We start from the raw sequence: 72,089 nt of genomic DNA on the forward strand, positions 1-72,089 counted from the left end.
GCATTAAGAGCAACCACATGTAGCCACTTCACTATGGTGTGAGGGGATAGCTTGGCGTAGACCAGGTCACAAAATGGCAGCTCATGGCCATATCACTGAGCGGTGGTGCATTAAGTGGCGTTCGTGCTTGTAAGACATGTTAGCACATTAAAAGATGTTAATATTTGACCCCAATTGTAAATGGAGTTAGTATAGACTCTCCTTCCCACAGTGGTTCTTGTAAGGAGCATAGTTTATGAATACCAACTGCTTCTCAAATAAACCTTTCCACCCAGTGCCACACACATACCCTCAGATAAAAACCGCTAGACTCCAGTATAGGCTACGCTAGAATACAATATCAAACGGTGGAAGTAGGTAAATAAACACATTTAAGAGGCCAGTGCTGCATTTCCTTATCAGTCAATCTGCCTCCATATTGCTGTTTTTGCTTATAATATACCCTTAAGAGCTGTAATATATACAGTGTAGTGTGTTATTACTGTAACATATACAGTATAGTGTGTTGTGTTATTACTGTAATATATACAGTATAGTGTGTTGTGTTATTACTGTAATATATACAGTATAGTGTGTTGTGTTATTACTGTAACATATACAGTATAGTGTGTTGTGTTATTACTGTAACATATACAGTATAGTGTGTTGTGTTATTACTGTAACATATACAGTATAGTGTGTTGTATTATTACTGTAACATATACAGTATAGTGTGTTGTGTTATTACTGTAATATATACAGTATAGCGTGTTGTATTATTACTGTAACATATACAGTATAGTGTGTTGTGTTATTACTGTAATATATACAGAAGAGTGTGTTGTGTTATTACTGTAATATATACAGTATAGTGTGTTGTGTTATTACTGTAATATATACAGTATAGCGTGTTGTATTATTACTGTAACATATACAGTATAGTGTGTTATGTTATTACTGTAATATATACAGTATAGTGTGTTGTGTTATTACTGTAATATATACAGTATAGTGTGTTGTGTTATTACTGTAATACAGTATACAGTATAGTGTGTTGTGTTATTACTGTAACATATACAGTATAGTGTGTTGTGTTATTACTGTAACACATACAGTATAGTGTGTTGTATTATTACTGTAATATATACAGGTTATAACTGTCACTCAACTCAGCAGCATGTCCTCCATGTAGACATAATGTGCTTTACTACTGTCTTGAGGAACAACTTTCCCCAAACAGCAGATCTAGGACAAGATGACCTGTTCCTCAACCCTATCCATAACTATAAGGTGGAAAAGAAACATCTAATCCTGGACCAGCATTTAGGGTACAACTTCTAACAACTTCTAACTCCTACAGTGGTTTCATGACAGAAACCCATGTCAATACTCACCTCTAGTGGATTATAAAGTCAAATCTGTCCCTCTTTCAAATTCCAAATGGTCCTACAATAAGATATCACAGCCAAGGAGGATATAGGAAATGATTATTATTGTTTTGACATCCACATTAATTTCCGTTATTGAATATTTACCATGTCATTATTCTGTTTGTGTTTCAGGCAAATTCACCCAATCACACTCAGCACTTATCTAGTGGGCTATGGTTTACAGTAGCCAGTTTGGTTGCTGTCCAACTGGTCTCGGTCAGGACAGTCAAATAAGCAGCAGTGAGAGTTCACAAGGAAACTATTTCTCCCACGTTCCATTGGCTCATTGCGGAGAGAGGAGCAAGGCACTGATTTCCCATGAGGTGAACAGACCCCCCTATGTCTAGGGAACTGTCCCTCTACACACCCAAGTCCAGTGGGTTCTTTCTCTCTCTCCTCTTCTATCTCTCTCTCTGTGTATCTCTATCCTTCTCCTCTCTTCACCCTCCTATTTCTGTCTGTATAACTCTTTCTCTCAACCTTTCTCCCTCTCTCTCCTTCCTTCCATCCAGTGGGGTAAAGTCCTTAAATAAAACTACTTTAAAGTACTACTTAAGTCGTTTTTTGGGGTATCTGTACTTTACTTTACTATTGATATTTTTGCCAGCTTTTACCTTTAATTCACTACATTCCTAAAGAACATAATATAATTTTTACTCCATACATTTTCCCTGACACCCAATTCACACACTTATCAAGAGAACATCTCTGGTCATCCCTACTGTCTCTTATCTGGCGGACTCACTCAACACAAATGCATTATTTGTAAATTATATCTGAGTGTTGGAGTGTGCCCCAGGCTATCCATCAATAAAAACATTACTAAATAAATTGTGCCGTCTGGTTTGCTTAATATAAGGAATTTGAAATGGTTTATACTTTTTAGCAATTCCATTCACCTGAGTATATTTAAAACCAAATACTTCTAGACTTTTACTCAAGTTGTATTTTACTGGGTGACTTTCACTTATACTTGAATCATTTTCTATTAAGGTACAGTATGTTTACTTTTACTCAAGTATGACAATTGAGTACTTTTTCCACCACTGCTTCCATCCCCCCTTTAACTAGGAGCGTAGCCAGATTCACCACAATAAACTTGTTGGTGGGATGATATGACCATGAAGACAGCCTCAGGAGAACAAGACGAAAAAGTGGAAAGATGTTTACTGAACTTCTACTGGGACAATCTATTAATACACGTCTGGCACGGCATTGAGCGGCCGGGGACTGTGACATTGTCAAGAATGTCCAAAACAGTACTGAAGATGAGCATGGAAATATACGATATCAACAACTATGATGGGATTATTCTAGAAGTATCAGGGGAGATTGAGATGTTTTCCTATTCACAGATATGGATATTGGACAGTAGGCCTTATGTAGATTTGATACATCCACAAGGGCCCAATGATGACCTATGAACTATAGACATACATATACTGGAAAGTGACAAACCCCAAATAAAATGGTCATAGATCGATGTGAGATGGCATGGTTGAAAGTTTTTTTTATGAATACCGAGAATCCTAATAATGACCTCTATATCCAGGCTGTAGCCATGGTTTCACAATATGGGCTACGCACAGAGAGCAGACAGAGACAAAGAGAGCATTGTATTCCTCTACCAACTCTTCATGCTTCATTTCACACTGGAACGCTACTGCAGATAACCAGGCTATTACGCAATGTGTTCCAATACAATACAGTGTGTGCTCCCCAAATGGGACCCTATTCCCTATAAAGTGCACTACTTTTGACAAGGGCTCTGGTCAAAAGTAGTGCACTAGTTAGGGATAGGGGCCATTTGGGACACAGACAGTGTGTTCCTTGTTTGACAGGATGTGATGAAAAGAAGCTGATACGTGATGTATTGAACACGATGGACCTTTTTCTTATAGAGGCCATATTACAACATATTGTTATTATTGGGTTCGTTAGCTGAAGCTCAACTAGCTGTGAAACCAATTATAGTGTCACAACATGAACACAACATATCTTGTCTGTACTAAAGTGGGTGGCGGTGTTGAGGGAAAAGTTGGTGCTGTTCAACCCAAGAGGCCTAAAGTACTTTAGCTCCTTGTTAATGTAGTGGGGCACCACTCAGAACCTGCCATGAGTATTCAGACTGTTACCCATCCACCCTCCACCACTATCCCCCTCTCCCTCTCTCTCACTGTCCCTCAGAGATAGAGAGAAGACTCCCTCTCCCTCTCTCTCACTGTCCCTCAGAGATGGAGAGAATACTCCCTCTCTCTCACTGTCCCTCAGAGATGGAGAGAATACTCCCTATCTCTCACTGTCTCTCAGAGATGGAGAGAATACTCCCTCTCCCTCTCTCTCACTGTCCCTCAGAGATGGAGAGAAGACTCCCTCTCCCTCTCTCTCACTGTCCCTCAGAGATGGAGAGAATACTCCCTCTCCCTCTCTCTCACTGTCCCTCAGAGATGGAGAGAATACTCCCTCTCTCTCACTGTCCCTCAGAGATGGAGAGAATACTCCCTCTCTCTCACTGTCCCTCAGAGATGGAGAGAATACTCCCTCTCTCTCACTGTCTCTCAGAGATGGAGAGAATACTCCCTCTTTCTCACTGTCCCTCAGAAATGGAGAGAATACTCCCTCTCCCTCTCTCTCACTGTCCCTCAGAGATGGAGAGAATACTCCCTCTCTCTCACTGTCCTTCAGAGATGGAGAGAATACTCCCTCTCCCTCTCACTGTCCTTCAGAGATGGAGAGAATACTCCCTCTCTCTCACTGTCCCTCGGAGATGGAGAGAATACTCCCTCTCTCTCACTGTCCCTCAGAGATGGAGAGAATACTCCCTCTCTCTCACTGTCCCTCAGAGATGGAGAGAATACTAATAACATGCAAACTAGGGGTGTATGGAGAGATGGGAGGGGGGAAGAGGGGTACAACAACTAAAAAGGGTGCAGAACAAAGGCTGGGGGGCGCCAAAAGAGGGGCGCCAAGTTTCCACGACAACAGAACAGAGCCAAGAATAGTTGGGGGGAGTCACATGGTGGCGATGGCTTTTAAATCAGCGAGTGGAGCTTGAAGCCTGGGATCAGTCCATGTGGTGGATGCCAATGGCAACAATATGAGTGGGATTGGGACCCACAACCACAGTAGTGTGACGGTGATGGCGTTTGATATGAACAGGACCGCGGCTCTCACCACGGTCGACCAGGATGTGAACGCAGCAGTACATGGTAGGTAAGGTCAACTATAGGGCTGCTTTTTGGTACCTATAAACATATTGTAAGAAGGCTTACTGTTGAATCTAGCCTCCTCATTTGTAAGTTGAATTGGGAGTGTTGTTAGTTGAGTGGGACTTTGTGTCTTGAATACGTTTCAGTGTTTGTCTTGAAATGAAGGTGAACCTTAGTCTTCACTTGTTTTCCCTTCTTCTTAGAATATGGTCACCGTAGTCACTTGTTCCTATCCTTCTTCTTCCAGAGTTCAACGTCTTCAACATCATCCTAATGTCTCTAGCCTTGTGTGTTCTCACCATCACTGGCCTGTTCTGCAGCATATCCTGTCACAACCGCAGACGGTAAGACTTGATGTACTACAATACCCATAATGCTGTGTACTACATGAATCTTTGCAAAGATTGTATATTATATTGACAAGATATTGGATATGTCCTCAAATAAGGAAGGCAGGCCGGAGGAGGTGAAATCAGGTGGAACCATTCTAGCCAATGAGAGATAATCGTGTAAACAGGCCATAGAGTTAGATAGAGCACTCATCTTTGTATCTGGGGCATTATAGCATCTGTTAGAGAGCATTGGCAGCGCCATTGAGGCTAACTCTAAGTCTTCATCATGGGAATCCCTCATAGCTCATAGGAATCCCCACTCAGTTGACTACTTTAAAATGGTGGAGGCCCTCAATGGCAAGGTCCATTCTAAAACATGTTATATCCATGATGAGTGTTCTATCTATCTCTATGACAAAAGGCAGCTCTCCGATATAAAGTCGGTTTTTGGGCAAGTTGTAGAAATTCCACGTGTCCACTTATATCAGTGCATTCGTAACAACCATTATGAAATGTAAATTCGATCAAATAAGCCTCAAATAGCAAATGAGCAATTACATTTTTTTATTGACAAATTCAACACTCTCGTTGACCTCCATAAAAAAAAATATTTTTGTAAATAAATTATTTTTGTGGACAGATTTTGGGTGGAGTAAAACCTCTCGCTTTGCATCTCCTGTCACAGTCACAGGAGGTAAGGCTTGTTGTACTACAGTACCCATAATTCCCTATACTTCATATATATCTTAGTAAAGAGGCTCTACAGCATCTCCTGTCACAGTCGCAGGAGGTCATCTGTCTCTGGGTCATGTTTATATCTCTGGCTTACAATTACCTCTCTGAGTCATGTTGGCATCCTCAGCTAGTCATCTTAGTAATGACTCTCACTCATTAGCCTACATTGGAGCAAACTAAATATTTGGTAATTGAATATGATGCTTAAATTACATTTGAACCTTTGAAGGTTGTTTTGGTGACAAACCTAGACGTGTCCAGAGGAGGCTGGTGGAAGGAGCTGTAGGAGGCCAGCTCAATGTAGAGGCTGGAATGGAATTAATGGAACGGAGTCAAACATGTCATTTCCCTGTTTGATGCGTTTAATACCTTTCCATTTATTCCATTCCAGCCATTACATTACAATGAGCCCGGCTTCCTCTGGCGTAGCCTTTTCCTCACTCTACGACTCCACATTTAACACAGTAGAACAGTGACACTCCATGGACATATGATGAAACTGAATGGTCTTTTACCATGTTGGTTTACCATGTTGGTGTGCACACAAAATAATGGACATTTTAATGCATTTGGTTTAAAATGACCAGAAAGAACACATAGAAAGTCCCACAGTTCCCTGAAAGCGCATTATATCTTTTCCCGCCTCCAGGCTGTCGAAGAGGGCCCATATGTATGAGAGTGCTGTGCTCCGTGACGTACCAGTCAACCCGGTGGACATCAGAGCTGTCAAGAGATCTGCCAGTTTCAGAAACCCTCTCTCATTCTTCAGAAAACAGGAAGCATCTAAGGACAACTCCAGAATCTACTACATCTACAGTAACCCTCTACCCATAGGGCTGGAGGAAGAGGATAATATCCAGAATATCACCCCTGGTGGATCGAAGGAGCAAGAAGAGCTAACCTTTCAGGACTACGCCAATGATCCCAATAGTGGTATCATCCTGGACCCGCCCAACTTCTACATGCAGCTCTAGAGCAAGGTGGCATGTTCCACTTCATGGGAGGGGTGTTTGATTTTTTTTGTCCTATTCAAGTTTGTATTTTGGGATAAACATTGTCTAAAGTGGATGAACTTTGATGAAGTTATTTGGAAGTTGTGAACGATCCTTTTTTCCACACTTGGATATTTATTGAATCGCCATAAAACAGTTCAGACATGGATGGTGATGATGCTTTAGAAAAGAAGCATAGCGTGAAATACACAGAGACCAGAACCATAGATAGTAGCTTCTCAGAGAAAATATCAAAAGAAAAGGTTATCATCACTGCTGAGATGAGCAATCAATTGATCAATCAATTGTACTCCTGGGCAATACAATTGAATTAAATAAGAGTCAGTCACAGAATAGCCTTCAGGCGATTGGCTGGGTTTCCCTGATCAGCCAATCCATGGCCTCCTTGCGGCCCTGCCTCTCCAGCTCTGCTCCAATCGTCTCCCGGCACTGCCTGTGGTACTCGTTCACCCAATCACGCTGCAGGAAGAGAAGAGAGAGTGTCACACACAGAGTGATAACATACAAAATGGCAGAACCATTACTAATCGATTTCCCCGGTTTCAAAGGGCACCTGTGGATATTTCCTGAAGACCTCCTTATACATGATCTTTGTCTCCTATGGCAAAGCTGATTTGAAACTGAAAGATTCCACCAAACAATACAGTATTTCTACACAAGTTTCAAGGGCTTTTTAAATTTTAGAGCTGTATAATGATGACTTTTTAAAATTAGAAATAAATGAGTGCTTTATTTTAGTATAAACAAATGAGTGCTTTAATTTAGTATAAATAAATGAGTTCTTTATTTTAGTATAAATAAATGAGTTCTTTATTTTAGTATAAATAAATGAATGACACCTCCTAAAGAAACAGTGTGTTTGGTAAAATATGAATTCCAAAGAATGGGGACCAAGACTGACCTCTTTCTGGGTGAGAAGATCTGTGTTTACCATCTTGGCTTGGATGGGGACCAGAGTGAGAGGCTCAAACGTCAAACTGCCCTTGTTCCTGTAGTTGTACTGAGGACACAGACACAAAGATCACATGGTCTTCACTAGCCTTCACACTACACGTAGTCAGTCAATCTGTCTCCATAAACATCAATACTCATTCTTCACTCTACACACTTCACTTCATTTTACACGTAGTCAGTCAATCTCTTACCTTGGGTTTTGCTGGCACCACCAGAACAACGTTTTCAATTCGAATGCCAAACAAGCCGTCCTCATAGTACCCAGGTTCTGAGGAAAGGAAGGAGACAAGTTCAGGTGTGTGTGAGAGAGAAACAAACAGAGATGGAAAGAAATAGAGAGAGAAATAGTTAAATTGTCTGTGTGTTTGTGTATGCATGCATGATAGTTAGTGTGTGTGTGTGTAAGGGTGCCTGCATGTCTGTGTGTCTGCATGCATGTACGTGAGTCTGTGTACGTCCATATATGTGTGAGCGTCCCCACCATCGCTGACAATCATGCCTGCCTCCAGGGGCTCGTCGGCGAAGGTCTTGTAGGAGATCCCACAGGGTCCCTCGTGGACATTGAGGAAACATCCCACCCCGTGGCCCGTACCATGAAGGTAGTCCAGCCCAGACTCCCACAGCGCCTGGCGGGCAAACGAGTCCAGCAGGTGGCCTAAGGGTGGAGTGGAGGTTTACATTTCACATATTAGTCATTTAAAAACAAACACTGGCAACATTAAGTACTCCACAAACAACAAGGTCTCACCTTTGGTTCCGTTGGGGAAAATGGCAGCGCTGACAGCGATATGTCCTTTCAGAACATAGGTGAAGGTTTCCTGAGATACAGAGAGAAAACCTATAGGTCACTGAACATACCACTGGGACTTTCCTTCTGTCATATGCTGTAGCAAGTCATGAGAGGAGAGGCATATGGATAATTGTTACCTTCTCATAAGCAGAGGGGGATCCAAAGTGCATGGTGCGGGTGACGTCTGTTGTTCCATCACTAGAAAACACCAGAATTTATTAGAACAATATGTTTTATTTGTAACATGCTTTTCTTATGTGTCACATTATTATGTATTACATGTATTACATGTGTAGCATTATTACACGTAGCATTATGTGCAGCATTATTACATGTAGGATTATGTGCAGCATTATTACATGTAGGATTATGTGCAGCATTATTACATGTAGGATTATGTGCAGCATTATTATATGTAGCATTATTACATATAGGATTATGTTGAGCATTATTACATGTAGCATTATGTGCCGCATTATTACATGTAGGATTATGTGTAGCATTATTACATATAGGATTATGTTGAGCATTATTACATATAGGATTATGTTGAGCATTATTACATGTAGCATTATGTGCAGCATTATTACATGTAGGATTATGTGTAGCATTATTACATATAGGATTATGTGCAGCATTATTACATATAGGATTATGTTGAGCATTATTACATGTAGCATTATGTGCAGCATTATTACACGTAGGATTATGTGCAGCATGATTACATGTAGGATTATGTGCAGCATTATTACATGTAGGATTATGTGCAGCATTATTACATGTAGGATTATGTGCAGCATTATTACACGTAGCATTATGTGCAGCATTATTACATGTAGGATTATGTGCAGCATTATTACATGTAGGATTATGTGCAGCATTAGTACATGTAGCATAATGTGCAGCATTACTACATGTAGGATTACGTGTAGCATTATTACATGTAGCATTATGTGCCTATTATTACATGTAGGATTATGTGCAGCATTATTACATGTAGGATTATGTGCAGCATTATGTGCAGCATTATTACATGTAGGATTATGTGTAGCATTATTACATGTAGGATTATGTGTAGCATTATGTGCAGCATTATTACATGTAGGATTATGTGTAGCATTATTACATGTAGGATTATGTGCAGCATTATCACATGTAGGATTATTGCTTACATATACTGGGCTCCAGAGTCGAGGAGGTAGATTTCGTTTAGAGAGAGAGTTCTGTTGGTTTCAGGTAGGGGTCTATAGGACAACAAAAATAAGTTATCAAAAACATGATTATAGACAACTCTACATTAATTACAGTGTAATACAGTTCTACAATAAACAAAGGAACCTGTAATGAATGATTGCTCCGTTTGGTCCAACACTGGAAATGGATGGGAAGCTGAGTCCGACAAAGTCTTTCTGTTGGCTGAAACCACATAAAATACATGAATATTTATGTGTGTATGTAAGCAATAAGGACTGAGGGTGTGTGGTATATGGCTAATATACCACGGCTGTGGGCTGTTCTTAGGCACGCATCGCAGAGTTGAAGTAGGTACATACAGTTCCTAATTGTTTCAATAGAGGGAGTTCAAATGCTAAATATCCCTCTCATGCAAAAGCCTCTGACTCACTGGGAATATCTCAATTACATACTCCTCGTGTCCACTCTACTCTCTCCTTCTCAAAACCCATTGGATGAGAAAGCCAGAGATCCCTCCCCTCTGACCTTCTCCTCCAATGTGTTTTGAGAAAGAGAGCTGTATGCAATTGTCCTATTCTTTGTGCTTCAGAAATGATTTTTCCCAGTGTAGTGACTGCACGGAACCTAGAAAATCTCAATCTAAAGATCCAGAATCATCAGTGAAGTTGGAGAGCAAACATCAGAGACGTTGTTATTACATAGCTTTGTTATTTTATGGTTGAAGTGAAAAGTAGAACCCCACCTGCGTAACTCCTCGGCCTTATCTGCTGCGGATATCTCAGTCACTGTGCCTTTTGGAATCTAGAAAACCACAACCACACAGTACATGACACGCAGTCATTGTAACACTCACAGCCAAAAAGTCTGCAATCATAAAAGTGTAATACTACTTTCAGCTACAAAACTACTGGAAATTACATTTTAAAAAGTACATATAAAGCACCTCTTTTTCCAACCAAGCGAAGAGCTCACAAAGGGCGACAGCATCCTTGATCTGTGGTTGACGAGAAAAAGTCAAACAGGATCAATGGCTGGTTGATGATACAATTATGGTGATTTGATGATGTCTAAAATCCAAGTAAATAATTGTAAGGGTCAAAAGGTTAAAGGTAACTCACATGGGCCATTTTCATCCCTTGAATCTCAGTGGCGTTCTTGACAGCTTTGGCGAGGCAGAGAGGAGTGTAGGGGATAGGAGACCGGTGGGCCTGTGGGACAAAACAGAACAACAAAGCAATGAATTAGTAGGTACCTGATGCTACACAACAGCTGCACAGGATCGGTACATCCGAACATCACACCTGCGGGACAGGTACAGGATGGCAACAACAGCAGGAAAACACAATCCCTTCATCAGTGCTCAGACTGTCTGCAATAGGCTAAGAGAGGCTGGACTGAGGGCTTGTAGGCCTGTTGTAAGGCAGGTCCTCACCAGACACCACCGGCAACAACGTTGCCTATGGGCACAAACCTACCATCGCTGGACCAGACAGGACTGGCAAAAAGTGCTCTTCACTGACGAGTCGCGGTTTTGTCTCACCAGGGGTGATGGTCGGATTCGCGTTTATCGTCGAAGGAATGAGTGTTACACCGAGGCCTGTACTCTGAAGTGGGATCAATTTGGAGTTGGAGGGTCCGTCATGGTCTGGGGCGGTGTGTCACAGCATCATCGGACTGAGCTTGTTGTCATTGCAGGCAATCTCAACGCTGTGCGTTACAGGGAAGACATCCTCCTCCCTCATGTGGTACCCTTCCTGCAGGCTCATCCTGACATGACCCCAACCATAATGCTCGTTCTGTGCGTGATTTTCTGCAAGACAGGAATGTCAGTGTTCTGCCATGGCCAGCGAAGAGCCCGGATCTCAATCCCATTGAGCACGTCTGGAACCTGTTGGATCGGAGGGTGAGGGCTAGGGCAGTTCCACCCAGAAATGTCCGGGAACTTGCAGGTGCCTTGGTGGAAGAGTAGGGTAACATCTCACAGCAAGAACTGGCAAATCTGGTGCAGTCCATGAGGAGGAGCTGCACTGCAGTACTTAATGCAGCTGGTGGCCACACCAGATACTGACTGTTACTTTTGATTTGACCCCCCCTTTGTTCAGGGACACATTATTCAATTTCTGTTAGTCACATGTCTGTGGAACTTGTTCAGTTTATGTCTCAGTTGTTGAATCTTATGTTCATACAAATATTTACACGTTAAGTTTGCTGAAAATAAATGCAGTTGACAGTGAGAGGACGTTTCTATTTTTGCTGAGTTTATTAACAAAAGTACTTTACATTGTTTGGGGGTAACTCATCCCCATCCCACTCATTCTACCAATGTGATACAGCCATGCACAGTGGTCATTTTGTGCCTGACTACAGTTGTTCTCTCTCACCTTGGGAATAACCTGCATGAGCACCCACTACAGCCATTCTGTGTCAGGAATTACACAGTCGCACTCTCTCACCTTGGGGATGACCTGCGTGAGGGCGCAGCTGGCTTTGTCGCTGATCCACACCTTCTCCTTGGGACCCAGGGAGGCACACACAGCCTGCAGCTCTGTGAACACAGACTCATAGGGGGCAGTCTGGATGCTAAGCTCCACCTTGGAGGGCGTGTCCAGCTGAAGGTGCTCCCTCACCGTCGGCACGGCCAGACGCTTGATGTCCACGAAGAGCCTAGGTGGGGTCAGAGGTCAGATTCATGACCTACTTCTCATGGGAGATCAAAGTATGCTGTGCATTCTATACTGTCAGAGAAAGGACAGTTGGGAAAGAAAGTAAAGTGTTTTTATTTTAGATTCATTAAGGTGCTTTTAGGATTTAGGTGCTTTTACCTGATTGTGTTCATTCCAACGATGGCGTACGCAAAGAAAACAGGGTTGTACTCGATGTCAGAGCCACGGAGGTTGAACAGCCCTGGGAAGAGTAACACAGTTAAAACACACTACCACTTTACACCTGTTTGGTGGGAACGATTTTTCCTATTCTCCTTCAACAAATTCAGTAATGTATTTAAGCATTTCATTGTAAGGTCTACTACAATGAAATCCCCTACTGTTGTATTCGGCACATGTGACAAATCAAATGTGATTTGGATTTTTATGTACAGTGGTTTGAATCTTGTAAACAGCTATTTAAAAATGTGTCTTCTGCTAAAAATAAATTAGCTAGCACTGTTATTATTATTATTAATATGATCCTAATCATTATTATTAATATGATCCTAATCATTATTATTAATATGATCCTAATCATTATTGTTAATATGATCCTAATCATTATTATTAATATGATCCTAATCATTATTGTTAATATGATCCTAATCATTCTTATTAATATGATCCTAATCATTATTATTAATATGATCCTAATCATTATTATTAATATGATCCTAATCATTATTATTAATATGATCCTAATCATTATTGTTAATATGATCCTAATCATTATTGTTAATATGATCCTAATCATTATTGTTAATATGATCCTAATCATTATTATTAATATGATCCTAATCATTATTATTAATATGATCCTAATCATTATTATTAATATTAATAATTGTATTATTATTATGATGAGGTTACCCTCCTCACCCTCTAGGGAAGAAGCCCAGACAAACCCCCTCATTTAGACACATTAGTCTAAAAGTGACTGGACGACTGCAATCAACATCAACATTGTCCTCCCTAATTAACACAAACACTCTAGCCAGCCAATCAGCTCTGAGAGCTCTATAGGCTCGTTAGGGCCAGCTAACGAGGTGCTCAGACAGGCATCTACAGGGACACCCGTACAGCCTCAGGGTTCTTGGATCGTGATCAGAGGGTGTCGTGTCTACCTCACAGGGTTATGCAACCTAACTGTTTGGTGAGGTCATTCAATAAAGTCCTGTAGGTCTACTGGTTGGGCAGACATTTGTTCCAGCCCAGCACTAACACACGTGATTCAACCCATCAACTACTCTTCAATCAAGACATTTGATTAGGCTGTCATTGTAAATAATAATAATTTGCTCTTAACTGACTTGCCTGGTTAAATAAAAATGTGTTGAATCAGGTGTGCTAGTGCTGGGTTGGAACGAAAGCCTGTGCACCCAGAACTCGACATGACCAGGTTTAGTGAGTTGGTGATATTTTTTTGGGTAATTCCAATGACTGTTTAGGGTGAATTGTATAGGAAAAATGTCTCTGTGCTGTGTTATAGTAACTATATCAGTATAAAGGGAATCATACATGCAATCTCATCCAGCGCCGTGGCAACGAACCAAGAGATCTTCCTCTCGGCCATCTTGGATCTCAGAGCGGTCATCTTGTCCTGCCAGGTCAGACCTGGAACAGAGGAGGACCTGGATTAACTGTGAACCATTGATGAGGAAGATGTATAAAAAACATTGTACACACATGTACAGCTACTACCTTTCAACCAATCACAGGATACATAACACCTCTAGAATATTGAATAGGTCAATAACGGCTCCAAGCGGTACTACCGACCCGTGAACCCCAGGCCCAGGGTGAGGAGCTGAGTGGAGGGTCTGGTTGGACGGTCCATCCAGATGGCATCTATCAGGTTGTCCTGAACAGCCACCAGGGAGTGGCCTGCACTGGCCAGGGCCTTAGACATGTTCTTCCACTGGTCTGGATGGAACAACAGACAGGTCATGTAACCATAGTCAGCACCAAAATGGTAGATACTTAGCACTGGAGGTACAGTACACAACATGTGCTACACCATTATCACTGTGTTACTGTGTACAACGTAAGAGATGTGGAACTCCACGGACCAGCAGCAATGATCCAGGGGTCCACTCCTACTGTCGAGTTCTCAGGCAGCACACTGATCAGCCAGTCCTCCTGGCTAAGTGTCTCCTTCAGACCTGGTGACAGGAAACACCCGCAATGAGCCAGAAAATACTGACACATCTCACAACAGAGTCGACGGTCCCGTGTGTAGGATGTCTTATCAAGAGAAGCATCAGCCAATCTATACTAAAGTGGTTAAGTGCATTTATTTTCAAGTTTTAACTTTAGATGCAGAAGAAACCAACTTCCACTTATTCGAGCTTCAACTAGGTGTCTTCAGATGCCATATCCATTCAAGAACTGAGAGTGTTGTTGTTGTTGTTGTTTACCCATCTTCATGAGGGTCCAGTTGTTGTCCATCTGCTGGCTGGCCTGGAGGAAGTACCGTCCGTCTGTCCACATGGCCGCATGCTTCTCTGTCACTATGGCCGTGCCTGGAGACATGTCATCAATCAATCAAGGCTACATATCTGTTCTCTGTTACTATGGCCGTGCCTGGAGACATGTCATCAATCAATCAAGGCTACATATCTGTTCTCTGTTACTATGGCCGTGCCTGGAGACACGTCATCAATCAATCAAGGCTACATATCTGTTCTCTGTTACTATGGCCGTGCCTGGAGACATGTCATCAATCAATCAAGGCTACATATCTGTTCTCTGTTACTATGGCCGTGCCTGGAGACATGTCATCAATCAATCAAGGCTACATATCTGTTCTCTGTTACTATGGCCGTGCCTGGAGACACGTCATCAATCAATCAAGGCTACATATCTGTTCTCTGTTACTATGGCCGTGCCTGGAGACACGTTGTCTTAATACCTGACTCTTAGTCATGTCTTTAGTTGTCACTATGCTACTGTTCAAAGGTTGTCAAGCAAGGCTACAGAACTGTCCTGTTTCTATGGCCTGATTTCATTTTATTATCAACGTGTCCAATCTCTGACCCTAATTCAATACAAGCAAATGTCTGTCTATATTGTTTACAGATGCCCTGTTCTTTCTTAGGGTGTATAAGTTCACTGTTATAATCAAGGTGTGCATTTATGGGAAATGACAATACAACTTTCCTGGTATTGTATGAAGTGTTGATTTCATCTGGTCTGACATGACCAAAGGCTGAGATAAGTTTGTCTTTGTGTATTCACTGGTGTTCTCGCCATATCAGCCTCCTTTATAACAAGGGAACTAGATCCTGACACAAACACACACACACAATACCTGCGGAGCCATTGAAGCCACAGATGAATTCACGTCTGCAGTCACATGGTGCGATGTATTCACTCTGTAACGAGAGAGAGAAAGAGAGAGAGAGAGATAGAAAGAAAGAGAGGGAGAAAGAGAGGGAGAATGGGGGAGAGAGAGAGAGAGATCAGATCCAGCAGTAATCAGGTATAAGTGGTCCCCTAGCAGTTATTATAACATCTTAATTATTCCCTTCTTCACATCACGACTCAAGACCAGAGAGAGAGAGAGAGAGCGAGAGAGAGAGAGAGAGGGTGTAAGGGAGGTATGAGGTTTAGAGAGAGAGAGAGAAAGAAAGAGTAGAGTGAAAGATGTGGAGATGGAGAGGACCCTGCTAGAAAGTCACATTGTCCATTACTAGAGGTCAGGCAGACTTATACTCACTATTGTTCATTATTTCTAATTAGTAATTCTGTGTGTGTGTGTGTGTGTGTGTGTGTGTGTGTGTGTGTGTGTGTGTGTGTGTGTGTGTGTGTGTGTTCTTGCGTGCGTGCGACTGTGTGTGTGTGTTCAGTACCTGGTGTGCGTCTCCAGAGGGGACAATGTAGGCCTGGATGGGCTCAGCGATGTACTTGGTGTTCCTCATGGCTTGCCGTAGCTGCCGCAGCAGCTCCACCGTGATCTTGGGAGACATGGCAGTGTCTAGGGAGAGATATACAGGCGGTAAAGCCATAACAGACGAACTGAACAGGCAGCCCAAGAATGGGACTCCGGAGGGATCCACAGTTACAGTATGCTCCTGCCTCCCCTCTCGAGTAGGTTAGTTTATCTGTCTCAGTCACAGTTTTACCTCTACAGATACAGGGGTTTAAACCACGATAGAGTAGCTGAACAGGCACACCATGGTTAAAGATGCTCCCTCAGAACTAGACTACACACAGCAGTGTAATACAACTGGAACGACCCTGGTTTATATTGACTCTACCATTGGAGCATGCTTTTGTGACACAGTTGAATTCCGTGGGGCACCGGGCCAGAAGGTGCCTGTTTCGTTACCTTGGTGCCAGAAGTAGACCATGTATAGCCTAAACTAGAATCGACCTCCTACAAAATGATAAGGAATAATAACATAAACGCTTTGTTTAACATACCGGACAAACTAAACATATATGTTATTCATTATTGTGAACTCAGACTATTAATAATGCAATTACCTGAGCCCATGTCGTCTTCAGCCGTCTATGAGATATCTGACCAATAGCCTGTTAACGTGGGGCTCAAAGTCTTAGTCTGCACCTGGATCTTTAACCTTGCTGACTCAGACAAACTCAGGGTTAAATATTAACAGATTATGATTATTATCTTTGCTGCAATTGCAAACTATTCAATTACCCTTAGGCCTGAATGCTGCCTTTATACAGTATACTTTGATCATGCATCAAGGTCTAAGAAACCCATCTACAAAAAGGCATTTCGTGAGATCGTGATTTTGAAAGATTTGACATACTGTAAGGTGTATAATGGATAATATCAGTGGTTTCATTTCAGGCCGTTAAAGGAATAAAATCATCCCATATTATTGATGGGGTAGTTTTATTCATCGATGCCAGAATGGGCGTCATCCAATCGCCTTAACAAAGCCACCGCCGAACTCACGGATTGGCTGAAACCTACATGCGATGTTGTTTACCATTTGAGAACAATTATGTGGGAAGTTCGCTGGCAACAAGTGGTGGGAAACTGGTGAGCTAATTAAATTGCTAATTGAATGATTCCAACTGGCATAATTGTGTTAATTCAATGCAGTTATTTTGTCGCAGTTGGGATAGGTGTGGCATTTCATCAGTTTACTGTGGGGGATATTCAATGGAAAAGTTACTTTGAGCAAAATAATACGAATTTCTTAGCCAATATTGTATATATTTCATTAGAGTATGAGTCACACATTGTTCATAGCTATAGTAGGCAACACATTATACATATATTTTCTACAAAAAAATATTCGTGGGCTTTGCCTATCTTGCTTGCTAGACAACATTAATGGGGCTACGCGAGTAGCATGTAGCACGCGAGCGTCTTCCACATTACAACCACACGATATTCTCTATTCATTGCTTTCTTGCATCGGGCAACTGAACCCCCGATAGAAAGTTTGTTAACACCATGTCAGTTTAATAAGATAACGTTAAATTGTACATTTACCTTAGAAATGCAATTCAGTCGTTTAAAACACTATTTTATGCAGCTGTCCCTTGTGTTAATTTACAAAACAGTAGGCTGCCATTGAATCGTTGACGTTTCTGGTCACGTGACACGAGCTTCTTCCAATAACCACACGGAGATGAGACTCGCCTCCCTTTAATTCAAAATACAGCGGCTCAAGTAAACAGCAACATGTATGAAACAGTATGTAGCCTACGTCCCTGCATAGGAGCAAAAGGCCTATAGAAATTTCACGTTTTCAATAATTCGTATTTATCCAAATATATGTTTTCATCATCACATATTATTTTTATGGTTACTCAATAAAAACATATATGCAAGACTTCGAAATTCACCTTAAATGAGAATGTGGCAGTTTAATACATTAATGAGAAAACAATGCATACATACAATGGGACACATTTGCAAACATTTACAGCATCTCTTTCCTTCAAATTGCATTTTTGATACAGTAATTGGACAGGGAAGGACAATGAACAATTGTTGCTCTATTACGTTTGCTTTGATGTTCTGGATATTGGGCTGAAACAGTATACTCAGTCATATTTACCCAAATGTGGAATATTTACAATATAGTACAGGAAGTTGGCATTTAGTTGGTATCTAAAGTATATATATTTTTTATATCTAGGATAAAAAATGAATAAACAAAAAAATTCTTGCTTCAAGAGCAAATTCAAACCCACACCATTCAGACCAATGACAAAAAGATCATCAAAATATAGACTTCATTGCAGTTTAGAAAATAGGAATATTTGACAGTTCCAGTGTTGATTCAAAGTGAGGGTTAGGGCTATGCCCAAATGGCACCCTATTCCCTATATAGTGCACTACTTTTGACCAAAGCCCAAGTCTTTGCTAGGTAAAGCCCCGCTTAGCTCACAGGTCACCATAGCAGCACCCACCTGTAGCATGCGCTCCAGCAGGTATATTTCACTGGTCACCAACAAAGTCAATTCCACCTTTGGCCGCCTTTCCTTCCAGTTCTCTGCTGCCAATGACTAGAATGAATTTTAAAAATCACTGAAGCTGGAGACTCATATCTCCCTCACTAACTTTAAGCATCAGCTGTCAGAGCAGCTCACAGATCATTGCACCTGTACATAGCTCATCTGTAAATAGCCCATCCAACTACCTCATCCCCATATTGTTATTTTTTTTGCTCCTTTGCACCCCAGTATCTCTACTTGCACATTCATTTTCTGCACATCTATCACTCCAGTTTACCCGCTAAATTGTAATTACTTCGCCACTACAGCCTATTTATTGCCTTACCTCCCTAATCTTACCTCATTTGCACACAATGTATATAGATTTGTTCTATTGTGTTATTGACTGTACGTTTGTTTATTCCATGCGTAACTCTGTTTAGTTGTTTGTGTCGCACTGCCTTGCTTTAACTTGGCCAGGTCGCAGTTGTAAATGAGAGCTTGTTCTCAACTGGCTTACCTGGTTAAATAAAGGTGAAATACATATATATATATAGTTTTAAGTCTCTGGTCAGAAGTAGTGCACTATATGGGGAATAGGGTGCCATTTGGGATGCAAACCTAGATCTACAGTATAAACTACTGCTGGATCAGAGAGTGTAGGAAGTAGGCTGCAGCTATCGTCAACATCACCAGATATCTCCCAGGCTCCAGCAGTTGTCCAGAACTTCCTGTTTAAATTAACATTGAGATAAAAGATTGTATTGCATTAATACGTCTACACAGTAAGGTTGATTTGTATGTTTCTGTTCAGTTATACACTATCACACCTACTGTATTGGGTGTGTGTGGGTGAGTGGGTGGGTGGGTGGGTGGGTGTGTGTGTGTGGGTGGGTGAGTGGGTGTGTGTGGGTGTGTGTGGGTGTGTGGGTGAGTGGGTGAGTGGGTGGGTGGGTGTGTGTGGGTGGGTGAGTGTGTGTGGGTGAGTGGTGGGTGAGTGGGTGTGTGTGGGTGGGGGGTGTGTGTGGGTGGGTGGGTGGGTGTGTGTGGGTGGGTGAGTGGGTGTGTGGGTGAGTGGGTGGGTGGGTGGGTGGGTGGGTGTGTGTGGGTGGGTGTGTGGGTGGGTGTGTGGGTGTGTGGGTGAGTGGGTGGGTGTGTGGGTGAGTGGGTGGGTGGGTGGGTGGGTGGGTGTGTGTGGGTGGGTGGGTGGGTGGGTCGGTGGGTGGGTGGGTGTGTGTGGGTGGGTGGGTGTGTGTGGGTGAGTGGGTGGGTGGGTGTGTGGGTGAGTGGGTGGGTGTGTGGGTGAGTGGGTGGGTGGGTGGGTCGGTGGGTGTGTGTGGGTGGGTGGGTGTGTGTGGGTGGGTGAGTCAGTGGTGTACTTACTTGAGCAACCTTGTGTCTGCTTGAAGATGCCCATCTTCTCACTGTCTTTGATAGAGTTCATCTTGTCCGTACTCACCTCCCCTGGAAGTCAACAGGGTTATTGGTTACTAAAAGTCACAGTAGTATGTAGCATTGAGTTACCACAGTATTATTACAATGTTATTGCCACTTTATTCTGCCCTGTAATGTCTTCATCAGGCTTCCCTAAACTAAGAATATTGTGTAAAGATTGTTTTGGAGTCTGTGAAAGCTTGGATGGTATATCACGCATTCTCTGCCAGAAAGTTGGTTGGCCCTCTTTGATGTCACATAGGTTGATACATTGCTATGTTTTCATTTATGAAGCCCTTTTACAAAAAGTTCCACTGTTCCTAACATCATTACTAAACTTTAGTCATACTAGCTACCACACCCGGGCTCAGGGATGACTAACTCTGGAAATTCCTGTGGTCTCTCAGAGTTCGCTAAATCAGCTTTAGTTTTCTTGCACATTATTTGTGGAACAATCTTCAAAATGTTAAATGTGAAGTTCTGGGGCCTCTAGGTCCATTCAGAAAGATGATTGAGGACCTTATTACTGATGAATGTGATGTTCTGGTGCCTCTAGGTCCATTCAGAAAGATGATTGAGGACCTTATTACTGATGAATGTGATGTTCTGGTGCCTCTAGGTCCATTCAGAAAGAAGATTGAGGACCTTATTACTGATGAATGTGATGTTCTGGTGCCTCTAGGTCCATTCAGAAAGATGATTGAGGACCTTATTACTGATGAATGTGATGTTCTGGTGCCTCTAGGTCCATTCAGAAAGATGATTGAGGACCTTATTACTGATGAATGTGATGTTCTGGTGCCTCTAGGTCCATTCAGAAAGATGATTGAGTTCCTTATTACTGATGAATGTGATGTTCTGGTGCCTCTAGGTCCATTCAGAAAGATGATTGAGTTCCTTATTACTGATGAATGTGATGTTCTGGGGCCTCTAGGTCCATTCAGAAAGATGATTGAGTTCCTTATTACTGATGAATGTGATGTTCTGGGGCCTCTAGGTCCATTCAGAAAGATGATTGAGTTCCTTATTACTGATGAATGTGATGTTCTGGGGCCTCTAGGTCCATTCAGAAAGATGATTGAGGACCTTATTACTGATGAATGTGATGTTCTGGGGCCTCTAGGTCCATTCAGAAAGATGATTGAGTTCCTTATTACTGATGAATGTGATGTTCTGGGGCCTCTAGGTCCATTCAGAAAGATGATTGAGGACCTTATTACTGATGAATGTGATGTTCTGGTGCCTCTAGGTCCATTCAGAAAGATGATTGAGGACCTTATTACTGATGAATGTGATGTTCTGGTGCCTCTAGGTCCATTCAGAAAGATGATTGAGTTCCTTATTACTGATGAATGTGATGTTCTGGTGCCTCTAGGTCCATTCAGAAAGATGATTGAGTTCCTTATTACTGATGAATGTGATGTTCTGGTGCCTCTAGGTCCATTCAGAAAGATGATTGAGTTCCGTATTACTGATGAATGTGATGTTCTGGGGCCTCTAGGTCCATTCAGAAAGATGATTGAGTTCCTTATTACTGATGAATCTGATGTTCTGGGGCCTCTAGGTCCATTCAGAAAGATGATTGAGTTCCTTATTACTGATGAATGTGATGTTCTGGTGCCTCTAGGTCCATTCAGAAAGATGATTGAGTTCCTTATTACTGATGAATGTGATGTTCTGGGGCCTCTAGGTCCATTCAGAAAGATGATTGAGTTCCTTATTACTGATGAATGTGATGTTCTGGGGCCTCTAGGTCCATTCAGAAAGATGATTGAGTTCCTTATTACTGATGAATGTGATGTTCTGGGGCCTCTAGGTCCATTCAGAAAGATGATTGAGTTCCTTATTACTGATGAATGTGATGTTCTGGGGCCTCTAGGTCCATTCAGAAAGATGATTGAGTTCCTTATTACTGATGAATGTGATGTTTTTCTTTATGCTTGCATTTTGTATTTATATTTTCATGTGTGTATTTTCTGTCATTTATTGTCTCAGTATGACTCAATAAATACATTTACAGCCTAGTCTGAGTACCCAGATCAAGGAAAAACTATGTTTTTTTCACTAAGATAGTTATCATTCACAACTCTGTGTGTCTTCATCGGGCAGCCCTAGACTGAGAACGTTCCACTGTGTTCTCCTGATGTCATAAAGGCCATCCTGTCTGTGCTATACTGTGGTACCACTTCTCCATACACTGCTCTCCTCTGTCCTACTGGGACAGACAACTTGGAGGGGGACACAGGCTGCATCCCAAAGGGCACCCTATTCCCTACTTAGTGCACTACTTTTGACCAGGGTGCATAGGACTTTGGTCAAAAGTAGTACACTATAGAGAATAGCCAGACACTTAACTCCTGCATCAGGTTACCCAGCAGTTTTTCTAGGTTTTGTAAGGCTTTTGAATGGGCAGAATTATTCATTGTCTGGACAGACACAGAGGCCTGAGCAGCTAGCTACTTAGTGCACTACTTTTGATCAGGGACATTAGGGTTCTGTTAAAAGTAGTGCACTATGTAGGGAATAGGGTGCCTTTGGAATGCAACTATATCTGAGTAGCTCTCACACAAGGGCTGAGAAAACAACAAAGCTTAATGGAGGGAAGAATCAACACCTAGCATAGCATCTACACAGACTCCCACGATTTGACAGTTCATTGAAAACGACACACAAAAACCCTGGTAATTGCTCTGTAGCATGAGGAGGAGTTGTTTTTCTCCATTATACAAGGCTTAATCTGTGTCCTTCAAACCATCTGTGAGCAGCCTACTACCGATTCCGAGCCGTCGACCGATTAATCGGAATGGACGATTAATTAGGGCCGATTTCAAGTTTTCATAACAATCGGAAATCTGTATTTTTGGACACCGATTTGGCCACTTTTTTTTTTTTTTTTTTTTTTTACAACTTTATTTAACTAGGCAAGTCAGTTAAGAACACATTCTTATTTTCAATGACGGCCTAGGAATGGTGGGTTAATTGCCTCGTTCAGGGGCAGAACGACAGATTTTCACCTTGTCAGCTCAGGGAATTCAATCTTGCAACCTTACAGTTAACTAGTCCAACTGTAACGATTCTCCTCTTCGTCTGAGGAAGAGTAGTCAAGATCGGACCAAAATACAGCGTGGCACGTGTCCATGTTAATATTTATTTTAACTCAGAACACTAAGACAAAATAACAAAAATAGACCAACACGAAAGAGTTCTGTCTGGTGCAGACACAGAGACAGAAAACAACTACCCACAAACACAGGCAACCTAAGTATGGTTCTCAATCAGAGATAACAATAGACAGCTGCCTCTGATTGGGAACCATACCAGGCCAAACCCAGAAATACAAAACATAGAATGCCCACCCGAACCTACACCCTGACCAAACCAAAATAGAGACATAAAAAAGGAACTAAGGTCAGGACGTGACACCAATGCTCTAGCCACCTGCCTCTCATTGCACTCCACAAGGAGACTGCCTGTTACGTGAATGCAGTAAGCCAAGGTAAGTTGCTAGCTAGCATTAAACTTATCTTATAAAAAACAATCAAACAATCATAATCGCTAGTTAACTACACATGGTTGATGATATTACTAGTTTATCTAGTGTGTCCTGCGTTGCATATAATCGATGTGGTGTGTATCGTTGCTCCAATGTGTACCTAACCATGAACATCAATGCCTTTCTTAAAATCAATACACAGAAGTATATATTTTTAAACCTGCATATTTAGCTAAAATAAATCCAGGTTAGCAGGCAATATTAACCAGGTGAAATTGTGTCACTTCTCTTGCGTTCATTGCACGCAGAGTCAGTGTATATTCAACAGTTTGGGACGCCTAATTTGCCAGAATTTTACGTAATTATGACATAACATTGAAGGTTGTGCAATGTAACAGGAATATTTAGACTAATGGATGCCACCCCTTAGATAAAATACGGAACGGTTCCGTATTTCACTGAAAGAATAAAAGTCTTGTTTTCGAGATGATAGTTTCCGGATTCGACCATATTAATGACCTAAGGCTCGTATTTGTGTATTATTATGTTGTAACTAAGTTTATGATTTGATAGGGCAGTCTGACTGAGCGGTGGTAGGCAGCAGCAGGCTCGTAAGCATTCATTCAAACAGCACTTTCGTGCGTTTTGTCAGCAGCTCTTCGTTGTGCGTCAAGCATTGCGCTGTTTATGACTTCAAGCCTATCAACTCCCGAGATTAGGCTGGTGTAACCGATATGAAATGGCTAGCTAGTTAGCGGGGTGTGCGCTAATAGCGTTTCAAACGTCACTCGCTCTGAGACTTGGAGTGGTTGAGGGTGGCTGCTGTCGTTGTGTTGCTGGTTCGAGCCCAGGGAGGAGCGAGGAGAGGGACGGAAGCTATACTGTTACACTGACAATACTAAAGTGCCTATAAGAACAACCAATAGTCAAAGGTATATGAAATACAAATGGTATAGAGAGAAATAGTCCTATAATTCCTATAATAACTACAACCTAAAACTTCTTACCTGGAAATATTGAAGACTCACGTTAAAAGGAACCACCAGCTTTCATATGTTCTCATGTTCTGAGCTGTCACACCCTGACCATAGTTTGCTTTGTATGTTTCTATGTTTTGATTGGTCAGGTTGTGATCTGAGTGGGCATTCTATGTTACATGTCTAGTTTGTCTATTTCTATGTTTGGCCTGATATGGTTCTCAATCAGAGGCAGGTGTTAGTCATTGTCTCTGATTGGGAACCATATTTAGGTAGCCTGTTTGGTGTTGGGTTTTGTGGGTGATTGTTCCTGTCTCTGTGTTTGCACCAGATAGGGCTGTTTTGGTTTTGCACGTTTCTTGTTTTGTATTATGTTCATGTGTAGTTTCTTTATTAAAGAACCATGAATAGTAACCACGCTGCGTATTGGTCCGCCTCTCCATCAACTCAAGAAAACCGTTACATGAGCAAGGAACTTAAACGTTAGCTTTTTTCATGGCACATATTGCACTTTTACTTTCTTCTCCAACAATGTGTTTTTGCATTATTTAAACCAAATTGAACATGTTTCATTATTTATTTGAGGCTAAATTGATTTTATTGATGTATTATGAAGTTAAAATAAGTGTTCATTCAGTATTGTAATTTTCATAAATAAAAAAAATCGTCCGATTAATCGCTATTGGCTTTTTTGGTCCTCCAATAATCGGTATCGGTGTTGAAAAATCATAATCGGTCGACCTCTACAGCCTACCTCCTCATTCTTCAAAAAGGCATTCCTCCACTCACCAACACCCACAGCTCGTGTTTCAGCACCTCCATTCCCTCTCTACCTGACTGTCAGTTGTGACACTTTAATGACAAAGACAACTATATAAGTGGTGTGATGTTCAATTACTCAGACAACATAATTATAATGTTTCGGATGTAAACAATAGGTTTACATTCCAGGTGAATGCTTTTGACTAATGTAGTGTGTCATGGCCTCCGAGAACAAGATTTCTAAATATGTAAATGCACACACACACACACCTAAACACCTTCTTTGCCCGCTTTGAGGATAATACAGTGCCACAGACACGGCACGCTACCAAGGACTGTGGGCTCTCCTCTGTGGCTGACGTGAGTAAGACATTTAAACGTGTTAACCCTCGCAAGGCTGCCGTCCCAGACGGCATCCTTAGCAGCGTCCTCAGAGCATGCGCAGACCAGCTGGCTGATGTGTTTACGGACATATTTAATCTCTCCCTATCCCAGTATGCTGTCCCCACATGCTTCAAGATGGCCACCATTATACTTGTACCCAAGAAGGCAAAGGTAACTGAACTAAATTACTATCGCCCCGTAGTACTCACTTCTGTCATCATGAAATGCTTTGAGAGACTAATCAAGGATCATATCACCTCCACCTTACCTGTCACCCTAGACCCACTTCAATTTGGGTATCCTCAATAGGTCTACAGACGATGCAATCGCCATCACACTGCACACCGCCCTATCCCATCTGGACAAGAGGAATACCTATGTAAGAATGCTGTTCATTGACTACAGCTCAGCATTCAACATCATAGTACCCTCCAAGCTCATCATTAACCCTGGGTCTCAACCCCCGCCCTGTTCAATTGGGTCCTGGACTTCCTGACAGGCCGCTCCCAGGTGGTGAAGGCAGCTAACACTTCGCTGATCCTCAACATTGGGGCCCCACAAGGGTCCGTGCTCAGCCCCCTCCTGTACTCCCTGTTCACCCATGACTGTGTGGCCATGCACGCCTCCAACTCAATCATCAAGTTTGCAGACGGCACAACAGTAGTAGGCTTGATTACCAACAATGACGAGACAGCCTATATGGAGGAGATGCTGGCACTCGGAGTGTGGTGTCAGGAAAACAACCTCTCACCCAATGTCAACCAAACAAAGGAGATGATCTTGCACTTTAGGAGGCTGAAGAAATTTGGCTTGTCACCAAAAACCCTCACAAACTTTTACAGATACACAATTGAGAGCATCCTGTATCACTGCCTGGTACGGCAACTGCAACGCCCACAACCACCGCAGGGCTCTCAAGAGGGTGGTGCGGTTTGCACAACGCATCACCAGGGGCAAACTACATGCCCTCCAGGACACCTACAGCACCCGATGTAACAGGAAGGCCAAAAAGATCATCAAGGACAACAACTACCCGAGCCACTGCCTGTTCAACCCGCTACCATCCAGAAGGCGAGGTCAGTACAGGTGCATCAAAGTTGGGACCGAGAGACTGAAAAATAGCTTCTATCTCAAGGCCATCAGACTGTTAAACAGCCATCACTAACCTCAGAAAGGCTGCTGCCTACATACAGACTTGAAATCATTTGCCACTTTAATAAATGGATCACTAGTCACTTTAATAATGCCACTTTAATAATGCCACTTTAATAATGTTTACTTATCTTGCATTACTCATCTCATATGTATATACTATATTTTATACCATCAATTGCATCTTGCCTATGCTGCTCGGTCATCCATATATTTATATGTATATATTCTATTCAATTCCTTTCTTTAGATTTGTGTGTATTAGGTAGTTGTTGTGGAATGTTAAGATTACTTGTTAGATATTGCTACACTGTCGGAACTAGAAGCACAAGCATTTCGCTACACTCGCCATAACATCTGCTATCATCTGTATTTGACCAATAACATTTGATTTGATTTGACCTTTCCAATATAACGTTAGACTGGTGATAGACCTACGCTGTATTGTCACTGTTAGTATTTGACTTGAACTGACGTTTACCTTAAAATGAGGGACAACAATGTCCAGTAGCTGTCATTCTTACTCAAATTGCTGTCATCGCTTCAACACCTCTGCAGTGAACCTGTCCTGAAACCACTTCTGAATATGGGTGACTAGCTTCTCACTACTTTCAATGACTCACTGAAGAAGATACTTTGTTTTTCTGAAGACGCTGTAGGCTCTTAGACTATAAGCTCTAGGGGATCTCCCTCACAAGTGCTTAAAGCTCCAATGCAGCCGTTTTATCTCAATATCAAATCATTTCTGGGTAACAATTAAGTACCTTGCTGTGTTTTAAAATGGTCAAAAATAGCAAAGAGCAATTTCTCAAGCTAGAATTTTGCTAGGACTGTCTGGGAGTGGTCTGAGTGAGGAGCTGAAAACTGAAAATGAGCTGTTATTGGCAGAAAGATTTGGAACTCTCTTTCTTATTGGTCTATTAATTAATTTACCACGTGGTGATATCACCAGGCAGGCTAAAGCGCCATCCCACTGAAACAGGCAAGAATTTCAGGCTGTCTTTTCAAACAGCTCTTACATTAAAAGAGCATTATCATAATTATATTTGAACCTCATGGTGAGGAAAAATATATATTGTAAAACACAGGAATATCACTTTTCGACTGCACTGGGACTTTACACTTTATTGTTAAAACAATTCCCCCACATGCACTGTCAGATGTTATAGGCTGATCTGATTCATCAGCACAACCCACCCACTTCCTTTTTACACCTTACATGACACCACTCCCCGTTCAGTTTTAGGGTCAGGAGAGGGGACTTGGTATATTATCATGGGCACAGACAATAATTAATTCTGTAATGTTTTGACTTTGCCATAATTATCAGTGTTTGTGCTGGAACATTTGTCTGTGTCTTATTTGGAAAGAATGTAACTTTTGAACAATATAGAAATTCAAAGGGAACACGCTTTCAGGCAGATTTTGATAAAGGAATATTGGGCATCATTGCGCTGAACCAGAGACGAACAATATACTTCTGTATGTCATCAGCTGAACCAGAGACGAACAATATACTTCTGTATGTCATCAGCTGAACCAGAGACGAACAATATACTTCTGTATGTCATCAGCTGAACCAGAGACGAACAATATACTTCTGTATGTCATCAGCTGAACCAGAGACGAACAATATACTTCTGTATGTCATCAGCTGAACCAGAGACGAACAATATACTTCTGTATGTCATCAGCTGAACCAGAGACGAACAATATACTTCTGTATGTCATCAGCTGAACCAGAGACGAACAATATACTTCTGTATGTCATCAGCTGAACCAGAGACGAACAATATACTTCTGTATGTCATCAGCTGAACCAGAGACGAACAATATACTTCTGTATGTCATCAGCTGTACCAGAGATAAGGAAGCTGATAATTGCATGGGCACAGACAAGAATTACCAATGTAATGTTTTAAATGTGTCTTAAGTGCCACTGCCTCTGTAATTCCGAGACATAAAATGTTTCTTCTTTTTCCTTCTTTGATCAGAGAATATTGTGAATCACTGTGCTGTACCCATTCACATACAGCACTCTATTACTGGCTGTACCTGAGACAAGGAAGCTGACTTTCTGGCACGGTCCGTCCACTGTGGCCAGAGGAGACCCTGGAAGGATGGTGACCCTGGACATGTTCACCTCTAGGACATCTGCCACCCTACTGCGGAAGTCAAATCTGGAGAGAAAAATGAACAATAGACAATTTGTATTATTGTTTTTATAATTTGTTGGGAAAATATACAATTTTGACTACATACATACATACATACATACATACATACATACATACATACATACATACAGAGGCTGCATAATAATGGAACGGAGCAAATGGAATGGCATCAAACACCTGGAAACCATGGAAACCATGTGTTTTATGTATATGGTACCATTCCACTGATTCCGCTCCAGTCATTATCACGATCCCGTTCTCCCCAATTAAGGTGTAATCAACATCCTGTCATATATACAGAGCATTCAGAAAGTATTCAGACCCCTGCACTTTTCACATTTTGAATAAACATGTTTTTTTCCTCATCAATCTACACACAATAACCCATAATGACAAAGTGAAAACATGTTTTTATAAACGTTTGCTAATTTATTAAATATTAAAAACTGAAATACCTTATTTACATAAGTATTCAGACCCTTTGCTATGAGACTCGAAATTGAGCTCAGGTGCATCCTGTTTCCATTGATCATCTTTGAGATATTTCTACAACTTGATTGGAGTCCACCTGTGGTAAATTCAATTGATTGGACATGATTTGGAAAGGCACACACCTGTCTATATAAAGTCCCACTGTTGACAGTGCATGTCAGAGCAAAAACCAAGCCATGAGGTCGAAGGAATTGTCCATAGAGCTCTGAGACAGGGTTGTGTTGATGCACAAATCTGGGGAAGGGTACCAAAATATTTCTGCAGCATTGAAGGTCTCCAAGAACACAGTCGCCTCCATCATTCTTAAATGGAAGAAGTTTGGAACCACCAAGACTCTTCCTACAGCTGGTTGCCTGATCAAACTGAGCCATCGGGGGAGAAGGGCCTTGGTCAGGGAGGTAACCAAGAACCCGATGGTCACTCTGACAGAGCTCCAGAGTTCCTCTGTGGAGATGGGAGAACCTTCCAGAAGGACAACCATCTCTGCAGCACTCTACCAATCAGGCCTTTACTATAGAGTTGACGGAAGTCACTCCATCAGTAAAAGGCACATGACAACCCATCTGTGTGATATTGAGTATACAAAACATTAAGAACAGTATGCTGGCCAATGTTGATTCCATTGTTTTCCACAGCTGTGTCAAGTTGGCTGTATGTCCTTTGGGTGGTGGACCCTTCTTGATACACACGAGAAACTGTTGAGCGTGAAAAACCCAGCAGCGTTGCAGTTCTTGACTCAAACCAATATGCCTGGCACCTACAATCATACCCTGTTCAAAGGCACCTAAATATGTTGTCTTGCTCATCCATCCTCTGAATGAAACACATGATCCATGTCTCAAATGTCTCAAGGCATAAAAATCCTTCTTTAACCTGTATCCTCTCCTCCCCTTCATCTATACTGATTGAAGTGGATTTAACAAGTGACATTATTAAGGGATCATACTGCAGCTTTCACCTGAATTCACCTGGTCAGTCGATCATGGATAGAGAATGTGTTCCTAATGTTTTGTACACTCGGCGTATATGAATTCATGATGATGTACTGTCATCCCATAATTCAGGATTAGTGATGGTGTATCATCATGTAAATGAAATATGATTGGATTGTTTTCTTGGTACGACTATTGGCACTGGGCCAAACCCTTTATGAGGAAATGATCAATGAGTTGTGTCACATTGTTGTCAATGAATCCTCCATCGTCTTATACAGGTGTGGCACCTGAGGAGGTGGTGAGAATACACTCTTTAAAAAAAAGGTGCTATCTAGAACCTAAAAGGGTTCTTCGGCTGTCCCCATAGGAGAACCCTTTGTAGAACCCTTTTGGGTTCCAGAACCATTTCCACAGAGCAAGATAATACTGGTGTTTCCTTGATGGTTGAAATATTCCCCATAAATGTAAGTGCCAGGTACTCAAGTCTAATTACATGTAACATTCACTTCCTCATTCCCTCTCCAGTTCCACGGTTTAATACCCGCTCAGTCTCACATATTGGCTCCCAACACGAACGCCTGTAGGTCTTGAGTTCACAGTCTTGAGTTCACAGGTGGTTTAATACCCAATCACACCCACCTGCTGAAAGACATGACGTTGAGGAAGGTCTGCTCTGCCCAGGGGGATTCTGGAAGAATGACGGCACACGCCAAGACATCGCTGCCTCTCCTCAGGACCAGGGACCTGTGGACCACTACAACAACAACATCAACAACAGCACCAAAGTCAGAAATATACTTTGTATATTATCACCTAAATGACTTTATTGTTTCACACATGACATATCCCCTAATAGTGAAGGTGGTTGACATTTTTCTCACAAAACTTGATTCTTTTGGGAAACAATGTGATGCAACAATTTTGGATTGCAGTTCAGTGAGCGTGCAATGACAACACATCAATATTATGTTTCATGTGCATCCTAAAGGAGTCTAGATTTCTGAATAGACAATGTGTGTCTATTATCTGTGTACTCCCCTGACGTGTGTATGCTGGTGTCTGAGTACAGCCATCTGTATTCTGTCTGGTCCAGCTTACAGTGCTGTGTGTGTGTGTCTCTGTGTGTGTGTGCGTACATGCTTGTGTGTTACCTGTGTAGTCCCCAGCCAGTTGTATGCTGGTGTCGGTGTAAAGCTGTCTGTGTGTCAGGCTGACTGTCCCCTGTCTGGTCGTCAGGTCTCCCACCTCACAACTCAGAGCGTTGTCACGGGAACAACTGGAGTTCTGAGAGAGAACAGAGCAGAGGACGGAACTAGAAGGGAAGTCTCCATTCATGTCAATAGGGCTGGGTTAGAGGTTCCATGACTGTTCTACTCATTCTAATGTTATTGAAACCAATTCCAACAAACACTTCCACTTCTGGTTATGAGAACAATGTGAAGTATATGGTTGTGGTTGTGGTGTAGTTTCAAGTTTTAATATCACACACATAAGTACAGTGAAATGCCTGTCTTGCAAACTCAAAACCCAACAACTGTGACATTGTCAAAGACAAAGATTCGATGGAATATCAAACACAGTTCCGTTGGATTCCATAAGACTTGCTGATCAAGTGGAACTTTAAAGTTGGAATAAAGCAGAGATCAGCGCTACATAGTGGGGGAAATTCTCCTATGATGGCGATGTGCTGGGCCCTAATTCATAAAGTGTCTCAGAGGAGGAATGCTGATCTATCCTAGACACTTCATGAAGAAGGGCCTTGATGTATTGTGAGTGAACATGAGAGAATAAACTCACCCCAGCTTCCATGTTGAAGGGGTTAAACGTGTCCCCAACACCGGGACACTGGTTGTGGTTCAACTCAGAGCCTTTACCAGTGATGGTCCAGGAAACCTCTGTTACCTGGTTACAGTGGGGAAAACAGGATTTCTCTGATGTTTTATCATTCTTTTTATACAGCTTCCCTTTTCTAATAGAACCTGTGATAGGATTCTACGATACATAGACTCTAGTGACAGACATTAAAATGTTACAGAGCAGCTGATTTGTTTCTACGTCTGTATTGTGGTTCTACATCTGCATTGTGTTTCTACGTCTGTATTGTGGTTCTACATCTGCATTGTGGTTCTACATCTGCATTGTGGTTCTACATCTGCATTGTGTTTCTACATCTGCATTGTGTTTCTACATCTGCATTGTGGTTCTACATCTGCATTGTGTTTCTACATCTGCATTGTGTTTCTACATCTGCATTGTGGTTCTACATCTGTATTGTGTTTCTACGTCTGTATTGTGGTTCTACATCTGTATTGTGTTTCTACGTCTGCATTGCTTGCTCTTTGGGGTTGTAGGCAGGGTTTCTGTAAAAGCACTTTGTGTCAACTGCTGATGTAAAAACGACTTTATAAATACATTTGATTGATTGACTTTGATTTCTCGATGCCGAGATTGCACAGTAGGCTAGATAACAGCCACTATGTGACAGAAGTTATTTGTTGCCACAAAAAGAGGATATTTTTCCAGGCTCCTGTTTTTAATTGAACCTACCTGTGTTAAGGTTAGGAATTAGATAACAATGACAATGTGACCGTTTTTGTTGTTGCATCTATTAAAAGAGATTGAACAGATGCAAGAGGTCCATGCATGCTTACATCTAGCACCTGTGACGCCCGCACGTCCACCTCCAGAGTGATGTCACTGTAGCTGCCATCCAGAAAAGTCTGCTGGGACTGAAGACAGTAGAGGATACTGTTAGACTAGCTACTGAGTCAATGGGACTGACGACAGTAGAGGATACTGTTAGACTAGCTGCTGAGTCAATGGGACTGAAGACAGTAGAGGATACTGTTAGACTAGCTACTGAGTCAATGGGACTGAAGACAGTAGAGGATACTGTTAGACTAGCTACTGAGTCAATGGGACTGAAGACAGTAGAGGATACTGTTAGACTAGCTACTGAGTCAATGGGACTGAAGACAGTAGAGGATACTGTTAGACTAGCTACTGAGTCAATGGGACTGAAGACAGTAGAGGATACTGTTCGACTAGCTACTGAGTCAATGGGACTGAAGACAGTAGAGGATACTGTTAGACTAGATACTGAGTCAATGGGACTGAAGACAGTAGAGGATACTGTTAGACTAGCTACTGAGTCAATGGGACTGAAGACAGTAGAGGATACAGTTCGACTAGCTACTGAGTCAATGGGACTGAAGACAGTAGAGGATACAGTTCGACTAGCTACTGAGTCAATGGGACTGAAGACAGTAGAGGATACTGTTAGACTAGCTACTGAGTCAATGGGACTGAAGACAGTAGAGGATACTGTTAGACTAGCTACTGAGTCAATGGGACTGAAGACAGTAGAGGATACTGTTAGACTAGCTGCTGAGTCAATGGGCCTGAAGACAGTAGAGGATACTGTTAGACTAGCTGCTGAGTCAATGGGACTGAAGACAGTAGAGGATACTGTTAGACTAGCTACTGAGTCAATGGGACTGAAGACAGTAGAGGATACTGTTAGACTAGCTACTGAGTCAATGTAATTTAACCAGGTGTTTTAAGGTTATGCAATCTTACGTTACTGGGAACATGAACACCTGCTGTCCTGTCAGCAAAGCTATATTAGCACTTGTTTTATGAGACGCTCATACCAGGTGTTCTGAACTGTCTGTAAAGAGCACGCAAATCCTGCATCTGATAGACCATAATATTTGAAAGGATATTGGATGGGTTCTCTAAGCATCCTAAACAGTGATAGAGATACACTGTGGAGGACACGGGTCTGTATAGGAGCCTGACAAATACAGCTGTTCTCCTGAGTGCTTTAGACTGGGGGCTGCCGGGGGGCTGCCTGGGGCTGCCGGGAGGCTGGGGGGCTGACTCTACAGGCCAATACTACATGGCTGTGTTTACACAGGGAGCCCAATTCTGATATTTTTCCACAAATTGGTCTTTTTACCAATTTGATTGTTCAAAAGACCAATTAATGAGAAAAAAAACCATCAGAAATGGTCTGCCTGTGTAAACACAGCCATAGACACACATAGACAAACACAAACACTCACAGATATACACACACAGATCCAGACACACGCCCTACCGTCACACACAGGACTCTGCCACAGCCCTAATGAATTCACTGTCTGGCGCAGCAGAAAATACAGTGTCATGTTTTTGTGGCAGCTTTGTAATGATTTGCCAGCTTACTCTCCTGGGACGTATCATAACCGGGATAACATCCACCCCTGCAGATGTGTGTTCTTGTATTCCTCATGGTCTGAATTAGTCTAAATCGGTTTCCCCTGTAGGCAATAATGAAGTCTTTTTTGTTGTTGTATATATTTGGCAATTATTGCTTTATTGGATTTTTTTATAAAGAAAATAATTAAAAAAAAACTAACAGTTCAGGTTTCTCACACCACACTGAAATAGCATTAGACCAGATTCAAACCAATGAAGTACTTTTGTGCCATCTGAATATTGTAGAGAGCAAAGGTGAGGTCCAGGTCTTACCAGTGTGACTGTCCCCGTTACCGTGCTTTTGAAGACAGCCTTGGCAAACACCCAGTGTCCATCCGTTGCATTCTCAGCTAAGACGTCAGCACACCGCATCCTGGAGTTCACAAAACAAACAGACCAACTATGAACTCATTAAAGAAAGCAATTGTTGTGAACGACTCAAAAATGAAACATTTAGGGGACACAAACCTTATTCAGATGTGTTATAAACTGTTATGCTGATTCAGAAGACTGACCACATACCCCCTTTACAAGTCAACACCACAACAAGAGATGAGGATGCAGTATTCCAGACATCCTACCCTATAAAGGCCTTTACCGGTTTGGCTTTTTGTTGTGCCAAAGAAGCTTCGTTCAAGGTAATAATGTGAGCTGTCCTGTGTTCTGTATAGTCAAGTGTAGCTCATTTGGTAGAGCATGGTGCTTACAACGCCAGGGTTGTGGGTTCAATTCCCGTGGGTGAACAGTATGAAAATGTATGCACATGCAAATACAGTAAGTTGCTCTGAATAAGAGCATCTGCTAAATGACTCAAATGTCTGTTTGGCCAGTAACCGAAAGGTTTTTCTGGTTTCTGGATCGAATCCCTGAGCTGACAAGGTACAAATCTGTTGTTCTGCCCCTGAACAAGGCTGTTAACCCACTGTTCCCCGGTAGGCTGTCATTGTAAATAAGAATTTCTTCTTAACTGACTTGCCTAGCGAAATAAAGGTTACATTTAAAAAAATAAAAGTGAATATAGCGATCTCCCTTTTACATGAGTACAGTGTTTGATTTGAGTCAGAAATGATACTGCGTGAACTGACTGAGCTAAAGAGGAATGGTACGATCATGTAAAACATTCTAATTTTGTCAGAAGTTCCGTTCATGAATGTCAAGGTATCACAAATGTGACCCAAAGAGGAACCAAGTCTACAGCCGTCTTAAATGAATCACACACCACCTGTTACAATCTTTCCCCTTGTGTATTTTTGGTTTGGCTGTTTATAGCACTCCTGGAGGGAACTGTGGCTATACAGACCCATGACAAAGGACACATTTTCTCTCTCTCTCTCTGTCTCTGTCTCTCCTTCTCCCAATCTCTCTCTCTCTCTCTCTCTCTCTCTCTCTCTCTCTCTCACACACACACACAAAATCCCCACACTCACCTGGATCCATTAGTGTAGTGAACCACCAATGACCTCCCCACTATACTGTTCGGCCCTGTCATCGGCATATTCCCGTCCAAATACTGAGTCTGTGTCTGGTTCTGATCCGTCAGCATCCCGAACTTCCCGCTGATGTCCCCGGTCTCATACTCATCCACAGTCCCTGACCCCGGAGCAGGAGAAGCAGACACATTCCAGGAGAAGGGGTTGAAGTGGTCCATGACGTTGCTGTCCGAACAGGGCTCTCCTGTAATATTAATAATAATATGCTTTGTTTGATAAAAGCCTTTCACAAAATGAGGTGAAAGGATTGATACTTTGCGTTTTAACAAATTAAGATTTTATCAAGTCATCCGCTCATATTACAAAAGAGTTACAACTTTGAAATGAATTAACAGATATACACACAAAGGCTGAACAAACAGTCAGAACACTAGAGGACTTTCACAACACTCAAGGACATCTGGCTCCCATTGTAAAGTACATGAAATAGTACCTGTGGTACTGATAGGCAGCATGTGGACGTGGTAGCCCCCAGCCCTGGAGCTGAGTCCAGCCAGGGAGACGTCCATCATAGTTGGGCCCTGAGGGAAAGCCTGGGAGAACCGGATTTGGCCCCTAGAGACCCCTGGTCCATGCCAGGGGCCCAAGACCGCCGCGGGCATCCGGACCTCCGTGAGGTTAGCACAGGCTATCCTGGGGGCGGCACCCTCCGCACTGTGGATCACCACCGATCGACCAATCATGGAGCCCGACCTGGCGGGAAGTGACAACCAGGAAGTGGTATCCGTGAAGAAGTGTTTGGCCGACGCCCCACCCACTCGGGTCCCCAGGTCGAGGGTGCTGTGCTTTTTGGAGAGGTCCCCCACCTCACAGGAAAAGGGGCTGGAGGGGCCACAGTGGAGGGCGTAGCTCAAATCCTTTGTGTCCACGTTGAAGGGGTTCCAGTGGTCCCCCGTGGTCCCACACCTCCCCTTGTCCGCGTCTGTCTCCGAGCTGATAGGATACACGTGGATGTGCCAGTGGTGGTTACGTGTAGCGGTCTCGGAGGGTCTCCCATAGGACAGATCCATGAAGACTGTGACATCAGACAACGGGTTGCTCTTGAGTTGGACGAACTGGACCATACCCACCACAGGGTGACGGAATGTAGCCCTGGCTACATGCACCTCTCCTGGGTAGCTTATGTAGGTGCACAGGAACCTAGTTCCATCCGGACGGTGGATTACCACAGACCGACCCACTATGCTGTTCTGTCCGAACAGAGGGAGGTTGAAGTCTGTGAAAACTGCTTCCATCACAGCTTTACCCTCTAGTGACCCATGCCTGGCGCTGAGGTCCCCTACTTCATACCGGTCATGGGTCGACCCAGGTCCAGAGGGGTAGGTGGGATCTTTAGTGTCCATCCCAAACGGGTTCCAATGGCCTCCAACATTGTCGTTGGAGCAGGTCGTCTGCGACGGTGACCTCATAGGAGGTGTGGGGAAGTGGTGGATGTGATAGGGTCCGACCCGGCTCCCCAGATTGGTCAGATTCACTCTCAGTTTTGTGACTTCGAACGGCGAGTCCTGCCTAAAGAGGAAGTAACCCTTGACCCCTCTCATGTTCACCAGGGCGCTCACCTCCTTCCTATTCATTTGTCTGATCTCAGCGCACATATAACTCGAAGACCCCAGTTTGAGGAGAGCAAAGCGGGTGTTGGAGCTGAAGCTAGCAAGGTCCAAACGAGACTTGACGGGTGTAAGAGGGCTGCCTACTTTCAGTTCCCCAAGCTGGGTGAGAGATGAAGGTTCCAGACTATCCAGAAGAGCCTTACAGTCTCTAGCAGAACTCTGCGACGTCAAGATGGTGATGTTGGTTGCCGTAGCACCGACCTGACCAATTGTTGCCAAGTTTGCGAGGACCCTGGCGTGGGTCTGTCCGACGTTCTGCCTGATGTAAATGTCGCCAGCGACCGAGCTGAAGAACCGGGCCTGCCACGTCTGAACTGTGGTTTGACCGCTTATGACTGTACAAGCTTTGGTGCCGTTGCACGTCTCCAAGGTCAACGAAAGGTCTTCCAGATTTGACCTCTGCTTAAATAGACTAGACATATTAACAGTGGTGTTGGATGAGAATGGATCAATGGTGAATGTGAAGATGCTCGCTCCTACGTTGGCTTCAAGGCAAGGCTGAGCAAAATGGCCGAACATCACAGGGAACACACTCAGGGAAAAGTTGAGCGACGAATCACAGGTTCCGGTACCGGTGACGTTTACGGTCGCTGTCTGATTAGTGGAGTCAAACCGCACCCATCCCGTGACTCCCCCCATGTTTAGGTTGGCCTGAAACTGGACGCAGGAACTGAAACCTGAAAAACACAGCCAAACAGACAGAGAGACATACAGACAGACAAACATGGAAGTAAATAAGTGCACAAGGAGGTTGTGTTACATATGAATTGTTTTGGAGTGTTCACATGCTTTGCCATTATGGACGTAATAACTGACAGGTGTAGTAATTGATATTGATCTTTCTCATTTCTCAAGGAAGTTCTTAAAGGTCCAATGCAGCTGTTTTTATCTAAATATCATTTCTGGGTCACAAATAAGTACCTTAATGTGATCGTTCTCAATTAAAATGGTCGAAAAGAAACCAAAATATATTTTGGTAGAGGTCCATTTCTCAAGGTAAAATTTCGCTAGGACTGTCTTGGAGTGGTCTGAGTTGGGAGGGGGAAACTGAAAACTAGCTGTTATTGGACGTTTGGAACTCTCTTTTTAATTGGTCTATTAACTAATTACCAGGCAGGCCAAAGCTCCATCCCACCAAAACAGGCTGAAATTTCTGACGGTCTTTTCAAACAGCTCTTACACTGAAAGGTCATTATTATAATCTTCACAATTTCACAGTATTATTTCAACCACTATGGGGGCCATAGTGTGGAAATATATATATAACACAGGAATTCATGTTTTTGCCTGCACTAGGCCTTTTAGGATAATCTCAAAGTGGTTTATAATATTTCTACAAGCTTAAGTATTGACGACTATACAGTAGCAGTGGTTAAACTGACATATTTTCCAAGGCATGTAGAAAGGGTTTCCCCCACTATTACAGTTACTTCCTCATCACTGTAATGTCAATAGCTAATATATTTTCATCATCACTGTAATGTCAATAGCTGGTATATTTTCATCATCACTGTAATGTCAATAGCTAGTATATTTTCATCATCACTGTAATGTCAATAGCTAGTATATTTTCATCATCACTGTAATGTCAATAGCTAGTATATTTTTTATTATTACTGTAATGTCAATAATGGTGGAACAAGTACCCAATTGTCATACTTGAGTAATACCTGGTTGGTTGGCTTGATACCCTAATAGAAAATGACTCAAGTAAAAGTCACCCAGTAAAATCCTACTTGAGTAAAGGTATAAAAGTATTTAGTTTTAAATATACTTAAGTATCAAAAGTATAAATCATTTCAAATTCCTTATATTATCCAAACCAGACGGCACCATTTTCTTGTTTTTTTATTTACGGATAGCCAGGGGCACAATTCAACGCTCAGAAATCATTTACAAACAAAGCATGTGTCACGACTTCCGCCAAAGTCGGTCCCTATCCTTGTTCGTTCGGCGGTCGACGTCGCCGGCTTTCTAGCCATCGTCGATCCACTTTCATTTTCCATTTGTTTTGTCTTTGTTTTACACACCTGGTTCCAATTCCCAAATTACATGTTCATTATTTAACCCTCTGTTTTCCCCATGGTTTTTGTGCGTGATTGTTTTATTGTATGTTCGGTCCGTTGTTTTGTGGGCTTGGTATGTACGACTTGTTATTTGATATTTTGAGTAAAGTTACGAGTGTTACTCATCTCTGCTGTGCTGCGCCTGACTCCTATGCACCAGCTACACACAGAACATTACAGCATGTGTGCTTAGTGAGTCCACCAGATCAGAAGCAGTAGGGATGAGTGTGTGAATTAGACAATTTTCCTATCCTGCTAAGCATTCAAAATGTAATTGTCTTTAAGAATGTAGTGAAGTAAAAGTAAAAGTTGTCAAAAATATAAATTGTAAAGTACAGATACCCAAAACAACTACTTAAGTAGTACTTTAAAGTAGTTTTACTTAAGTACTTTACACCACTGAATGTCAATAATTAGTACATTTCATCATCACTGTAATTTCAAAAGCTAGTATATTTAATGTGAGACGATGACAGATAGCTGCAGCAAATTAGTAATATTAAGTAATCAACATGCATGTAGTAACCTATCAAACAGATACGCATACCAGTTAATATACCTTCATATTCTAGCCGAATGATAGCCTATGACTTAGGACTGTTATGAATGTAAGTTATGCAGTAAACATCAATATTAGGATATCTAGAGGAAGTAAACAAAGCACCTATGAATGTGGGCTATTGGACTCTACCTCTCACTTAACCGATATGCCCCCTTACCAGGAGTACACTGCTCACCTGATCTAAGCTAGTGACACACATTGAAATTACACTGGTCTCATGTAACACATGAATGGATTTCATACAAGAGCTCAACTCAGCCATAGAGAATAGGCTACTGGCGCCAAAGACTGCTGCGTGAGCCAAGCCATGTATTAAGGATGAATGAAATGGCTATCACCCTTGCTACCCAATGGGCCGATAACATTGTCTGAAACTATAGGGCTTTAGTCAAAAGTAGTGTAGGGAATAGGGTGCTATTTGGGAAGCAGACATTGTCTCTCAGCGCATGTAATTCTACGAATTAGCCTGGGTAGCCCTGAGAAATGCTACAGTATCAAATGACATTCATAGCTGCTACGGGTGGAGGGTGAAAAGGTAATAACAGAGTAATATGTAAATATACACCACAGGTGTGTTCTGAACCTGTGACCATGCAGAAGACAACTCCATTGGAACATCACTGTGATTTTTGCCATCAAGTTTGAAAGATTAGTTTGATACTTGATTAGACTAGTTTGATACTTGAAAGATTAGTTTGATACTTGAAAGATTTGTTTGATACTTGAAAGATTAGTTTGATACTTGAAAGATTTGTTTGATACTTGATAGATTAGTTTGATACTTGAAAGATTAGTTTGATACTTGATAGATTAGTTTGATACTTGATAGATTAGTTTGATACTTGATAGATTAGTTTGATACTTGATAGATTAGTTTGATACTTGATGATTAGTTTGAAACTTGATAGATTAGTTTGATACTTGAAAGATTTGTTTGATACTTGATAGATTAGTTTGAAACTTGATAGATTAGTTTGATACTTGATAGATTAGTTTGATACTTGATAGATTAGTTTGATACTTGAAAGATTTGTTTGATACTTGATAGATTAGTTTGATACTTGATAGATTAGTTTGATACTTGATAGATTAGTTTGCTACTTGATAGATTAGTTTGATACTTGATAGATTAGTTTGATACTTGATTGATTAGTTTGATAGATTAGTTTGATTGATTGAATAAAACAAAGTATTCAAAAAGAAACTGTATTGATCATAATCTCTTTTTAGGGACAGTTAATAGAAATAGTTAACAATCAATTATTAACTAAGCAAGTGGATTTCAAGGTGTAAATGTTACGTGACCTTTTCCCACACCCTCTACAGTAACCAAGTAAACAGCACTTCGTATACAAAAGAACTGCAAACTAACCAGGCTTAAGTATTGCAAAAGTATTTCAAAAACCATTTGAGATACTTACCCAGAAATGCCAACAGCACGACAACAGGAACAAGGCACATATTGGCAAATGTGTGTATTGTACTAATGTATGAAAACATGCAAAAAATCTAACCAATTCAAAATGTACATGCAAAATCCAAATCAGAAGTGTATAATAAAACGCTGAGTGTGTGGAAGAGAGATCATAGTGTGTGTCTGTGTGCGAGCGAGTGTGTGTGTGTGTGTTTGGTCTCAGAAGGAACGACCGTGTGTGTGTGAGAGATGTGTGTGCAGCCTCCCTCTCTGTGCCTCTCTCTCTCTCCCAGCATCAACCTCTGCTGTTTAAGCAGCTGATTGGTCCAGCCAACACCACTGTATCTATTCTATGGAGCATAGGAGGGGCTGGCTGGAGGGGCTGGCTGGCTGGTTGGTTGGCTGATTGACTGAGTGACTGCCTGACTGGCTGTTTTGCTGACTGGTTGGCTTAATGACTGATTGGCTGGCTGACTGGCTAGTTGAATAACTGGTTGGCTGACTGGTTGGTTGGCTGACTGACTGACTGATCGACTGGCTGAATGACTGACTGGCGGGTTAGCTGAATGACTGACTGACTGGCTGGTTAGCTGAATGACTGACTTACTGACTGGCCGGCTGGCTGGTTGGCTGACTGACTGGCTGGCTGAATGACTGACTGCATGACTTGACAGTTTGTCTGTCGGACTGGATGACTGGTTGGTTGGCTGACCGACTGGCTGGGAGGGAACTCCCCCTGATCTAATCTCTATGGTCACACTAGGAGGCTATAGCTTTGTGAACACACACTGTTGCCTGTAAATATGATGAACAATAACGCATGTGGATACATGCACACTCACAAAGTACATAGACACACACAGAATGACCCGTACACATACACACAAACTCAAAGTCACAGCTGACACAACGCCTACACAGGCTGATGACCACACAGCCACACAGTACATAGACACACACATAGAATTACACATTCATATTTACACGCATGTACAAATACACACAATGGTTATGTGGACAGGAAACCCATATTAGGGATTTCCTGAGCCCAAGTCCACACACACACACACACACACACACACTCACACATACACACTCAGACACACACACATTCAGACACACACAGAAAAAATACATGAACAAGTTAATGAACAAGTGATTAAATACATGAATGATCAGAAGAGATATGGAATGAGTAGAAAAGGAGGAGAGAATTTTAGTTGGGGGCTGTTCTTTATTCAGTTTGAAAGATTGTGTTTTTATTTATATATTATTTTTAGTTTATGATTAGAGTTTTTAACCCATAGGATAAGCCTTTTTGCTTCTAAGTTAGAACCCGGTTGGATTCCGTGTAGAACCTTCTGTAAAAAGTGTTCTACATGGAACCCATAAGGGTTCTACCTGCAACCAAAAAGAGTTCTTCAAAAGGGTTCTCCTTTAGAAAGCACCCTGTTTCTAAGAATGTAGGATCTCTTCATTGATGGTATTTTAATAAAGTACTTTGTTGAACTTTTACTCTATGAACCATTTCACCTTGAGGGGGAAAGAAATATCCTGTACTGTAGTAAGCCAGACCTGTGTATTGGTAGTCCTATAGGGATGTGAGTGAAGGGCGCAAAAATATATTACACATCTACATTTAACGTGCTTGAGTAATTTATGCCGGTCTGGAATCTTGAATGAAACTCCGTTTTGTTGTTCCGGACTCTATGTCATCAGTGCATGTTATTTTACTTAAGGTTCTTAATTGGTTTAATTGATTGGGGATTTTAGCATCTGGTCAGAAAACCAGTGTGTGGATCAGAAAAACAGTCAAGTATCTGGTGTGACTCATGCAGCGTGACACACGCTTCGCATACAGTTGATCGGGCAGTTGATTGTGGCCTGTGGATTGTTGTCCCACTCCTCTTCAATGGCTGTGCGAAGTTGCTGGATATTGGCGGGAACTGGAACACGCTTTCGTACACGTCGATCCAGAGCATCCCAAACATGCTGAATGGGTGACATGTCTGGTGAATATGCAGACCACGGAAGAACTGGGACATTTTCAGGTTCCAGGAATTGTATACAGATGCTTGCGACATGGGGCCGTGCATTATCATGCTGAAACATGAGGTGAATGGCACGACAATTGATAAAATGCAATTGTGTTCATTGTCTGTAGCTTATGCCTGCCTATACCATGACCCCACTGTCCCCATGGGGCACTCTGTTCACAACGTTAGCATCAGCCAACCATTCACACACGATGCCATACATGCTGTCTGCCATCTGCCCGGTACAATTGAAACCGAGATTAATTCGCAAAGAGCACACTTCTCCAGCGTGCCAGTGGCCATCGAAGGTGAGCATTTGCCCACTAAAGTCGGTTACAATGCTGAACTGCAGTCAAGTCAAGACCCTGGTGAGGACAATGAGCACATATATGAGCTTTCCTGAGACGGTTTCTGACAGTTTGTGCAGAAATTCTTTCGGTTGTGCAAACCTACAGTTTCATCAGCTGTGTGAGTGGCTGGTCTCAGATGATTCCGCAGGTGAAAAAAGCCAGATGTAGAGGTCCTGGGATGGCGTGGTTAAGGTGGTCTGCGGTTGTGAGGCAGGTTGGACGTACTGCCAAGATCTCTAAAATGGTAGAGAAATTAACATTAAATTCTCTGGCAACAGCTCTGGTGGACGTTCCTGCAGTCAGCACGCCAAACATCTGTGGAATTGTGTTGTGTGACAAAACTGCACATTTTAAAGTGGCCTTTTATTGTCCCTGGCACAATGTGCACCTGTGTAATGATCATGCTGTTTAAACAGGTTCTTGATACGCCACACCTGTCAGGTGGATGGATTATCTTGACAAAGGACAAATGCTGACTAACAGGAATGTAAACAAATGTGTACACAACATTTTAGAGAAATAAGCTTTGTGTGCATTTGGAAAATGTCTGGGATTTTTCTTTTTTTCAGCTCATGAAACATGGGACCAACACTTTACATGTTGCGTTTATATTTTTGTTCAGTATGTGACATTAGTAGGAGTCGGAAAATGATTTCATCTGAGGTTTAGCCAGCCAAGAGAGATCATCTTTATAGCATTCACTGTGGAAGCTCTTGCCTAACATGGACAGTTGGAAAAAGAGTCAGGCGCTAGGCTCTAAGGATGCCCCCTAAACTGTACATCCTTATCATTTGGGCTTAGATAACATCCCCAAGCTGGGTCCAGCCTACCTTATGAGGTTCATCAACCTTTTTCAGTCCCGCTTGAACTGAGACAAGGAATCATCCACTGTTCTTGGGATAGGCAGATTTGATTGAGTATTAGTTTAAGGGCGGAGTGGGATTGTAGTTTAAACAATCATCACAGTCACTACACTCCGTAATGTTACTATGTTACTGTAGATCTATAGTTCTATGTCCCCACACACTACACTCTGGAATTTTACTATGTTACTGTAGATCTATAGTTCTATGTCCCCACACACTACACTCTGGAATGTTACTATGTTACTGTAGTTCTATAGTTCTATGTCCCCACACACTACACTCCGTAATGTTACTATGTTACTGTAGATCTATAGTTCTATGTCCCCACACACTACACTCTGGAATGTTACTATGTTACTGTAGATCTATAGTTCTATGTCCCCACACACTACACTCTGGAATGTTACTATGTTACTGTAGATCTATAGTTCTATGTCCCCACACACTACACTCTGGAATGTTACTATGTTACTGTAGATCTATAGTTCTATGTCCCCACACACTACACTCTGGAATGTTACTATGTTACTGTAGATCTATAGTTCTATGTCCCCACACACTACACTCTGGAATGTTACTATGTTACTGTAGATCTATAGTTCTATGTCCCCACACACTACACTCTGGAATGTTACTATGTTACTGTAGATCTATAGTTCTATGTCCCCACACACTACACTCTGGAATGTTACTATGTTACTGTAGTTCTATAGTTCTATGTCCCCACACACTATGTGGTTGTGGTGATAGCAGAATCAGAGTATACTGTAGATGCATAAATATAGATACTGCATAGATGACAGCAGATACAAGGAGCATTGATGACAATGTTAATAGCTCTATGCCCCAGACACAATGTGGCTGTTCTGATGATATCATAAAGAGTGTGGATTAATTGCTGCGTAGATATAGATACTGTACATAGAATAGATGACAGCATGGATCTAGATCTCTTTTTCTATCCAGGGAGAACCCGTAACTTCCACTGATGCCATTGGGAGAAGTGGATATAGGTGGAAACATTTGACTTAGGTGGAAGCTATGTGGGCCAGCCGCATTGATATTTGGTGTTGATACCAGGCTGCTCGTTAAGGCACACACCTGTCACCAGCATTACGCGCATAATGACACTTTGCGTTTAATGTCGCACAATGATGCACATTTAACCCATGTGTCTCTGTGTGGCCATACCCTTAATCTGACCGGCAAATCATAGATGCATAAAGAATAGATTCATTAGAAATAGATAGCCAATATTGAGAACAATTTTCTATTCGTGAGTGAACGTCTATGGGTGTGGACTGGTGTTGGACGGAAGGAGTACCCGTGTATCCATTGGGTTGGGTTGGATTCTCAGGAACATGAATCTGGCTACAAGGGTAATCTGACTGTAGTTTAATTAAGGTGATGTATCACTACATCATGTGATGTGTCCCAAATTGAGACACAACCATGAGGTCAAGGTTGAGGCGTGCAAGTTCACAAGAAAAAAAGGAATAGCACCAGAAATGAAGACGCAAATGAAAGATATTTAAACACATGTTTGATCTGATACACCAACACATTTTTCATTGCTCACTGACACAAACAATTAACATGGACATATTTAGACTCATCTCTTTGTCCATATACTTCATTCCCCTGTTCACCATCATGGTCAGCTCCCCTCGTGACAGGGTTGAGCAGAATAGGCTATTCCCTCCTAGCTAGAAATAGCTGTCGTAAAGGACCATCAGATCAGAGTGTTGTTTTTGGTAGGCAACTCACACACACACACACACTCCAGTGTGAGTTATTTATAGGTCATTTACACATTTCAGAGGGCCCTCAAGGTGGTGAAGGTACTTCACTGGTCCTATTTTGGCCCTTGATTGTAGTGGGAGGTCAACTTGTGATGGGGATGCACACTGTTCCATGGTAAGGGGAGGAACGTATAGGCACACACAGGGTGCGTCCCAATACTATCTCCTTTCTCCTGATGTGTGAGCCTCACCACTTATTTACAGTAGGTCTACTTTGTGCCTGTTTTCAACACTTTTTGCGTCAACATTTTTATTGAACCAAATCAAAAGTGTTGGGGCGCTGCCCCACCTAATTGGAAAATGCTGTGGAAAATGCTGTGGAAAATACTGTGGAAAATGCTGTGGAAAATACTGTGGAAAATGCCTGCTCGCCACACGTTTGTCGCTGTTATGACGCTGATGATTTGTCACTATGTACGGTTTGTTAACGTTCCTCCCGTTGTGATGAGAGTAGGCATTCAGCGCCATCTAACGGTCGTGTTGGGGATAACAGTTGTTGACAACTGTAGCATTGTAACCCTAACCCTTTTCCTAACCTTTAACCTCATTCTCCTAACCTGCTGCGTTAATTCACCTAAACTGACACATTATTTATCCTAAGCTGCTATGTAAAACAAACCATCTGCGGCAACAAATCAACAGTATCAAACTAATGATGAGGTTTGTGAGAAAGCTCCCACCACACACTGCCTCACCAGAACGTTTGTAAACACACTTCTCACACTCCTTTTCTTTTTTTGAGTCTTATTATAATAATTTGGGGGGGGGGGGCGCTATTTGTCCTTTAACAAGTGTATAATGGAAACATGTTTCTTGTGTATTCCAACTCCACCTGAGATACCTGCTGCAAGAAGTGGGGTCACGACGAGGGTCACCATTGTCCATCACCCCTGAAGCAATTGGTTTATTTAATTTATGAGTTATACAAATGAATTTGCTTCTTTATGTAAAAACAAATGTTTATTTTCTCTAACGTTTGTTTTTCCACTTCCTGGTTATTAACAGCGTGCTGTGCAAGTGAATGGATTAGTTTCATCTTTGATTAAAGGGGCAATCTACAAATCAAACAATAACAAAGTGGTTACCCCGCCCCTGATTTGGTAAATAGCTGAGGAATGGGGCTGGAGAAATGGAACCACTTTCAAATTCAAAGACAGAGTTCTAGACGCAAGTATTAGATCAGAATTACCATTTTAACTGTGTTTTGAATGTTTAAATGTCTACAAGCGCATGCAGCAATCGCAGATTGCCCCTTTGATTAAGGGTACAAGGGGGGGGGGAGTTCTGCTCCTTACAATTGTATCTTTAGCTCTGAGTTTAACAGTATTAGCATAACTTCTAGAGATGTTTTCCAGTAACAAAAACACATTTAGTCAAGGCTTCTATTATAGTGTGCTGTGTATCGTCTCCAGGAGCGCTCGTGGCGGTTGTACACAAATCAGGTTATGAAAAAGAACAATTCAATTCTTGAAAAAAGTAATAGGCTGGATAACTTGCATAACTTGGTTTTAAGACAAATGGCCAACATTCTTGTTTTTGTCATTTGTGAAGAAATCTGGCATATACAAAATCAGGCCTACCATTTTATTCTAGTAGATCTACAGTTAAACTCAAAGCTATACATAGCCTACACCAGGGTATCCCCAACGTGGTCCTGGAGCCCCCCTTTAGGCATACAGGTTGAAAAGTAAACTAAAGTGATATCATACGAGCAAGAGCAGTGTGCGGGGCTTTCTTTTCTCCTCATTCTATAAGCACAAGTACACTCACCTTGGTCATGTTTAGACATCTAGTTTGTATGTACTACCTGCTACAAATCTGATTTATATTCAGACGGTCTGCTTCACTTCTGAGTAGCCTCAGCACTTCTACGGCACAGTGAGAATGGCCACCAGATGGCCTTAGTGTAACATGGAAACCGATGGAGAGGCTCCATCACCAGCAGCATCTTCTGGGCAGGTGATACGTCTGTTCAGGACAATTCGTGTAAGGAAATTGTGGGTTTTCTGACGTTTTTGAGGAACATACAGTTGAGAGTGTTGCTAAAGATGGAATATAAGAATTTGTCAACTGACCCCAATCGGACAGACTGGACCCGCCCTAACATTTTGTATAAAGTTATAATCCATAATATTTTAAAGTAACTGGTGGTGTTGACATTTAGTGTAAAAAAAAAAATCTAACAGATGCATAATTTTATATGGCTGTAGGATGCAAGCTTTGACGTCTATAATGATACATTTTCGGAATGGTCTCGTTTGCAGGAATGCGCTACACTGTAGCAGACAGAGGAGGTGTCAGTTAAATGCCATGGAGGTTGCACGGAGCCGGTAGAGCACAATAGGTAGTAGGGAATTCTGCTGCAGGATCATTCAAAGTGCAACTGTGGTGAGTAGCCTACATATATCTATGGCATGCATGCCTAGTCGTACGTATAGGACATAGAGTTGAGTTTCGCATGGGATAAACTGGTGAAATGATATAGGCCTATGCAGAACGCATGTGGGCGTTGTTTCTTCACGTCCACTTGACTAGACTACTTACTGAACGCCATAGCAGGCTCCGATTACAGTCAGGTCAATGGGAAGCACAGTCTTAGGTCAGTTGTTCTGACTAGGGGACTATGTCATAATACTCTGCCATGGTCATTTGTATACATGTTTTATTCACGAAAAAGTCCCTATGTTGTTTTTGTGAATTAGATATAGGCCTAGTCGTATGATTCATGGTCCATCTATTCAGATTGTGATAAAGACTGGACAGTTTGCCATTTTGTTTTGCCGTGAGTAAATGTATAGCGTAATTATTTATAGTGGGCTTATAACTTATAATAACACAAGTTATTGGTTTACTGGAGGTGAGGTTTGCCAAATTTATGCACATTCACGTAAAGCAGAGGAAAGTCACAAACGACTTCCTGCCAAATAGTGACTCTGTGGTTCCGCATTGATATATTTTAAATCTCTACACCATCTGGCTTGGTTTTGAATAAGTGTTAGGATCAGTTTAGGCATATCACTTTAGTTTGTCGTCAGTGAAGGGGGCGTTCTCTTCGTGTGGTCAATTGCTTTAATTCAAAACGCTAGAATCAAAGATCAGAGCACTTTGCGGAGTGGCGTGCTGTGGTCCTGAATGAAATAAATTTATTCTCAATTTATCCAGCTTCCACGAGTTTCAGGTAAATGCACTTTAAAATGTTAACTCGGTTATGTATTTTAATAGTCGTAGCATATTCGTTTACATCTAGTAAGAATGTTAACCTGTGTGTGTGATTTTGATGAACGTTCAACGCGCGTCAAACAGTAACAGCCTATTATCTGGCAAACCGTTGTGGCACGCGTTCGAAGTTGCCTATGTAACGTGGTGCAGAAATGTAAATTGTATCCTCCCTCAATGAGTGTGTATGATACTGTAATGTGTTTTGTAAACGTCTTCACGTGGTGGTAGATACAATATGTAATCATGGCAACCAGACAATCAATGTAGGTTTGCCTACTGTAGTTCGACTAGGGAAAGTAAAATAAGTGCTACTCTTTTCAAAAATGCCAAATATGTTGGCGTGTTATTGCATTAAACTACCCTTTGTTTGCGGAAAGCGTGAAAGTTGTATGGTATGCATGCAAAAACACTCTTGTAATTCTGAGTTGGGCGACTGTTAAATGTTTTTTTGAGCTCGTTTGTTTTACGAGTTCCCAGTTGTCTTGAACGCGGCATGTGGTGCGAGACAGTGTGATGATCAGGGCTTTGCTCCTTCAATGATTTTGTAGTATTGAAAAGGCTCAATTTAATTATATCATATAGCATTCATTGTTCCATGTCACAGTTGTCTGAGTTCCCTTGATTATCTTCCAGACAGAAAATAATGGTCTGCAGTTTCCCCTGTCTTCATATCTCTCTGTATCTCCAACTGAGTCTGGCTGGGAGATAAAACCCTTTGATATCCTCTGACACTATACAGTCCCAGTACTTTATCAAAGTGGTGCAATCACTGTCACTCTCTACGTGGAATGTAATGGTATGTAATTACACTCTAACTACACTGGTAACTAATTTGAAACATAATCCAGACAGTGAGCTACTACAGTATCAAAAAGGAACCCATATGCAGACCACACACAGACAAGATAAATATGTGTTTAATCATAGATTGTTGCAGAGTTGGTTTTAACCTATAGTATGGTGTTCAGTGCTGAATCACTCATATCTTCCAGACCCCTTGAAGGCCTTGTGGTTTCACACCTCTCTCCCCTGTAGTCTACCATGTCTGGACTCTGGATAGATCAAAGACACAAGGGATACAGGTACACACACACCTCCCCGACTATCCAGATCACCTCAGCACTGATATTTCTCAACATATAATCACCCTTTAAGGATCTCCATTTCAACACCAGGACCATAGAGCAGACTGCCTGGAGTTAATAGGGCCAGCAAAGATAATTATGATAATCGGTTCTGAAAAGGGTGTAACTCTGAATCTGAAATGCTTGCTTTTTCACCACAGTCGTTTTGGTGTGTGTGTTCTGTTCAGTAGATGGACCTGAAATCCAAATCCAGACTAGGCCTTCACCCTGTCCAAAGGAACAGTATACTGCTAGTGCGTTCTTGCTTTTGGCACGGTAGCGTCACTTCCTCTATCACTCCAACCTAATGATCTCTCCGCTCTCTCACTCTTTCTCTCGCTCTTTCTCTCCCTCCTCGCTTTCTCTCTCTTTCTCTCTCTCCTTGCCTCTGTTTATTTTCCCTTTCCAAATGAATGGCTTTACAGTCACCCCAAGGCGCTAGCTGGCCAGCCAGTACTACGGTCTAAGTAGGCAGGAAGTACAGTGTCCACCATGGTCCATTTGACCTAGTGACACGTAGAGGAATAAGGCCTATTAACCATTTGGACTTTTGCAGGCGGCTCTAACAACACACAACTTCAGTGACGGCTAAGTGGCTACAATCAGTGCAGAACACTGTATTTGCAGTGACAGATGTCACGAGTACACTAAGCCTTGTTCAACTGTTAGCAGCGTTGTGTTGTATGAAATCAAACCTGAAATACGTCTGTGTACTGAGGAAGGCTTGAAAGAGTTAGTGTTTGTTTTGGTGAATACGTAGCTTCTCGATAGGCTCAACTCTATATAAAAGAGCAGCCAGGGCTTGTTGTAACATGCACAATCAACGTGGTGTGTGTTCCAGCGCGTGAGTGCATGCATGTGTGTGGAACTATGCCTGTAAATGTATGTGTGTTTGGTGGTGGATGGGTGTGTGTGGGCATGTGACTTTTACTTGTTGTTGGTGTGTTCGTTCATGCTTGCCTCTGTATGTGTGTGTATTTGGTTTGGGAGAGAGAGAGAGCGGGAGCATTAAACCATTTAGAAGCATCAACTCCTTTCATTTGAACCTGTCCAAAAGACAAACATGACATCACCGTTACCTCACTTCTTCTCTCAGAGACTGATCAAAAACATGTGGCTTTCTCTCTCTATCTTTCTCTCTAAATATCTCTTTCTCTCTCTATATATATATATATCTTTATCTCTCTCTCTTTCTCTCTATATACAGTGGGGCAAAAAAGTATTTAGTCAGCCACCAATTGTGCAAGTTCTCCCACTTAAAAAGATGAGAGGCCTGCAATTTTCATCATATGTACACTTCAACTATGACAGACAAAATGAGGAAAAATCCAGAAAATCACATTGTAGGATTTTTTATGAATTTATTTGCAAATTATGGTGGAAAATAAGTTCTCTTTCTATCTCTCTTTCTCTCTCTCTCTTTTATATATATATATATATATATATATATATATATATATATATATATATATATATATATATATATATAAATCTCTTTCTCTCTTTCTTCATCTGTAATACATTTGACTGTTTTCTATATATCTGTGTAGTTGTTGGTTCTGGGTCAGGTCTGAATGAAGCTGCTCTTTTGGACATGTTCAGAACCCTGTCTCAGTGTCTCTAAGCTTGTTTGTAATGCCCAGGGAAACCAGATGAACGCCATTTAGAAATGACTTATGTCAAAGTAATGTGAGAACAATTACACATTGTTTACATTTTAAAATCTCTGTATACGATATTCTCAGCATAGATAAATGGATCTTACTGTCTGGCTGTGTGGGATGAATGTTTGTAGCTTTGTTGGGTAACCAAACTCAGTGTTCCCAGTAGTCCTGGTGGGCTGGGTTATAATAACCTCATTATACATATGTGGGTGATGTGCTGAATGGAGTCGTGGTTCCGGCCCTTGGTCTTCAGCTGAGTTTTGTTCTGCCAGGGGAAGTGTGTGTGTGTGTGTGCGTCTGCGTTCCAGACTAGAGTTGAGATTCCTGAGCGGTGAAAAGGCGTTTGCATAGATATTGGAGTTCCTTCGCCATAGTTACGGGGTCAAGCAAGCCACGACCATGGGAAGAGAGAGGAGTGCCAAGTTTGGGCAAAATGAACGGGCTGTGATCTCTATGCCAGACTTCTCTCGTTAAAATGATTCAAGATCTCGTCTTTGAGCTTCACAAATCCTTAGTTGCCTCCCAAATGGCACCCAATTCCCTATTGGCCCTGGTCAAAAGTAGTGCACTAGTATCTACCCCCTACACTGTCTGTACCCTCGTGCATCTACCCCCTATGCTGTCTGTACTAGAGGTTGACCGAACAATTGTAATGACAACTTGAAATTGGCCCCAATTAATCGGTCATAACAAACGGTAATAGTTTTTTATATTTTACACCTGTATTTAAGTAGGCAAGGCAGTTAAGAACATATTCTTATTTTCAATGACAACCCACCGTTCCTAGGGTAACTGCCTTGTTCAGGGGCAGAACGACAGATTTTTACCTTGTCAGCTCAGGGATTAGTTTTTTCAACCTTCCGATTACTAGTCCAACGTTCTAACCACCTGCCTTACATTGCACTCCACGAGGAGCCTGCATGGCAGGCTGACTACCTGTTACGCGTGGGCAGCAGTAAGCCAAGGTAAGTTGCTAGCTAGCATTAAACTTATCTTGTAAAAAAAACAATCAATCAATCATAATCACTAGTTAACTACACATGGTTGAAAAAATGAAAGTTTGTGGCCTGTGATAATTTTTTGCACAGCCACAATCACATACAAAATCAGACACACGCACACGTATGCATATCCAGTAGCACTCCCAAGGTCAGAGCCCCAGCTCTATGGTGATGCCTACTGAACTCAATGGTATGTGCTCCTTGCTGTCACATTCCCTTGTATTAAATACACTAGTCCATTCACTAGGCCTACATAGTGCTCTATGGACCCTGTCCAACGTGCACAGAGCCTTATGGGCTCTGCACTACATGGGGAATAGGGTGCATTAGTGACTCAAGCCCACCCTACAGCCTGTGAAGCGGTATTCAGATAGGCCCCGGCTTCATGGACCCACATCCCTCTGACGTGTAGGACAGCCTGTACCAGTTCCTGCCAATATCCAGAAACTTTGCACAGCCATTGAAGAGGAGTGGGACAACAACCACAGGCCACAATCAACAGCCTGATCAACTCAATGTGAAGGAGATGTGTCGCACTGCATGAGGCAAATGATGGTCACACCAGATACTGACTGGTTTTCTGATCCCACGTCCCTACCATTTTTTTAAAGGTGTCTGTGACCAACAGATCCATAGATTATGGGTTAATGAATTCCTTTTAATTGACTGATTTTCTTATATGAACTGTAACTCAGAGAATGGCTGTCGTTTTAGTCTCCTAACTAGAGGTCGACCGATTATGATTTTTCAATGCCGATACTGAACGCAAGAGAAGTGACACAATTTCAGGCACCGCATTGATTATATGCAACGAAGGACAAGTTAGATAAACTAGTAATATCATCAACCATGTGTAGTTTGATTGTTTTTTTATAAGTTCAATGCTAGCTAGCAACTTACCATGGCTCCTTGCTGCTTGCACTCGTGTAACAGGTGGTCAGCCTGCCACGCAGCCTCCTCGTGGATTGCAATATAATCAGCGTCCAAAAATTCTGATTACCAATTGTTATGAACACTTGAAATCGGCCCTCAACCTCTACTCCTAACCAACCTCTACTCCTAACCAACCTCTACTCCTAACCAACCTCTACTCCTAACCAACCTCTACTCCTAACCAACCTCTACTCCTAACCAACCTCTACTCCTAACCAATTGTGCTATTGTGTGTTTTTGTGCGTTATTTGTAACTTATTTTGTAAATAATGTTTCTGCCGCCGTCTCTTATGACCGAAAAGAGCTTCTAAAAATCAGGACAACGATTACTCACCTATTTTTCTTTAACGAGTCAGAGAAGAAGGATTTACACCAGACACCCGACAAGGCCCACATCCCCGTCATTCACAGGAGAAAGAGACTGAGATATCTAGGACGAAGGTCGGGGTGCCTCGTAAGGATCCGGTGGCAAGTGGTAATTTGCCTTTACCATCGATCCTATTAGCCAATCATTGGATAATAAAATAGACCAACTACAAGCACGTATATCTGTCCAACAGGACATTAAAAACTAATATCTTATGTTTCACCGAGTTGTGGCTGAACGACGACATGAATAACATACAGCTGGTGGGTTATACACTGTATCAGCAGGATAGAACAGCAGCCTCTGATAAGACAAGGGGTGGTGGTCTATACACTGTATCAGCAGGATAGAACAGCAGCCTCTGGTATGACAAGGGGTGGTGGTCTATACACTGTATCAGCAGGATAGAACAGTAGCCTCTGGTAAGACAAGGGGTGGTGGTCTATACACTGTATCAGCAGGATAGAACAGTAGCCTCTGGTATGACAAGGGGTGGTGGTCTATACACTGTATCAGCAGGATAGAACAGTAGCCTCTGGTAAGACAAGGGGTGGTGGTCTATACACTGTATCAGCAGGATAGAACAGCAGCCTCTGGTATGACAAGGGGTGGTGGTCTATACACTGTATCAGCAGGATAGAACAGCAGCCTCTGGTAAGACAAGGGGTGGCGGTCTATGTATATTTGTAAACAACAGCTGGTGCACAATATCTAAGGAAGTCTCAAGGTTTTACTCTACCTCAGCTGAGCATCTCATAATAAGCTGTAGACCACACTATTTACCAAGAGTTTTCATCTATATTCTAATAGCTGTCTATTTACCACCACAAACAGATGCGACCATAAGCAAAAAGGAAAACGCTCCTAGTGGCCGGGGACTTTAATACAGGGAAAAAATAAATCAGTTTTACCTCATTTCTACCAGCATGTTAAATAAACCAGAGGGGAAAGAACTGTAGACCACCTTTACTCCACACAAAGAGACCCATACAAAGCTCTCCCTCGCCCTCAATTTGGCAAATCTGACAATAATTCTATCCTCCTGATTCCTGCTTACAAGCAAAAACTAAAGCATCCTGACTGGTTGCATCACTGCCTGGTATGGCAACTGTTCGGCCTCCAACCGCAAATCAAATGTATTTATATCGCCCTTCGTACATCAGCTGATATCTCAAAGTGCTGTACAGAAACCCAGCCTAAAACCCCAAACAGCAAGCAATGCAGGTGTAGAAGCACGGTGGCTAGGAAAAACTCCCTAGAAAGGCCGAAGCCTGGTTCCTCTCTAGGTTATGTGGGGTGGCCAGTCCTCTTCTGGCTGTGCCGGGTGAAGATTATAACAGAACATGGCCAAGATGTTCAAATGTTCATAAATTACCAGCATGGTCGAATAATAAGGCAGAACAGTTGAAACTGGAGCAGCAGCACGGCCAGGTGGACTGGGGACAGCAAGGAGTCATCATGTCAGGTAGTCCTGGGTCCTAGGGCTCAGGTCCTCCGAGAGAGAAAGAAGGAGAGAATTAGAGAACGCATACTTAGATTCACACAGGACACCGAATAGGACAGGAGAAGTACTCCAGATATAACAAACTGACCCTAGCCCCCCGACACATAAACTACTGCAGCATAAATACTGGAGGCTGAGACAGGAGGGGTCAGGAGACCCTACAGAGGGTAGTGCGTACAGCCCAGTACATCGCCGGGGCCAAGCTTCCTGCCATCCAGGACCTCTACACCAGGCGGTGTCAGAGGAAGGCCTTAAAATTGTCAAAGACCCCAGCCACCCTAGTCATAGACTGTTCTCTCTGCTACCGCATGGCAAGCCATACCTGAGCACCAAGTCTAGGTCCAAAAGGCTTCTCAACAGCTTCTACCCCAAATCCATAAGACTCCTGAACAGCTAATCAAATGGCTACCCAGACTATTTGCATTGCCCCCCCCCCCCCCCTTTACGCTGCTGCTATTCTGTTTGTCTATGCATAGTCACTTTAACTCTATCTACATGAACATATTACCTCGCACATTGACTCTGTACTGGTACCCCCCTGTATATAGCCTCCACATTGACTCTGTACCGGTACCCCCCTGTATATAGCCTCCACATTGACTCTGTACCGGTACCCCCCTGTATATAGCCTCCACATTGACTCTGTACCGGTACCCCCCTGTATATAGCCTCCACATTGACTCTGTACCGGTACCCCCCTGTATATAGCCTCCACATTGACTCTGTACCGGCACCCCCCTGTATATAGCCTCCACATTGACTCTGTACCGGTACCCCCCTGTATATAGCCTCCACATTGACTCTGTACCGGCACCCCCCTGTATATAGCCTCCACATTGACTCTGTACCGGCACCCCCCTGTATATAGCCTCCACATTGACTCTGTACCGGTACCCCCCTGTATATAGCCTCCACATTGACTCTGTACCGGCACCCCCCTGTATATAGCCTCCACATTGACTCTGTACCGGCACCCCCCTGTATATAGCCTCCACATTGACTCTGTACCGGCACCCCCCTGTATATAGCCTCCACATTGACTCTGTACCGGCACCCCCCTGTATATAGCCTCCACATTGACTCTGTACCGGCACCCCCCTGTATATAGCCTCCACATTGACTCTGTACCGGTACCCCCCTGTATATAGCCTCCACATTGACTCTGTACCGGCACCCCCCTGTATATAGCCTCCACATTGACTCTGTACCGGCACCCCCCTGTATATAGCCTCCACATTGACTCTGTACCGGTACCCCCCTGTATATAGCCTCCACATTGACTCTGTACCGGTACCCCCCTGTATATAGCCTCCACATTGACTCTGTACCGGCACCCCCCTGTATATAGCCTCCACATTGACTCTGTACCGGTACCCCCCTGTATATAGCCTCCACATTGACTCTGTACCGGTACCCCCCTGTATATAGCCTCCACATTGACTCTGTACCGGTACCCCCCTGTATATAGTCTCGCTGTTATATTTTCTGCTGCTCTTTAAATATTTGTTACTTTTTATTTCTTGTTTTTTACTCAACCAACAATGCAGTTAAGAAATATGTGTAAAGGGCTTATAAGTAAGCATTTTACATGTTGTATTCGGTGCATGTGACAAATATAATTTGATTTCATTTGAAATTGTTACATGTTGTGTTTTATATTGTTGTTCAGTATTAGATGACTGGAAAGTCAGAACATGTAGTAGTAGGTATGTAAATCAGTGGGATTTGTGGAAGTTTTCTTTGTGGTGGGGGTTTGGTTAGGTTGTCTTGGGGTTAGGTAATTGGTATCTGGCTGGCTTTAGGATAGTAGAGAGGGAGTGTGGTTTGGGGTCAGAGAGAGTCGACTTCTTCTGCTGATGGAAAGAGAGTCGACTTCTTCTGCTGATGGAAAGAGAGTCAGAGATCCGTTCTATTATCAATAGGCCTTGTTTTCTTTGGCTCGTTGCTGACACATCAGATTGTCCAACATAATCTAGTCGCTTATTGCTATCGCTCCAATCATAGCTGTCCTTTAGAGATGGATGGCTTCCTTCTGGGGGGGGGGGGGGGGGGGACATGTCGTGTCGACAAAATCACAATATTCTTTTTGAATAGTGAGACAATTTGTTTTCAGCCCATTTCCATGACTGATCAACTCGTTTTCTCAAGTTGCAAACATATAGTGAGCATCCCAACGCAATCAAATCACAGTATCGAATCGCAATACATAGAACCACAATATATTTCTTTTCGGCACTTAAGTATCATGACAATATCGTGTGTGTGTGTGTGTGTGTGTGTGTGTGTGTGTGTGTGTGTGTCCCTCCACAGGCACAGGAAACATGCATTATCATCTCTGTTACCAAACGTTTATATTTACCACATCAGCTGCTGTTCTACCAGACACACCCAGTCTATAGTTCCTGTTTGTGGGGTAAGCCATCAGCAACATCCTCTGGTCACATCACACACCCAGTGACAAATCACTACTGGCAGGATTCACCGCAAAATATTCAGCAGTGTGTGTGTGTGTGTTCTGCTGTCACTTTTCTTCTAGCGTCCAAATGATGCCCGGGATGATTTATTCCATGGAAAAAAGGAAAACACGAAGCAGACGAAACACTTTGTTCCTTCAAAAGTAAATACATGTGACTCTGGATGACAACATGGAGATGTTTGTTTTCAACAGTAGGACAGTTTTTTTTCCCTAAAGTAGTTCAATCCGTTTCCTTGCTACGATACTAACGAGTATCGCGATACCGGTATCGTCCCGGCCCTAATACGAATGAATGATACGCTTTCCAACTGTACTGTTATAGCTAGATGTCATGATTTAATAAGTCAGGCTCTGTTCTGGTCAGGTCCATTGTGTGGGTTGAGGGTTCAGAAGGAAGAAGACTGTCGGACCTAGTGATAGGTCATATTTAAAGCAACGTGATCATAGGTCAGATGGCTGTATAGAGGGGAGGGTAACAGTGTGGCGTTGACTACGTAAGTACCATACTGTACTCACTGTTCTGTATGGCGACATGAGATCCCTGAACAACATGGGCCCATCAGTGTTAATCCAAGGATCGTCTATTGCTTCCACAGCCTGAATTCTAATAGAATGTTAGCGTGTGTCTATGACGTGTTTGTGTGTGCGACGTGAGTGAGTGTGTGTATTTTCACCTCATTGTGTTCTAATAGTAGACCCAGACCCCCACAGTTCAGGTTCTCTCTCTTTCCTGCTAACATGAGGCAGCCTAACTGTTCACTGCTATATTCTAAACACACCTAGACTCACTTCCATTGTCCTTAGACTGTTTATATACATCACCATTGTGTTCTATGGCAGTTTAATGCTTGTAGGTCAGTGTTACTGTATTTAAAGCGAGGCTATATTTGGCCTAATATGGAGTCTGCAGGCCCCTAGGGCCTTTATCCAGGGCAGATTAGTGAACCCACTAAGTACTGTAGAATCTCCATTGAAGTCCCTAGAGGTCTAGGTGTAGAGGTATCTGGTACTTTAGAATCTCCATTGAAGTCCCTAGAGGTCTAGGTGTAGAGGTATCTGGTACTGTAGTTCTAGATGGATATCTTTGGACTTTGTTGTTGTTTTGTGGTGTGCTTGTTTTGAACCAAGCCAATGATGCGTTTCATTGGTAACACATCTTGCATTCTGCTCTGTTCCCCTGAGGGCATGGCAGCCCTGTGTCACTGAGTCGTCTCTGTGTGTGTCGGCGCAGATGAGTGCATGTCATCTCTTCTGATGTAAAATGGGGACACCGATTGTGACAATCCATCTGTCTCTATCCCTCCATGTCCTGTTCAGTGTCCATGTCCAATCACTGTAATCGCTCCTGAACCCTGCAGAGACAAAACATGGGACAGGCCGTTCTAATTACATAGCAGGAGCACCCTGAGTTGTGGTGTGTTTGTGTCAGTTGATGGTTGCTATGGAGGGTTCTTGCGTAATATCCTGTTGGTAACACGGTTGTTGTGTTCCTTTCTTTCCTGTTGGTGATGGACTGATGAGGACACTCCTACTTTTAACTATTTATTTTGTGGTTTGTTTGTCGTCGTGACGGAGCAGCAAACAGGCTTCTGTCTAACAGGAAGTCGGGTGCCAACTTGTCTCCTTTATCTTATCACCATGTGTCTGGATTGTAATGGACGGCCTTTCTCTTTCTCACAGAGAAACAGAGCTTTGACGTGTACGTTCCTAGTGGGGTTGTAACAACACTGTTGGAAGAGGATAGTTCAATCAATGGTGTGTCTGCACAGCATCTCGTCCAGTAGAACCAGGGTATTCACATCTTACCACAGGAGGTTGGTGGCACCTTAATTGGGGAGGACGGGCTCATGGTAACGACTGGAGAGCAATAGGTGGAATGGCATCAAACACACGTTTTCCATGTTTGTGTCATTCCATTCGCTCCATTCCAGCCATTATTATGAGCCGTCCTCCCCTCAGCAGCCTCCACTGGATCTTACCCTACGAGGTGCGGAGCCTGCCGGGTTTCTGTTCTACCTGATCATTCATTGACCCACCTGGTGTCCCAGGTCTAAATCAGTCCCTGATTTGGAGGGGAAGACAGAATACAAGTAGTGGAACTGGCTTCGAGGTCCAGATTTGAATTTGAGGGCTGTAGTGCATGAGGACATTATGGTGTTGGCCCAAGAGTAGTGTTGCGGTTTGTACATCATTCTCACAATGGAATAAAATACACACAGAGATCAACTGTTGTGTTTTAATCTTCCTTATTAACAATGTCTCAGAAGACTGCAAGGTTATTGACCATCTATTGTTAGTTCCATGGAGCAGATTTTTCTGGAACAAAAAACAACCAATCACAGAAAGCATAATTGATACCATCATAGGGTAGGCATGGAGTTCAGAATACAAACCAAACTTTACCCACAACAGGATGTATTTAAGGATCACATCAAAGGATATGACATTTCACCACTCAAAAGTATGGCCAAAGGGAAAATGGAATGATTCCATTTTGTAAACCTCGGCATGATATCACTGTCCATCCTGAATAAAAAGATGAAAAGAACAGAACAAAGAAAGATGAGGGTACTTATTGTGTTATTTCCTTCAGACACATCCTCAGTGGAAGCTCAGAGAGAGAGTGTGTGTTACCTCACTGATAAGGGGGGTAAAGTGTTACTGACAGGAGTATCTGTCTCCCTGGTGGAGCAGTGGTCTAAGGCACTGCATCGCAGTGATAGCTGTGCCACCAGAGACTCTGGGTTTGAGCCCATGCTCTGTCGCAGCCGGCCGCGACGGGGAGGTCCATGGGGCGACGCACAATTGGCCTAGCGTCATCCGGGTTAGGGAGGGTTTGGCCGGTAGGGATATCCTTGTCTCATCGTGCACTAGTGACTCCTGTGGCGGGCCAGGCGCGGTGCACGCTGACCAGGTCGCCAGGTGTACGGTGTTTCTTCCGACACATTGCTACTAACAAATGGATACCATGAAAAAGGGGGTAAGAAAAAGGAGCTCTATTGTTCAGCTGGCCCTTAGGACGTGTGTGAGAGCACAACGTGTATCCTCACTGAGACCACACACATACACTCCATCACGTCAACCCGGCTCCATCACGTCAAACCGGCTCCATCACGTCAAACCGGCTCCATCACGTCAAACCGGCTCCATCACGTCAACCCGGCTCCATCACGTCAACCCGGCTCCATCACGTCAAACCGACTCCATCACGATAAAAGGTTGATGGTAAAGTAGCACACTGCCATGCAGATGATGCCTCATGACTCCATAGCATGCAATGATGCAATATGATCTTTAACAGAATCTTCCTACCCAGCATCCTTACACACCCCGTGGTATGACTAGACAGACTAAATACACACATATACACACACCTGTGCCAACAGTTGATTCATAATCAGAGTTAATCTCATGGATCCAGCCCAGAAACCAGACACCCTAAGTCATATTGTGCAATGATGCCAATAGGATGGGTTGTGGAGGGGTTTGAGCTTCTTCACCTTTATCTCTAGATAAACTCATACACATAACACATGATTTTTGCTGCTTCTACAGCTACAGAGATCTACTGTCTCCTCCTCCTCAGTATACAGCTAAACATATCTACTGTCTCCTCCTCCTCAGTATACAGCTAAACATATCTACTGTCTCCTCCTCAGTATACAGCTAAACATATCTACTGTCTCCTCCTCAGTATACAGCTAAACATATCTACTGTCTCCTCCTCCTCAGTATACAGCTAAACATATCTACTGTCTCCTCCTCCTCAGTATACAGCTAAACATATCTACTGTCTCCTCCTCAGTATACAGCTACACATATCTACTGTCTCCTCCTCAGTATACAGCTAAACATATCTACTGTCTCCTCCTCCTCAGTATACAGCTACACATATCTACTGTCTCCTCCTCAGTATACAGCTAAACATATCTACTGTCTCCTCCTCAGTATACAGCTAAACATATCTACTGTCTCCTCCTCCTCAGTATACAGCTAAACATATCTACTGTCTCCTCCTCCTCAGTATACAGCTAAACATATCTACGGTCTCCTCCTCCTCCTCAGTATACAGCTAAACATATCTACTGTCTCCTCCTCCTCAGTATACAGCTAAACATATCTACTGTCTCCTCCTCAGTATACAGCTAAACATATCTACAGTCTCCTCCTCAGTATACAGCTACACATATCTACTGTCTCCTCCTCCTCCTCAGTATACAGCTAAACATATCTACTGTCTCCTCCTCCTCAGTATACAGCTAAACATATCTACGGTCTCCTCCTCAGTATACAGCTAAACATATCTACTGTCTCCTCCTCAGTATACAGCTAAACATATCTACTGTCTCCTCCTCAGTATACAGCTAAACATATCTACTGTCTCCTCCTCCTCAGTATACAGCTAAACATATCTACTGTCTCCTCCTCAGTATACAGCTAAACATATCTACTGTCTCCTCCTCAGTATACAGCTACACATATCTACTGTCTCCTCCTCCTCAGTATACAGCTACACATATCTACTGTCTCCTCCTCCTCCTCAGTATACAGCTACACATATCTACTGTCTCCTCCTCCTCAGTATACAGCTAAACATATCTACTGTCTCCTCCTCCTCAGTATACAGCTAAACATATCTACGGTCTCCTCCTCAGTATACAGCTACACATATCTACTGTCTCCTCCTCAGTATACAGCTACACATATCTACTGTCTCCTCCTCAGTATACAGCTACACATATCTACTGTCTCCTCCTCAGTATACAGCTAAACATATCTACTGTCTCCTCCTCAGTATACAGCTACACATATCTACTGTCTCCTCCTCAGTATACAGCTACACATATCTACTGTCTCCTCCTCAGTATACAGCTAAACATATCTACTGTCTCCTCCTCCTCAGTATACAGCTAAACATATCTACGGTCTCCTCCTCCTCAGTATACAGCTAAACATATCTACTGTCTCCTCCTCAGTATACAGCTAAACATATCTACTGTCTCCTCCTCCTCAGTATACAGCTAAACATATCTACTGTCTCCTCCTCAGTATACAGCTACACATATCTACTGTCTCCTCCTCCTCAGTATACAGCTAAACATATCTACTGTCTCCTCCTCAGTATACAGCTAAACATATCTACTGTCTCCTCCTCCTCAGTATACAGCTAAACATATCTACTGTCTCCTCCTCCTCAGTATACAGCTAAACATATCTACTGTCTCCTCCTCCTCCTCAGTATACAGCTAAACATATCTACTGTCTCCTCCTCAGTATACAGCTAAACATATCTACTGTCTCCTCCTCAGTATACAGCTAAACATATCTACTGTCTCCTCCTCAGTATACAGCTAAACATATCTACTGTCTCCTCCTCCTCCTCAGTATACAGCTAAACATATCTACTGTCTCCTCCTCCTCAGTATACAGCTACACATATCTACTGTCTCCTCAGTATACAGCTACACAGATCCACATGATGGTTCTATCTCATGGCTTCGCACCAGATAACAAGTCAACAGAGATGATAACAGTTTAACAGGGATGCTGTTTGAGCATCAGAGTTTTGCTTCAAACAAAGTCTCTTGTGCAGTAAGCAGCGTTATTGGATTATCATGTACTTTATGGCTTGAGGAGTGCTTGTTGGGAGGGGGGGGGGGTGTTTTAGACTGTCTGGAGGGAAGGGGTTAGGTGAGTAAGCTATGGCTGGGGTGGGACTGTACCCTTATGGTTGCCGTGCATGTGAAGCTCTGTAAAGTGACAGTTTGGCTCAGTGAAGTGAACTGTGCTCTGGAATAGATTTAGAGATGAGGGACATCACTTGAGGGTTATGTGATTCATATTTACAGTAAGAGAGGAGGAAGGAGGGGTTAGGAGTTGGGGAGGAAGGGTTATGTGATTAGTATTTACAGTAAGAGGAGGAAGGAGGAAGTGTAGGACAGAAGAGTTTAAGGACAAGTGAAGGGTGGAGAGTATTTGTGTGTTTGTGCAGTGGTGTGTCCATATGCAGCTGTGTTTATCCTCCCTCAGTAATGTTGACCTATGTTTGACCCCCACCACTTCCCACTGCTGTTATCTATAGGGGGGTTCAGCACCATCATCACTATTCTCTATAGAGCCTAATGTACAGGGGGGTTCAACACCATCATCACTATTCTCTATAGAGCCTAATGTACAGGGGGGTTCAACACTATTCTCTATAGAGCCTAATGTACAGGGGGGTTCAACACCAACACTTCTCTATAGACCTAATGTACAGGGGGGTTCAACACCATCAACACTATTCTCTATAGAGCCTAATGTACAGGGGGGTTCAACACTATTTCTCTATAGAGCCTAATGTACAGGGGGGTTCAACACCAACACTATTCTCTATAGAGCCTAATGTACAGGGGGGTTCAACACCAACACTATTCTCTATAGAGCCTAATGTACAGGGGGGTTCAACACCAACACTATTCTCTATAGAGCCTAATGTTCAGGGGGGTTCAACACCATCAACACTATTCTCTATAGAGCCTAATGTACAGGGGGGTTCAACACTATTCTCTATAGAGCCTAATGTACAGGGGGGTTCAACACTATTCTCTATAGAGCCTAATGTACAGGGGGGTTCAACACCAACACTATTCTCTATAGAGCCTAATGTACAGGGGGGTTCAACACCAACACTATTCTCTATAGAGCCTAATGTACAGGGGGGTTCAACACCAACACTATTCTCTATAGAGCCTAATGTTCAGGGGGGGTTCAACACTATTCTCTATAGAGCCTATTGTACAGGGGGGTTCAACACCATCAACACTATTCTCTAAAGAGCCTAATGTACAGGGGGTTCAACACTATTCTCTATAGAGCCTAATGTACAGGGGGGTTCAACACTATTCTCTATAGAGCCTAATGTACAGGGGGGTTCAACACCAACACTTCTCTATAGACCTAATGTACAGGGGGGTTCAACACCATCAACACTATTCTCTATAGAGCCTAATGTACAGGGGGGTTCAACACTATTTCTCTATAGAGCCTAATGTACAGGGGGGTTCAACACCAACACTATTCTCTATAGAGCCTAATGTACAGGGGGGTTCAACACCAACACTATTCTCTATAGAGCCTAATGTACAGGGGGGTTCAACACCAACACTATTCTCTATAGAGCCTAATGTTCAGGGGGGTTCAACACCATCAACACTATTCTCTATAGAGCCTAATGTACAGGGGGGTTCAACACTATTCTCTATAGAGCCTAATGTACAGGGGGGTTCAACACCAACACTATTCTCTATAGAGCCTAATGTACAGGGGGGTTCAACACCAACACTATTCTCTATAGAGCCTAATGTACAGGGGGGTTCAACACCAACACTATTCTCTATAGAGCCTAATGTTCAGGGGGGGTTCAACACTATTCTCTATAGAGCCTATTGTACAGGGGGGTTCAACACCATCAACACTATTCTCTAAAGAGCCTAATGTACAGGGGGTTCAACACTATTCTCTATAGAGCCTAATGTACAGGGGGGTTCAACACTATTCTCTATAGAGCCTAATGTACAGGGGGGTTCAACACCAACACTATTCTCTATAGAGCCTAATGTACAGGGGGGTTCAACACCAACACTATTCTCTATAGAGCCTAATGTACAGGGGGGTTCAACACCAACACTATTCTCTATAGAGCCTAATGTTCAGGGGGGGTTCAACACTATTCTCTATAGAGCCTAATGTACAGGGGGGTTCAACACCATCAACACTATTCTCTAAAGAGCCTAATGTACAGGGGGTTCAACACTATTCTCTATAGAGCCTAATGTACAGGGGGGTTCAACACCATCAACACTATTCTCTAAAGAGCCTAATGTACAGGGGAGTTCAACACCATCACTATTCTCTATAGAGCCTAATGTGCAGGGGGGTTCAACACCATCACTATTCTCTATAGAGCCTAATGTACAGGGGGGTTCAACACCAACACTATTCTCTATAGAGCCTAATGTACAGGGGGGTTCAACACCATCACTATTCTCTATAGAGCCTAATGTACAGGGGGGTTCAACACCATCACTATTCTCTATAGAGCCTAATGTACAGGGGGGTTCAACACCATGAACACTATTCTCTAAAGAGCCTAATGTACAGGGGGTTCAACACTATTCTCTATAGAGCCTAATGTACAGGGGGGTTCAACACCATCAACAGTATAGAGGTTGTGGACCTCCAAGATTACCTGCATGGATGTCAATTAGACAAATACTGCATTATCAGTTGTCTTGAAAGAACTACAGCACTGTTCTCAGTGTCAGTCCTGGTCCTCTTACCATCACAGGAAGCTCTAGGAACTCTTACTGTAAACATGGCGCTATAGGAGAGCTTACTGTAAACATGGAGCTATAGGAGAGCTTACTGTAAACATGGAGCTATAGGAGAGCTTACTGTAAACATGGAGCTATAGGAGAGCTTACTGTAAACATGGAGCTGTAGGAGAGCTTACTGTAAACATGAAGCTGTAGGAGAGCTTACTGTAAACATGGCGCTGTAGGAGAGCTTACTGTAAACATGGAGCTGTAGGAGCTCTTACTGTAACCATGGAGCTCTAGGAGATCTTACTGTAACCATGTAACTCTAGGAGCTCTTACTGTAAACAGAGCTCATATAGGAGCCCTATAGACACTATCATATAATTATCCAAAGCGACTTAGTCATGCATGCATACATTTTACGTAGGGGTAGTCCTGGGAATCTAACCCACTGTCCTGGCATTGCAAGCACCAACTGAGCTTACAGAGGACCTCTCACCTGTTATAGTGGTTAGATGGAGAGAGGGTCAGTCTGATTGTCTATTTGGGTATAATGGTGATGTGTGATGATGCTGGGAGTCTGACACGCAGGAAAACACACGTTGTTGCCCCCATAAAGCTGTGTCAACAGTAAGCAGATTAAAGGGCTTTTAGTGTGGACTGCAGCACAGACACAAAGAATCGCACCTCCGCCCAAAACTGCTGCTATCAGGAAAAAACTTTTATTGGCTAGTTGTGGCTCTCGGGCCATGATGCCAAGCCTCTGCAGTCAAGCTAGCTTCCTGCTCTCTCTCGACCTCTGCCATGCATTTGAATTGTGCCAAATACAAGTCAATATCAGCTATTGGTTTGAAATTGAATTTTAGACATTTGAGACACAGCACAATTTTAGTCATCAATTTTACTTATAGGGTTGTGTCTAGGGTTGTTTCCAAATGGCTCACTATATAGTGCACTACCTTTGACCACAGCCATGGGAATAGGGTACAATTTGAGACCCTCCAGTATAGCGTAGTCTTGGTGTTCTATAATGAAAGGGCTTGCATGTGATTATTGACTTTGATAAATGGCCTGATTTTACTAGCTGTCAATCATCTTAGTGCCGTCTGTTGCTGTTCCAGTGATGTCCCCTCCCACCATCTGCTCCTGAGACGAGGCATCTCGTGTGATCTTGGACATGCTGTGTTATAGCACACATCTTCCTGGAAAATATTGTTGATTCCGCTAGTTTGGTTCATTTGCTTTGACTAGACCACCTGTTTTAGTTTTTGATTGGGGTCAGGTATCTACAGATACTGAGCACAGCCTTGGCCGTTGGTTTCTAGTGGTCAAAGGGATTAGACTTGGAGAGCAAAATACATCTAATTTCACCTCTACCTTGAAGTTGCATTTGACTTCAAAATAGAGGTAATGACCTTATATCTCTACAGGGCTGGATGGAAGTGAAGGGTTTACTATCCTACCAGCCATGGGAGGTCAACCTCCTCCACCCTAGTCTGTCTTTTTCTCTCTCTTTCTCGCTCTCTCTCGCTCTCGCCCGGTGAATGGTCTTCTTTGACAATCTGATCTGATTCATGAATTGTCATATAATATATTGGATGATGGTGATAATGACATTATGTAATGACAAAGAGAACTGTATTCATTCACAAAGGCAAGTCTCTTCCCCGAACCAATGCTGGTCTTTTTCCCCCACCAACGGTGTCATTAGAGTGAATCCTCCATGGACAGGGAGAAAAGCTTGGTGCCAGCACCTCTCTGAGCCCGGCTGACAAAATCACACTAATGATCGCATGTTATTGCGTAACTGTGACGATGCAAAAAATTAAGCAGGTCATGTCCTCATTGGGTTTTTTAATTAAAAAGTGTGTGTGTGTGTGTGTGTGTGTGTGTGTGTGTGAGTGCTTGTGTCACAACCTGATGTTCTGTCCTGTGATCTCGAAGCTGCTCATCGGGAAGACCTTTGTTTTGGGTTGTGAAACTGGGCCGTAGGATCATTAAACATTTAGCCTGCTCAACACAACTTGATGGGCTTATATAAGTGTGCTGGTTCCTCATGTTCACTCCCTGGGCAAGGCTGGCACCTAGCACTAAGGAAAGACAGCGAAGCCTATTTCCCAGGACTTTCCAAAGAGCTGGGACCAATTCTCTTATGTTTAGCCATTGTGCAGTATTGAATGTGTTTTGATTAGGGGTGAAACGGTTCACAAAACTCACGGCTCGGTACGATACGGTACAGTGGTGTCACGGTTCGGTACGGTACAGTGGCATCACGGCTCGGTACGATACGGTACAGTGGTGTCACGGCTCGGTACGATATGGTACAGTGGCATCACGGCTCGGTACGATACGGTACAGTGGTGTCACGGTTCGGTACGATACGGTACAGTGGCGTCACGGTTCGGTACGATACGGTACAGTGGCGTCACGGCTCGGTACGATACGGTACAGTGGCGTCACGGCTCGGTACGATACGGTACAGTGGTGTCACGGCTCGGTACGATACGGTACAGTGGTGTCACGGTTCGATACGGTACAGTGGCGTCACGGCTCGGTACGATACGGTACAGTGGCGTCACGGTTCGGGCCGATACGGTACAGTGGCGTCACGGCTCGGTACGATACGGTACAGTGGCGTCACGGCTCGGTACGATACGGTACAGTGGCGTCACGGCTCGGTACGATACGGTACAGTGGCGTCACGGCTCGGTACGATACGGTACAGTGGCGTCACGGCTCGGTACGATACGGTACAGTGGCGTCACGGCTCTGTACGATACGGTACAGTGGCGTCACGGCTCGGTACAGTGGCGTCACGGCTCGGTACAGTGGCGTCACGGCTCGGTACAGTGGCGTCACGGCTCGGTACAGTGGCGTCACGGCTCGGTACAGTGGCGTCACGGCTCGATACGGTACAGGGGCGTCACGGTTCGGGCCGATACGGTACAGTGGCGTCACGGCTCGGGCCGATACGGTACAGTGGCGTCACGGCTCGGTACGATACGGTACAGTGGTGTCACGGTTCGATACGGTACAGTGGCGTCACGGCTCGGTACGATACGGTAGAGTGGCGTCACGGTTCGGTACGATACGGTACAGTGGCGTCACGGCTCGGTACGATACGGTACAGTGGCGGCTCGGTACGATACGGTACATGGGCGTCACGGCTCGGTACGATACGGTACAGTGGCGTCACGGCTCGGTACGGTTTCGATACATCGACAAAATAAATGCCTGAGAAATATGTGATTTGTATTATAATAGTAAACAGGGCAGCTTGAATTCTCAGAAGCAGATGGAAACAAAGGGACAACAACAAACAGCAGTGCCTGTCTTATAATATGAAAGAAAATAGTCATTTAAAACAGAACTTCAACAAGAGTGTGTAGTCCAGTAGCATATATCAACATTAAGTCACATGGCAGTGTCTTAAACAAAATAGGACCACTTGAGACTGGTTACTTGACCCAAAATATTTTCACGTTTTCTTTAAGATTAGTCTATCCACATTATCTGCAGTGAGCACAGATCGGCTTGCTGTGACAATGCCAGCCGCTGTGGAGAATAGCCTCTCGCTAGGGACGGAGGTCCCAGACACAGCCAGCCGCTGTGGAGAATAGCCTCTCGCTAGGGACGGAGGTCCCAGACACAGCCAGCCGCTGTGGAGAATAGCCTCTCGCTAGGGACGGAGGTCCCAGACACAGCCAGCCGCTGTGGAGAATAGCCTCTCGCTAGGGACCGAGGTCCCAGACACAGCGAGCCGCTGTGGAGAATAGCCTCTCGCTAGGGACCGAAGTCCCAGACACAGCCAGCCGCTGTGGAGAATAGCCTCTCGCTAGGGACCGAGGTCCCAGACACAGCCAGCCGCTGTGGAGAATAGCCTCTCGCTAGGGACCGAGGTCCCAGACACAGCCAGGTAGCTGGGGAGAGTACCCTCTCGCTAGGGACAGAGGTCCCAGACACAGCCAGGTAGCTGGGGAGAGTACCCTCTCGCTAGGGACAGAGGTCCCAGACACAGCCAGGTAGCTGGGGAGAGTACCCTCTCGCTAGGGACAGAGGTCCCAGACACAGCCAGGTAGCTGGGGAGAGTACCCTCTCGCTAGGGACAGAGGTCCCAGACACAGCCAGGTAGCTGGGGAGAGTACCCTCTCGCTAGGGACAGAGGTCCCAGACACAGCCAGCTAGCTGGGGAGAGTACCCTCTCGCTAGGGACAGAGGTCCCAGACACAGCCAGGTAGCTGGGGAGAGTACCCTCTCGCTAGGGACAGAGGTCCCAGACACAGCCAGGTAGCTGGGGAGAGTACCCTCGCAGCTGGGGAGAGTGCCCTCTCCCTAGGGACAGAGGTCCCAGACACAGCCAGGTAGCTGGGGAGAGTACCCTCTCGCTAGGGACAGAGGTCCCAGACACAGCCAGGTAGCTGGGGAGAGTACCCTCTCGCTAGGGACAGAGGTCCCAGACACAGCCAGGTAGCTGGGGAGAGTACCCTCTC

At 43.1% G+C, this 72,089-nt stretch overlaps 2 protein-coding genes across 3 annotated transcripts; both read right to left on the bottom strand.

Annotated features, from left to right (window-relative positions):
- Window positions 1–6,191: 6,191 nt before the first annotated feature.
- On the bottom strand, window positions 6,192–17,943 carry LOC116352747 (xaa-Pro aminopeptidase 1). Of its 2 annotated transcripts, XM_031799284.1 has the most exons (21): window positions 17,818–17,939; window positions 16,830–16,877; window positions 16,193–16,317; window positions 15,652–15,715; window positions 14,759–14,863; window positions 14,411–14,503; window positions 14,121–14,264; window positions 13,860–13,955; window positions 12,459–12,540; window positions 12,090–12,300; window positions 10,755–10,844; window positions 10,580–10,630; window positions 10,379–10,437; window positions 9,781–9,858; window positions 9,615–9,686; window positions 8,580–8,640; window positions 8,401–8,470; window positions 8,134–8,307; window positions 7,844–7,920; window positions 7,600–7,698; window positions 6,192–7,157 (listed from the first exon to the last, which is right to left on the bottom strand). In XM_031799284.1, exons 2-21 carry the CDS (start codon window positions 16,837–16,839, stop codon window positions 7,038–7,040), a joined length of 1,881 nt encoding a protein of 626 aa, XP_031655144.1. In that variant the 5' UTR covers window positions 16,840–16,877; window positions 17,818–17,939; the 3' UTR covers window positions 6,192–7,037. The 2 variants fall into 2 exon arrangements, with proteins under 2 accessions (XP_031655144.1, XP_031655145.1); XM_031799285.1 differs by lacking the exon at window positions 16,830–16,877 and having other exon boundaries at window positions 6,785–7,157; window positions 17,818–17,943.
- A 14-nt stretch (window positions 17,944–17,957) lies between these two features.
- LOC109880557 (uncharacterized) lies at window positions 17,958–42,213 on the bottom strand. The gene is made up of 11 exons (XM_031799283.1): window positions 41,965–42,213; window positions 36,739–38,592; window positions 36,243–36,489; window positions 35,089–35,188; window positions 33,225–33,302; window positions 32,371–32,475; window positions 31,725–31,857; window positions 31,213–31,327; window positions 29,025–29,149; window positions 20,151–20,231; window positions 17,958–19,498 (listed from the first exon to the last, which is right to left on the bottom strand). Exons 1-11 carry the CDS (start codon window positions 42,041–42,043, stop codon window positions 19,407–19,409), a joined length of 3,009 nt encoding a protein of 1,002 aa, XP_031655143.1. The 5' UTR covers window positions 42,044–42,213; the 3' UTR covers window positions 17,958–19,406.
- Window positions 42,214–72,089: the final 29,876 nt, after the last annotated feature.

The sequence above is a fragment of the Oncorhynchus kisutch genome, linkage group LG20 (assembly GCF_002021735.2).
Source record: "Oncorhynchus kisutch isolate 150728-3 linkage group LG20, Okis_V2, whole genome shotgun sequence".
NCBI lineage: Eukaryota > Metazoa > Chordata > Actinopteri > Salmoniformes > Salmonidae > Oncorhynchus > Oncorhynchus kisutch.

Excerpts from the sequence above, each read along its gene's own strand:
- LOC116352747 (XM_031799284.1), bottom strand. Across the intron at positions 12,541-13,859 it reads GGCGCTGGATGAGATTGCAT|GGCTGTTCAACCTCCGTGGC; the intron begins GTATGATTCCCT and ends TACTCTTCCCAG. Across the intron at positions 7,158-7,599 it reads ATCTTCTCACCCAGAAAGAG|CGTGATTGGGTGAACGAGTA; the intron begins GTCAGTCTTGGT and ends CTCTTCCTGCAG.
- LOC109880557 (XM_031799283.1), bottom strand. The coding sequence starts at position 42,043 with ATGTTTTCATACATTAGTACAATACACACATTTGCCAATATGTGCCTT. Across the intron at positions 36,490-36,738 it reads GCTGCCTATCAGTACCACAG|GAGAGCCCTGTTCGGACAGC; the intron begins GTACTATTTCAT and ends TTAATATTACAG. Across the intron at positions 29,150-31,212 it reads AACGTCATGTCTTTCAGCAG|ATTTGACTTCCGCAGTAGGG; the intron begins GTGGGTGTGATT and ends TTTTCTCTCCAG.